This window comes from Ictidomys tridecemlineatus, chromosome 6, assembly GCF_052094955.1.
Source record: "Ictidomys tridecemlineatus isolate mIctTri1 chromosome 6, mIctTri1.hap1, whole genome shotgun sequence".
NCBI lineage: Eukaryota > Metazoa > Chordata > Mammalia > Rodentia > Sciuridae > Ictidomys > Ictidomys tridecemlineatus.
The window spans coordinates 10,201,446-10,269,905 of NC_135482.1; the positions used below are offsets into that span (position 1 = coordinate 10,201,446).

The 68,460-nt window shown below is 53.4% G+C and overlaps 3 protein-coding genes and 2 long non-coding RNA genes across 11 annotated transcripts in view; 3 read left to right on the forward strand and 2 right to left on the reverse strand.

The window, feature by feature from the left end:
- The window catches only part of Eif3d (eukaryotic translation initiation factor 3 subunit D), a 14,240-nt gene extending 12,846 nt beyond the window's left edge, over nucleotides 1-1,394 (forward strand). The window contains exons 13-15 of one of the 2 annotated variants that reach the window (XM_005322293.5): nucleotides 182-324; nucleotides 507-790; nucleotides 1,259-1,394. In XM_005322293.5, the coding sequence (XP_005322350.1) occupies nucleotides 182-324; nucleotides 507-790; nucleotides 1,259-1,272 (441 nt within the window). In that variant the 3' untranslated portion in view covers nucleotides 1,273-1,394. Of the gene's footprint in view, nucleotides 1-181; nucleotides 422-506; nucleotides 791-1,258 lie in introns of those variants that run through there. The other variant, XR_013440286.1, reaches the window with a different exon arrangement.
- Nucleotides 1,395-3,603: 2,209 nt separating this feature from the next.
- On the forward strand, nucleotides 3,604-23,321 carry Foxred2 (FAD dependent oxidoreductase domain containing 2). Of its 2 annotated transcripts, none has more exons than XM_040278534.2 (8): nucleotides 3,604-4,785; nucleotides 6,585-6,836; nucleotides 7,496-7,765; nucleotides 8,915-9,081; nucleotides 14,720-14,885; nucleotides 16,073-16,314; nucleotides 17,318-17,483; nucleotides 20,040-23,321. In XM_040278534.2, exons 1-8 carry the CDS (start codon nucleotides 4,259-4,261, stop codon nucleotides 20,275-20,277), a joined length of 2,028 nt encoding a protein of 675 aa, XP_040134468.2. In that variant the 5' UTR covers nucleotides 3,604-4,258; the 3' UTR covers nucleotides 20,278-23,321. The 2 variants fall into 2 exon arrangements, with proteins under 2 accessions (XP_040134468.2, XP_005322351.2); XM_005322294.5 differs by having other exon boundaries at nucleotides 3,606-4,785; nucleotides 17,313-17,483.
- On the reverse strand, nucleotides 5,186-13,996 carry LOC144378536 (uncharacterized). 3 transcript variants are annotated; one of them, XR_013440293.1, is made up of 3 exons: nucleotides 12,807-13,996; nucleotides 9,504-9,641; nucleotides 5,186-9,236 (listed from the first exon to the last, which is right to left on the reverse strand). It is a non-coding gene; the product is annotated as an uncharacterized LOC144378536 (long non-coding RNA). The 3 variants fall into 3 exon arrangements; XR_013440292.1 differs by lacking the exon at nucleotides 12,807-13,996 and having other exon boundaries at nucleotides 9,504-10,117; XR_013440294.1 differs by lacking the exons at nucleotides 5,186-9,236; nucleotides 9,504-9,641 and adding an exon at nucleotides 11,234-12,069.
- Nucleotides 16,025-26,389, reverse strand: LOC144378535 (uncharacterized). Of its 2 annotated transcripts, XR_013440291.1 has the most exons (5): nucleotides 25,111-26,389; nucleotides 20,102-24,471; nucleotides 17,989-18,118; nucleotides 16,771-17,835; nucleotides 16,025-16,400 (listed from the first exon to the last, which is right to left on the reverse strand). It is a non-coding gene; the product is annotated as an uncharacterized LOC144378535 (long non-coding RNA). The 2 variants fall into 2 exon arrangements; XR_013440290.1 differs by having other exon boundaries at nucleotides 16,025-17,835.
- A 14,723-nt stretch (nucleotides 26,390-41,112) lies between these two features.
- On the forward strand, nucleotides 41,113-51,478 carry Txn2 (thioredoxin 2). Of its 2 annotated transcripts, none has more exons than XM_005322296.5 (4): nucleotides 41,113-41,271; nucleotides 42,063-42,325; nucleotides 44,111-44,234; nucleotides 50,612-51,478. In XM_005322296.5, exons 2-4 carry the CDS (start codon nucleotides 42,063-42,065, stop codon nucleotides 50,723-50,725), a joined length of 501 nt encoding a protein of 166 aa, XP_005322353.1. In that variant the 5' UTR covers nucleotides 41,113-41,271; the 3' UTR covers nucleotides 50,726-51,478. The 2 variants fall into 2 exon arrangements, with proteins under 2 accessions (XP_005322353.1, XP_013212785.1); XM_013357331.4 differs by lacking the exon at nucleotides 41,113-41,271 and adding an exon at nucleotides 41,300-41,785.
- Nucleotides 51,479-68,460: the final 16,982 nt, after the last annotated feature.

The window sequence follows — 68,460 nt, forward strand, 5'->3', positions numbered from 1 at the left end:
AGCAGACTATGCAAGGGGGACCATGTCTCTGTCTCCATGTGCTGACAGTATTAATCATGATCAGCCGCGTCCTTCCCTGCTCCCTAGTTAGCAGACAGGGGAGTCCCTCTGCCAGAGGCACTCCTGGGCCCTGGGAGCAGAGGCCCTGCCTTGCACCTCTAACTGGGCCTTCCTCTTGCAGCACTGCAATGGCGTTGACTGGCGTCAGAAGCTGGACTCTCAGCGTGGGGCGGTCATTGCCACTGAGCTAAAGAATAACAGCTACAAGCTAGCCCGATGGACCTGCTGTGCTCTGCTGGCCGGATCCGAGTACCTCAAGCTTGGGTGAGATTCCCAGCAGGGGGCCAAGGACTGGCCTTCTGAGAGGCTAGAGACTGAGGCTTATCTTTTCCTTCCTCCCTTGAGGAGAGCAGCAAACAAGGTGTCACCATTTAACTGACATTTGACCCCCAGCACTGCCGGCTCTGTGCCACCCGCTCCTGCCACTAACATCCCTTTCCCCACAGTTATGTGTCTCGGTACCATGTGAAGGACTCCTCTCGCCATGTCATCCTGGGCACCCAGCAGTTCAAGCCCAATGAGTTCGCCAGCCAGATCAACCTGAGCGTGGAGAACGCCTGGGGCATCCTGCGCTGCGTCATCGACATCTGCATGAAGCTGGAGGAGGGCAAGTACCTCATCCTCAAGGACCCCAACAAGCAGGTCATCCGAGTCTACAGCCTGCCTGATGGCACCTTCAGCTCTGATGAGGACGACGAGGACGAGGAAGAGGAGGAAGAGGAAGAAGAAGGTGTGTGGCGAGCCTCTCTCAAGTCTCAGGGATCTGGGGGCTGTCAAGGGAGCGAACCCTGGAGCCACTGGCACAGTCACCCTTGATAAAAACCTTTTGAGAGTCCCTGGGACGTTAGCACCCGCTCCAGCTCCCAGAGCTTCCTCCAGAGCCTTCAGAAACATAAGGCACTGAGGGGAGCCAGGTCCTTGGAGGAGCTGCTAGGGTCCGGGGATCTAGGCTGTAGCTCCTGACTATAGCTGGTGCTCTGGACAGGAAAGGTGGGCTCTGGCCACATAGGATGGAAGCCCTCTCAGGCCTCGCTGACCAGTGAGTGAAGAATAGCCCAGCCCCACAAGGTTCCCAAAAGCCAACTTGGGAGTAGAGTCCCTGGACCTCAGAAGCAACTCACCAGCAGTTCACAGAGAGATGTGCACATCACATCACACAGTGTGGCTCATTTCTTTTTTAACATTTTGTGTCTTTCAGAGGAAGAAACTTAACCAGATGGTGGTGTGGCACTGGAGTTTGATTCTGCTGAGCCTAGGAGGGCCTTTGGTGCCTGGTCTGTCTGACTTCTGCCCTCTGCCCTGCGGCAAATGGAATAAAGTATAAGTCTTCTTGGTCTCTTTCCCTCATCGTTTGCCTCTTCCTCCCCCCAGCAGCCCTTGGGTTAGGGAGTGAGGCCCAGCTGCTTCTGTCTGGCCTTCATTCTTGAGCATTGCTAGAGTCGCTCCTGGTACAGATGAATTTCCCAAAGTGTCCTTTTGGAATCCCTCGAAATAATCCTTTCGTAGGCAGTGTTAATTTCGAGGTAAGTGATGGGGGTCCCCGCAAGGAGTCCACCGGGCACAGCCCTCAGGCCTGCTGGCGTGTGCAAGACCAGGCTGTTGCCTTAGAAGGCCACGTGTCTCTGGGTCACCACCAAGACAGGATCACTGCTCTTGAGAAGGCCACCTTGGAAGATATTGATATATGTTCCATGGAGTGGTGATTGTGTTGGTTTCGTAAATTGTTTTCAAGCTTGGCTTGGGCAGGTGACAAAATCTGAAGCCAAAGCCCACAAAAGCTGTGTGTCATAAGAAAGCTCTGGTTGTTTCGGCTGAGTCAACTTTTCTGGGTGGATGCTTTCTGTTCTGGACACTGAAGTGATTACCCTGCTGGATAACCAAGCATTCTATAAGTACCTGGCCACCACTGCTTTCAGAACTTAATGCTGATGGAAATAACAGCATCTTACAAGTGAAATAGGTTCAGCTTTGTAGTAGAATTCCCAAAGTTAGAATTTTAATCAAAATAATTGTGCCTCAGGAAGCACAAATATATGTATATATTTTTGTGTGTGCTTTTCTGAGAGTTGAACCCAGAGTTTCAAGCATGTCAGGTGCTCTACACTGAGCCATGGCCCTAGCCCTTGCAAGCAAAAATTTCCTGGGGCAAAATTTACTTTGTCATTAGGGATACTGGAGAGAGAAAGCAAAAAGTTTGTGTGGACTTTTCATAGTAGTTTTAAAATACATAAGGTGTTTGGGCTGGGGTCATGGCTCAGTGGTAGAGCACTTCTCTAGCACACATGAGGCACTGAGTTGGATCCCAGCACCACACAAAAATAAACAAAGGTATAAAAAAGTACATATATATGATGGTGTGACAGGTGCCATAAAGTTTCAAGCTTAGAATTCAGACATGTGCCCCAGTCTCAGGATTAACTGGGGCAGGGAGTGACCAAGGCTCATTCTCTAAGTACTTTGCATCAGATTCCATTACTCTGTGTCCTGCACCGGGCTGCCAAGTCCAGTGCTAAAAGTGGTCCTGCACTCAAAACCTAGTAGAGCCTGTCTGCAATGCAGGCTCCGCCCAGCTTTAGGGCCTTGAATACATCATCTTACCTCCCACTACTTAGCAAATAAGATCCTTAGATTTTTTCACTATTCTCCTAGCACCCACTCCAGTGCTTTTTCAAGTGCTTGTCATGGGGTCACTGAGTGACTACAAAAAAGCTTATGTTCTCATGGAGCTTTTCCCTGGTGGTACAGGGTGTTAAGAAAATAGACATGTGGCATTCTTTAGTGGGTACTTTGGCTCTAGAGACCAGGGAAGTGTTTTCCTAGAGGCCCAGCTGTGATTTTTAATGAAAAGCAGCTCCAATCATGCAGAGCTCAAGACCAGAAAGTTCTTTCCACGCTGTCTGTCAGGAAGAACCCTCAGTTTCATTTCACTGGAGTACACAATGCCCTTAGAAGGTTCTCATCCTTCCCTCAAAGGTGCACCATATTCTGCCCACATCCTGGAAGCCATCTGCCACAGGAGAAGCTGACATTGATCTGTTCCCACATCTCCTGTCATGGATGTTTCCCCTCTGGGCTTCAATTCCAGGATGTACTTCCAAACTGATCTTATGGGAACCAACCGCTAAACCTACATTTGGAAACTGCCCTTTGCTCCTGTCCTGATTGAAGATCAAGTCAGTCGTGCCTGTTGCTCTATAGACACTACTGAATCACCGCAGCAAACACTAATTGTTCTATCTGCCCCACAAAACTGAGGAGGCCAACTGGGTTGTATTTAGCCTTGGGCTTCACTGGGAACTTAAAAACACGGGTATTCTCCAAAACTCTTCTCCCTTCGCTCACGTGTGAAGAGGCATAGTTTAAAATGAGTCCCGTGACTATCCCAGATCCGTTCTCCAGTCAAATCCCCAAAAGTCGCCAGCTTCAGACCCCCTCTGCTAGCACCGGCAGCACGTGCGCCCCAGCGTGGGGCTGCTGCAGGCCAGCGGGTCCCGGCGTGCTGCGCGCCGAGCACGTGACCCCGCCCCCTGCCATTGGCCGGCCGGGAGGGGAGGGGAAGGCCGGGGCCGCGGCGCGCGCGAGGCTGCCCGCCTCACTCGACTACGGCCTGCGGTCCCGGCGGCCGCGAGGTTCTAGCTCCGCTGGGGCGGTGGCCGGTGGCGCGGGGCCCGGACGCAGCCTGTCCACGCGCACGCGCAGGCAGCAGCCACCCGGGCGCGCGCGGCGGGCGAGCTGCGCTGGACGTCCCTGTCTGCTCAGGAGGGCGGGGGCGGGGCCTGCACGCCACACCTCCTTCAGTCTCCAGCCCGGGGCAGGGACGTGGCTGACAGATTGTGCCCGCGGAGGGTACCGCGGGCCTGGGGCGCCCCTCGAATGAGCGGGAAATCGGGGGACACCCTCTGCTTCCCCAGGGTGTCCAATACGAAGGGGGATGGCACCTGCGGGAAAGGAGACGGGAGATGAGACGGAAGGGTCCGGGACTCCTGCGAGCCCCAGAGCCCTCATGGAACAGAACGCGTGGGGGCAAGTGAGCTCCCAGGTCCTGGGGTTCCGGTCCCGGCTGCACCTCACGTTGCGGTGAGGGCGCACGCAAGCCCTTGCTTCTCCCTGGGCATCTGATCCCCAGTCCTCGGAAAGACAAGGCTAGCACCTGCCCGCACCCGCGAGGTGCGAGGCCTCCCCTCTGGTCTGCCGCAGGATGCACCTCTCCGCCGCGGCCCGGCTCTGGGGACCCCCGGGGCTGCTCCTGACGCTCGTCCTGCACCCGACTCTGTGCTTGAGCTCCCACCGGGACTACTGCGTGCTGGGCGCGGGGCCCGCGGGCCTGCAGATGGCCTCCTTCCTGCAGCGGGCCGGCAGAGACTATGTGGTCTTCGAACGCGCGTCGGCCCCGGGCAGCTTCTTCACGCGCTACCCGCGGCACCGCAAGCTCATCAGCATCAACAAGCGCTACACAGGAAAGGCCAACGCCGAGTTCAACCTCCGCCACGACTGGAACTCCCTACTCAGCCACGATCCCCGGCTCCTCTTCAGACACTACTCCCGCGCCTACTTCCCTGACGCTGGCGACATGGTGCGCTACCTGGGCGACTTCGCAGACAGGCTGGGGCTCCACGTGCTGTACAACACCACCATCACCCACGTCACTCTAGACAAGGACCAGCGGGCCTGGAACGGCCACTACTTCATCCTGACTGACCAGAAGGGCCATACATACCAATGCAGGTAAGGGACCTGCGCCGGAGCTGGCCAGCTGCAGCTGAGGTCTTTCCCAGAGGGACACTTTGGTTACCTGGAGATGTGGGAGAAATGGGAGAAGCAGGGCATTTCTCCCACTCCTGGATCAGACTGAGGTTCTGCTTAGGCACCATTTCTCAAGTGTGTCCTTTAAATGTTGTGGCAAATTCCTTTCCTCTGGATTTGCCAGTCTTTGCTACTTTCATATTCACTGTGATGCTGGTATCGAGCAGAAACAGTTTATGTGTCCCCAAAACCTATCTTAAAGATCATTTCCTAGAACTAGTGTCCCCAGAATGCATGATGGAAAATACTGGGTCAAGTGTCCAGCCAGGGTCGGCCCAGTGGGATTTCAGAACCAAACAGAAGTGAGAGGCCCAACAGGAAGTGCTTCCAGTGACCATTTTTAGTTTGCTTTGGCTTGAGAGTCAACTTAATATTGCCTGGGCCCCCAAAATTTGTTTAATCTTCACAAGGAACTGAGGGGGGAAGTTCACTGATCTCATTTGACAGGTGAACACCTGGGGCTCAGAGGAGTTGGGTAATTAATGCTGTGTATGTGGTAGAACTGCGATTTGAGCTCATATTTTTCTAACTCCAAATCCTGTGTTCCATCCGCTGCATCAGACTGCTTCTCCTTTCCTGGCCTTTAGCCTTGAACTTGGCCCCAGGCAGGTGCTCAGCAATGTTCACCTGCTCTGTTATGTAGGCCCAGCATTGCTCCTTGCCTCTCACAGCCCAGGGGCAGAAGACTGTGCTGATCTGGACTCTCACACTTCAGGCAGATGTGCTGCAGCAGAAGGGAGTCAGTTAAGAGCAGAGTGGACAAGGATCAGAAAAAAGGACCAATAAGGCTCTGTGTGCTCCTTCCACAGGCCATCCAGTTCTATTTTGAAACCACCCTGTGGTCAAAGCATTCTGCAGGCCAGCAGGATCTGACTCCCAAACTGACCACTGCTGGATCCTACACCCTTCTCCTCTCCAAAGAGCAGGACTTCGGAATCACACCCATCTGAGCACAAAGTGGCTCTGCTGCTCTTAGGAACTCACAGGAGCTGCATCTCCTCGCCTGGAGAGAGACCACTCAGCTCACTCCAGGCTGCTTTGAGGAGTAAACACACGCATCAGTGTAGGGCCCACCACCCAATTATTGCTTAGCAGACATTCATACCTAGGAGGCAGGTCAGGAGGGGAAACAGAATTCAGGCTCCATTTGCATCACCAGGGGATGTGCTTCACCTGATGGCTGTGATCAACCTTAGGTTGATTTTTCAGTTTTCTCACAGTATCACTTTCTCCTCAATCAGAAAGCATAATTAAGCCTGGCGAGATGGCCCACACCTGTAATCCCAGCAGCTCGGGAGGCTGAAGCAGGAGGATTGTGAGTTCAAAGCCTGCCTAAGCAACTTAACAAGGCCCTAAGCAACTCAGAGAGACCCTGTCTCTAAAAAAATATATAAAAAAGGGCTGGGGATGTGGCTCAGTGGTTAAATGCCCCTGGGTTCAATCCCTGGTCCCAAAAAAGAAAGAAAGCGTAATTAATCCCCAGGATCAGTGTGATGGATGGAGTACACTGTGCAGGCATGTGTACCCCCTGGGCTGTGAGGTCTTCGAGAGGAAGGTCTTGCGGTATGGGCTGGGTCAGCAAGTGGCCGAGTGATGAGTGAGTGAGTGAATGAACGTCTGTCACCTGTTCGGAGCCTGCAGTCGGGGTAAAGCAGGTGGTTTTAACCAAGTAATCTTATCGCTGAGAGACTGCACTATCTTTCCTATGTTCTTACCTGCAGTGTCCTCCTTGTGGCCACTGGTGTGTCAGTCCCCAACAAGGTTGACTTCCCTGGCTCTGAATATGCAGAGGGTTATGAGTCTGTGTCCGTGGATCCTGGGGACTTTGTGGGTCAGAATGTGCTGATCCTGGGCCGCGGGAACTCGGCCTTTGAGACGGCAGAGAACATCTTGGGTGTCACGAACTTCATCCACATGCTGAGCCGCTCCCGGGTGCGGCTCTCCTGGGCCACCCACTACGTTGGAGACCTCAGGTATGCTGCATCCCTGTACTGAAAGCCTGTAGCAGTTCAGGATCCGTGTCACTGTAACAAAATACCTGGGGCTGGTCCACTTACAAAGAAAGGAATTTTAGGGCTGGGGATGTGGCTCAAGTGGTAGCGCGCTCACCTGGCGTGCATGAGGCCCTGGGTTCGATTCTCAGCACCACATAAAAATAAAGATATTGTGTCCACCTAAAACCTAAAAAATAAAATATTTTTAAAAAAAGAAAAGAGTTTTATTTAGTTTATACTTTCAAAGTGGGAAGTCCAAATGGCCTGGTATTGACTCTGTCAAGGTCTCCCCTGCCTGTGTCACCTCACAGCAGATGTCATCAGGATCACAGGAACTCAGGAGGGAGCGGTCACGTGGTGAGACGGGAAGACAGATGAGGGAAAGGGTCAGGTTTGCTAAAACTGTCTCGCTAGACAGTGGCCTTCTGTAGGCTCCACCTCTGGAGGTCCCCCACCCTCCCAACATCACCACGCTGGGGACCAAGCTCCCAACACTAGTCCTTGGGGACACGCCATTGCCCAACCCTCACAAGCCCCAAATGTGGGAAGAACCGCCTCTCACACCCCTCCTGGCCCCGCCGGACTCACCAGCCCTCCTGAGTCCCCTCCCGTCTCCTTGCGTTCTCTTGGGGCCCCAGAGCTATCAACAATGGCCTGCTGGACACCTATCAGCTGAAGTCCCTGGACGGGCTTCTCGAGTCGGACCTGACGGATCTGGCCATCGTGAAGGACCACGAGGGCAGGTTCCACGTCACCCTGAAGTTCTTCCTGGAGGAAACCAGCGCCAACCAGAGTGCTGATGCCATCCCCCTCCCCCAGGACGACAACGACAACTTCGCCATGCGCGTGGCCTACGACCGGGTCATCCGCTGCCTGGGCTGGAGATTCGACTTCTCCATCTTCAACCAGTGAGTCCCCCAGGGAAAGAGGCGGGGTCTCCTAGGAAGCACCTTCTGACCTCCTGGGGACAGGAGGCCACACAGTGGGCCATTGAGAGAGTTTTCAGAATGTCCCTGAAAGGTCTGAGGTAGGTTCCCCCTGGTTTCCCTTTCAGCTCCTCCCCTGAGTGGTCAGGTGGGCGGTCAGGCCCAGACAGGGGTGAGCTTCTCCAGGGCCATGAGCAAGGCCAGGTCAACCTGACGTCTCTGCTGGTCACATCTGGGCACCCTCGGAAGGTCACTTGATCACAGTTTGCCCCAGTTCTTTATCTCTGCCCTGGGGATACTCGTTTCCTTCTTATATGGTCATGTGAGGATTAATATAAGACAGTGCTTGGCATATGCTATATGCTCAGTAAAATGTCAGTTCCTGTCTGGCATGATGGCACACGCCCGTAGTCCTGATGGCTCAGGAGGCTGAGGCAGGAGGATCTCAATTTCAAAGCCAGCCTTAGCAATTTAGTGAGACCCCGTCCCAGAATAAAACGTAAAAAAGACTACGGATGTGGTTCAGCGGTTAAACACCCCTGGGTTCAATCCCTGGTACCAAAAAAAAGTTAATCTCTGAGCTGGGCGCAGTGGTGCACACCTGTAATCCCCGTGACTTGGAAGCTGAGGCAGCAGGATCACAAGTTCAAGGCCCTAAGCAACTCAGTAAGACCCTGTCTCAAAATATAAAAAAAGGGCTGGGGATGTAGCTTAGTGGTTCAGTGTCCCTGAGTTGAATCCTTGGTACAAAAAATTAAAAGTTCCTAAAGTTATTCATAATGGATTTTGAAGGACTGCCCAGTGGAGCCTGGACTGTAGAGGTTGCTACTCGGACACGTGTGAGGGTTGGGCCAGAGCATCCGCTCACACCCTCTTGCCTTCTGGCTAGGGCACAGGAGGACAAGGGCCTGCCCAGACCCTCCTTTTCCCTCAGATGACAGCAGGCCTCAGGTTTGGCCCAGAGCCTAGCCTTGGGCCAAGCTTGGATTTGAGCTCTGTCCCTGACCTGCATGTCCTTGATCTAAGCCCAGGTGTTTCATCTATGAGATGAAGTGGGATGGGTGGAAAACCCACTGTCTGGAAAGGGCTTCCTCCACACGAGGACTGTGACTGACCCCTTTCCACTCCCAGGTCCCTCAGACTCAGCTCCGGGAGCGAGTTCAGCAAGAAGTACCCACTGATCAGAGCCAGCTATGAGTCCAAAGGCAGTCGCGGCCTCTTCATCCTGGGCACCGCCAGCCACTCGGTGGACTACCGCAAATCAGCTGGGGGCTTCATCCACGGATTCCGGTACACAGGTGAGTCCACTGTCCCCAGGCAGGACCCATCATTATCCCTGGGGCTTGTGGATACTCCAGACCTCCAGAAGCGTTAAGGGACTGTTCACCAGCAGTCAGTGGTCATAGCTTCCTGTTAGGCAGCTGACCCCAGGTTTTCATGGCCTGGGGGTCACCTAGAAAAGTAGCAATAGATACAGCATAAAGGTGGGAGGCTCTGGGGTGGCCTGTGTTGTGCTTAAAGCCTGAGGGGTTAACAGATTCTAACACGCCTGTAATCCCAGTGACTCAGGAGGCTGAGGCAGGAGAATCATAAGCTCAAGGCCAACCTGTCAACTCAAGAAAGTAAAAATGGGCGGGGAGGTAGCTCAGTGGTAGAGCACCCAATGTCCAGGGCCACAAAGCATGCTAACCTGGATGGGTAGCCTTAGAGGTGACCTTACCCTGGCTGAGCACATCCCTATCATCAGAGGTGAAAAGGAGGTGACCTCTGCCCGCTCAGGGCTGTCCTGAGGCTGAATAAGGTGATTCCTGGGCACCCATCAGCCAGCTGAGTAGCTCTGTCACGCACACACTGCCTGCTGACAGATTGAAAGAAAAGTTGCAATCAGATTAAATACTTTTGATTCACAACTCTCAGTACTGAAGGTATAAATTTTCTGCTAACTTGAGAGTGCACATCAAATACTAAAACATAATTTTGAAAAATAATTTGACTTATAGTACAAGAATAATGCCCAACCCAAAATTGATGCCTTGTGATTTTAAGGATAAATGGGAACCAGACAGAGAGAGAGAGAGAGAGAGAGAGAGAAGGGGACTTCCCCTCCCTCTGCCCTCCCTTTCCCTCTTTTTTTTTTTTTTTCCTGTGCTGGGGATTAAACCCAGGGCCCTTGGCTCTACCTGGGGTCTACACCCCAGTCCTTTTTATTTTAAGACAGCACCTCCCTAAGTTGCTGAGGCTGGCCTTGAACTTGCAATCCTCCTGCCTCAGCCTCCTGTAGTCACTGGGGTTACAGGGATGAGCCACTAGCCAAATCCTCGTTTTTCTCAAGAAAGCTCTAGCCAAATCCTCGTTTTTCTCAAGAAAGCTCTGAGGATCAGAGTTTTGATGACTTTCTCACTGTATCTGGGGCTTGTTGTTAATGGAACTCCAGTTGCTGCATCCCCCCGATTAAGATAGGATTACTATGAAAAAGATTATCACGAAGACCCAATCAGTAATGACGACATTATAAATTACGTTATAATTAGGCCCTGGATTTTCTTAGCGTGGCTTGAATTAAAAGGTATAGGGTGCTCCTTGCTCCTCTGATGAAGCACCAAAGAGTAGGTAGAATGTGCGGGATCACTGTGATTTCTTGAGAATAATTGACGTTGGCTAAATGTGAATCTAAAGGTTGGATCCTCCTTTTAGCAGATCCCAAGTCAATATTCATGTTGAATTGCAAATTCAAGAGAGTAGTTTCAGTTCTGCTCGGGCTTCTCCCGCCTTCTTTACCCCTTAACAGAAAAAGAAGTAGATCAAAGCTAGTTGACTAGGATATTTAACTGCTAACTAAGTTTTCCTGGGGTTTGATCCCACCAGTTTAGTAAATTTTTAGCTTAAAGTGTTTGATTTGCATTCAGTGGATGTAAGATTCCGTCCAGAGTTCAGAGCAGAAGCAGCGTGCTGGGCCCAGGGAAGATCAAGCATCTTGGGGCTGGGGTGTCTCAGTGGTAGAGCACCTGCCCTACCAGCAAGGCACTGGGCTCCATCCTCAGCACTGCTTATGAATAAAAGTCCATCAACAAAATATATGTATATATTTAGGTGATGGAAGGAAAATGTTTCCAGCGGGATGTGGCTCAGGGCCCCGGCTTAGTGTGTGGGAGTGTCTGGTGGGAGCCAGGCCACTGACATAGGCCAGCCATGCCAGAGCCTTTCCACAACCGCAGAATTTATTGAATAAAATGAATCCACAAGGCCAGTGTGGTGGCGCACGCCTGTAATCCCAGCAGCTGGGGAGGCGGGCAGGAGGATTGTGAGTTAGTTCAAAGCCAGCCTCGGCAAGTTAGTGAGGCCCTGTATCAAAATAAAATATAAAAAAAGGGCTGAGGATGTGGCTCAGTGGTTAAGCACCCCTGAGTTCAGTAATCCCTGGTTCCAAAATAAATAAATTCACAAGTCGAATCACTTTGTTGGCTTTAATTCACCAAATCCTCATGTCCCTTTGGTAATCGGAGTCTTTTCTTCCTTTCCACTCTTGATCACTAATATGAAGTCACACTTAATAAGAGAGTATATAGGTTCCTGAACGGCTGAGAAAGGTTAAGGTGGCCACGGGGATTCAAGAGCCTTGCCCAGGGCAAAGGCAGAGGCCCTGCTCAGGCACAGAGCTGTGGAGGGTGAGGGACTGGGTGGCGGGGCAGGGCGGGCGGTGTCTAAGCAGCCTCATCAGGCAGAGATGAGGCTGGGGCTTCGCCAGAGGTCTGGTAAGAGGATATCTCCGGTGCCTCTCCTGTTACCCTCCAGGTGAGGGTGACACCATTCAGAGGTCTGCTTGATAAGCTCCAGGGCCTGGTTTCACAGTCGTGAGCTTAATACCTCGTGTGCCCATGTGTCTCTGATTTAATCCAATGAGTTCACAGGCGTCACTCTGGGTTTTTTTGTTTGTTTTTTGTTTGGTGCTGGGGATTGAACCCTGTGCCTTGGGCATGAGTGGCAAGCACACTACCAACTGAGCCATATCCCTAGCCCACAGGCGTCACTTATTAGCACAGATGATTCACGGTTTGTGCCTTCTGATTGTGCTGGGCAGCCGTTTGGTAGGTTCAGCATGTCCAGCATATGGTGGTTATCTGTCCATTTGCCCAGACGAGCTACGGAGTCCCCTGCCTTAGCCCTGAACTGTGTAGCTCAGGGCAGGCCGCTGCTTTGCAGGATGGAGCAACTCTGCTGTTCTGCACCACACCGACGAGCTCGGCCCAGGCAGTCTGTTCTCCACAACTAGGCCCTGGGTTCAATTCCTAGCACCGCAAAAAAAAAAGTGTGAGGGGGATTGTTTCATATTTTCCAGTTGAAATTTTGTTTTTATATCATTGATTGTTGGAAATATTATTAGGGTTGTGCAATAAGTTAATCATATGCAAAAATAGAAATTCAGTAACGCCTGCACAGCTGTGATTTTTTTTTTTTTTTGCTTTCCCCCAATACTGAGGATTGAACCCAGGGGGCTCTACTCCTGAGCTACACCCCAGTCCTTTGTATTTTGAGAAGCTGATAAGCTGCCCAGGCTGACCTCAAACATGGAATCCTCCTGCCTCAACCTCCCCAGTAGCCCAGATCACAGGCCAGCACCACCGTGCCAGGCTGGCTGTGGATGTTGCTATAATAATGCTGTAATTTCTTGAGTTTTTTTTTTCCCCAGCCCTGGGGATTGAACCAGGGGTGCTTAACCACTGAGCCACATCCCAGCCCTTTTTATATTTAGAGACAGGGTCTTTTTGAGCTGCTCAACACCTCAAAACAACCTCACTGTTGCTGAGGCTGGCTTTGAACTTGCGATCCTCCTGCCTCAGCCTCCCAAGCTTCTGGGATTACAGGTGTGTGCCACCTCCCTTGGCTGTTAGTTCTTGAATAAGGATACATTTAGTTAAAAATCCTATGAGGGAAGATAAATCTCTCAGGGATAATAAGGGGTCAGAACTATAGGAATTATAGTGGTACTCCGTTTCAGGGTATGATAACGATAGTGTCATGGTACCTCTGATTAAGAGTGGTATTATGAACACCATAGTTGTCCGTATGACATAGGTCAGCATTTTCTGAAGAATCAACCGAGGCGGGGGGACTTCATGCCTCCTCCTCCAGATTAGAGTGGGTGGGCTCAGCTGTCGTCACCAGCTGTGGCTTGAGAATGAGTCCCTGCTCCCTGGGTCCATCAACCCCTGAATCCATGGCTGCCTCTGGAAGTGGAGGGTCCAGGGAAGGCCCCACCACAGCCTCGCCCCACAGACAGTGGCACCGGCAGCTCCTCGGGCTGCTGAGCGGGTGCTCTGCCGCCTGCAGCTGCTGCCTAAACCAGTTAATTTGCCATTAAAATCCCTAAGGTCCCATTGCTGCCCCCCTTGACCTTGACGGTGGTCTGGCATCCCGCTGCCCTTCCCACCTGGCAGGGAGAGGTCATCGTGCCCTGCAGTCCATTCCCAGATGATGTGTGGTCGGGAAGGAGCTGGAGGGCTCCGGCTGCCTGAACACCATCCCACATGCGCTGCCACCCGTTCCCGCCATCCTGGCCACCACTGCCCAGCCCTCTTGCTTCCTCTGTCCCCATCTTTCCATACACTTCATCCTCAGCCCCATGAAACAGATCCTGTTAGTTCAACTCCATTTTCCAGATGAGAAAACTGGCACACAGAGAAGTCAAGTCACCTGCCCTTAGCCACCCAGCCAGGGGATGGCAGAGGGGATTCACATCCACACCCGCTGACTCTAAAGCCACACCTAGGCAGTAAGCTTCAGGCAGGTGGAAGCAGTCCTGGGTGCACAGGCAGCTGACCGCTGTCCCCGAGCAGCTGACAGCCCTCCCGGGGGTGGGACAGTGGTAACCCCGAGGGGTCCGCCCGGACCTTGCCATCATTCCACTGAGAAACTGTCCCAAGGGAAGCGAAAGACAGCGAGGCAGCAGGACGTGATGGACGACAGAGACGCCAGACGAACGCTCCCGAGCGCTGTCCAGGTCTGGCCCACCCTCCAGGGCCGTGGTGCCCGCGGGAACTGCCTTTCACTAAGCACAGACCTCCGTCTCCTGGGCTCACAGTTCCTGGGCTCCCTTCCCTCTGGACACTTCCGGAGCCTCTGCAGGGCTGCTGCCCACGGGTCGTGGTCCCCCCGCCCCTTCCCACACGGCCACTGCTGGCACTGCACCTGGCACTAGGGGCTTTACCTCCCCGGGCCTCGCCTCCCCGGGCCTCGGGCCGCAGCCTCCACCCTCCCGAGCTCTGGCTGCTCCCTCTCCACCCTCAGCTCAGCCACTGCGCCTCAGGAGCCAGGCCCTGGCGCCAGACTCCTCCCGGCTCGTGGCCACCCGGCTCCTCCACGCAAGCCCTGTTGGCGCCTGGCCTTCACTGTCTGGGGCATTTGCTGGTCAGCTGTGGGGGAGCAGGTGTCCGTGTGCAGTGCTCCTCCCAGGACCCACCGCCAGCAGCCCCAGGGAAAGGAAGCCCCTCCCTGTCACTTAGCTAACCAGCTGCTCCTGCACCCCATGTAGAGATAAGAGCGCCTCAAAATAGCGCTAGAGGCAGGGGTGCGGGAGGGGCGCCATCCAGGCTTTCCAGGTGGGCGGCTCTGGTGGGAACGGGCTGGAGGGTAGCGAGGCCCTGGGTCTGGTTGGGCTCCTCAAGTGAGGGGACGTGCCCGGACTTCCACTGCAGAGGGCCTCAGGCAGAGGTGGACAGACCCAGCTTGTGGCCCCCACCTGGCCTCACCCATTCTGCCTGCTCATCCCAGGGGATGACACCCAGGGGCATGTGTGCATGGCCACAAGCAGAGAACAATTCCTGTTTGGAACTTGACCCAAACCTTTGCTGCCCCCACTCCGCCCGCCGCACCTCCCGCGGAGTGAACACAGATACCATCTGAACAGCCACAGGCCCTTCCTCCCTCTGGCCCTTTCAGTGCGAGCCGTCCACCGGCTGCTGGAGCATCGGCACCATGGCGTGGCCTGGCCCTCCACCGAGCTGCCCATCACACAGCTCACCAACGCCATCATCCGGCGCGTGAACGAGGCCTCGGGGCTCTACCAGATGTTCAGTGTGCTGGCCGATGTCATCCTGCTCAAGGAGTGAGTAGCTCGCCTGCCCTCCCCAGGCTTCACCCACGCACCCTGCTGCCCACTCTGTGAGGGAACCCAGCTCTTCCCTCTTAAAATGAGTCGGGGTGGGGCGGGGGAGTGGAGTCAGACAGTTGGTCCTGGGCGTGAACTCTGGGTTTATCCTTTTGCTGTGTGACTTCAGGCAAGTTAGTTAACCTAACTGAACCTTTTTTGCAAACTGGGGATGATCATCTTGCAGGGGTGAAGGAGGAGGTCAAAATCACTGGTGGAAACCCTTCGCCACCAAGGTGCAGAAACAGGGTGCCCCTGGGAGGTCAGTCCCCAGCTTGGGGTTAAGAGTTCCCATACACCGGCCGGGACCCACTTGGTCCAGGTGCTTATCCATCCAGAACAGGCAGCAGAGCACTGAGGACCGGGCCTCAGAAGGACACCTCGCAGAGCGCCCAGGGAGCCACCTAGAGGGGCAGCTGGGGAGGGGACGGGGGGGGGGGCAGGGAAAGAATTTCTGGCCCCTGGGTCGGAGCATGGCCAAGTCCCAGGACGCGCACTCAGCACAGCTCACGTCACCCTCGACCGCCCTCTTTCACCTGGACACCCAGCCTGTGGGCAGATCCCTGAGCCCCGCCGCCTTCAGCAGTGTCCCATGGCTCTGGCTGGCTGCCCCCTCTGCTGAGGTCCCGCCACCAGTAGCCTGGGCTGTTCTCCACGCAGTGGCCAGAGTGCCGCCCCCACCCCCAGAGGAGGTAGCTGATGCCTTCTCGGCTGGGCTGCACGGTTGGCCCAGGGAGACCGAGTGCCCATCACCAAGCGCTCAGCTCCCTGCCGCCCGACCCCTCCTGCTCTGTGGCCCAGTCCCTGAGCTCCCAACTAGCTCAGGGTGGCCACTCCCTTCCGGCCTGCAGGGCTCTTCCCTCCAGGGTGCACTTCAGGGTGTGGAGTGTTCTGGAATCTCTGCGAGGTCCAGAGAGAGTGGTGGTCACAGCGGGCTCACACGGGTGTATGCGAGCTGGTGCTCCACGGAAGGGCACTCGCCTGGCACGTGGGGGCCCTGGGTTCCACCCCAGCACCAGACAGCAAGGAGAGCCAGCCAGAGTGGACGCCACTGCACTGGCACTGCGGGGAAGGGCCATGTGGCCGGGCAGCCGTGCTCACACCTGTCCCTGGCCACGGCTCTGAGACCCCGTGTCGCCCCCCAGGAACGCCTCGGCCTTCGAGTACCTGGAGGAGTTCCCCATGCAGATGCTGGCCCAGCTGGAGACGCTCACCGGGAGGCCGGCCCGGCACGGGCTCTTCGTCGTCAACATGGAGTACGGCAGGAACTTCTCTGGGCCCGACAAGGATGTCTTCTTTTATGACCGGTCGGTGGGGCACACCGAGGACGCCTGGCTGTCCAACTTCCTCCACCCTGTCATCTACTTCTACAGACGCCTCCCCACCGGTGAGCGGGCACTCGCCACAGTCCATTCCTCCCAGCGCTCCTTCAGCTACAGAGGGGACCCTCGGGGACTCTGCCCAGAGACCTGGCTGAGGCAGAAGGTCCGAGAAAATTGCCATTTCCAGATTCTGACACATACTGTGACCTGCATAGGCCACACTGGAGTGTCATGATCCACCAAGCCCCACACAGGAAGAGGGGCACTGTCATACCAGTGTCTCCAAAGGACAACGACCACAGTGGGTGAGGGGCTGTAGGTGGCATGTTAGAAGGAACAGGGCAAGGAACTGGAACTGACTAGCACAGGACAGAAAGAGCTGGGCCAAGTCTGTCCTTTCATTGCTGTGTGACGTTGGACTGTTACTGAACCTCTCTGAGCCTGGCTTCCTTGTCTGTAAAGTGGGGATGACAGTAGTCCCCTCCCGGGAGGATTGCATGAGAACACATCTGACGACTCACCTGGAAGGGCAGCAGCTCTGGCGCAGCTTAGCTCCAGTGAACAGGCAGCCTGGGGAACGTGGCTTGTGCTTCAGAGCTCGGAGGGCTCCAGGGAAAGAGGGTGGCCCGCTGGCCCGTTCCCCAGGGCAGGTGGTGCCAGCAGGGGAGGCGCACTGAGAGTTAAAGCTGCCCGAGGCTGGGCTGCGGCTGGCCTCTGGAGAAGGTGCCTGCCGGGCTGGCCGGGTTTGCGCTCAGCGGGCTCCTCACGGGGGTCCCCGGGTGGGAGGCTGCACTAGCGAGGCCTAGACCCTTTCATCGGGGGCTCCGAGCCTCTCGGGGAAGGACGGCTGGGAAGGGCTCGGTCCAGGGAGGGGGCGGACACCAGCCTCGAGCTGCGGGTCCTGGCGCTGCCCTCGGGGGCCACAGTGACGATCTCTCTGTCAGCCCTCCTCCTGGAGCCAGCCCACAGCCCTCGCAGGGGGGATGGGAGCGCGGGCTGGAGGGAGCGCAGGAGGCGGGGGACACTGCGTGGCCAGCCTGGTCCTGACCCCCCTCCTCCACAGAGCAGGAGGTGAGGTTCCGCCCCGCACAGTGGCCCCTGCCACGGCCCACGGCCATCCACCACGTCGTGGAAGACTTCCTGACCGACTGGACGGCGCCCGTGGGACACATCCTGCCCCTGCGGCGCTTCCTGGAGAACTGTCTGGACACCGACCTGCGGAGCTTCTACGCAGGTGACGCAAAGGGACTGAGGTGGAGGTGCAGGGACGGCCAGGGAGACCAGGGGCCCAGAACTCCAGAGCCCGTTGCTCATAATGGGGTGGGCAAGGCGTTCCCTGCAGCCCCCTCCCAGGACAGTGTCCCCCAAAATACAGCTAGACTGGCAGGGAAAGAAGGCAGCTCCCCAGAGCCCAGACCACAAAACACACCGACCGAGCGGGGCTGGGTCCCCGAGCGTCACCGCACACAATGGCGTGTGTAGAGGCCCTCAGCCAAAGCTTGGATCTTGGGGCGAACAGGCAACAGCCCACGGAGGGAAAGAGGGGATTGTGGCTCAGGAGTTACGTACCCCTGGGTTCAATCCCCCTACCAAAAAAAAATATATATATATATATAAAATTTATATGTTATGACATGTAATTTATGTTATATAATTTACGTGTATATATTTATTTTGTATATTTCTATATTACATAATTTACATATTATATATTTCTATATTATAAAATACATACTTACGTATAAATATGTATTTTTAACTGATAATCTGCACATATGTAGATGCACAAGTTAATTCACAGAGCCAGAGTCAAACACCCTTGAAGAACGGGCAGTCTTGGAGTTCTCAGCTTTGGTCAGGCTCTGGTTCCTGAAATTATATCAGAGGTTGGAGTCCTGGGCTCCAAATGCCTGTTGGTCTCCTGAGATTTCCAGACTCTACAAAAATGCCGTCTGTGTCAGGGGCACGTTCCCACCTTGACTGTGGGCCCCTCCGATAGGCCATGCCAGGCCATCGGGCTCCCCTCTCCCTTTCTAGACAGTTCTGGACAGGGCGAGCCACTGAGCCTCTGCCTTGAACTGGGAGGACTCCTCCTGGAGACGGCCAGCGGGCAGATGCCGCTCCTCTCTGCCCCCGCCCCCAGCTGTCCGGCAGCTGCTAGCTCTGGCCTCCAGCTGCTGGGCGTCCAGGCCACCACGCCTTGCAGAGGAGGTGACATGAGCAGAAGGTTGTGCTGGAGAGTTAGCCACCTCACTGTCCTCTGTCCTCCCTGGCACCTGCTCTCTTCCCTGTTCAGAGAGGACTATCTACTGTCCTGCCGGGGTCCCCTGGTAGAATTCAGAGAGTCAGAGGGACACCATGGGGCCCCTGTCAGCCTGTTTGCCCCAGGAGCCCCACAGTGTTCCCTGTTACGTACCCCCGTACGTGAGATGAGGGGGCCTGGGAGGCGGAAGGCTTCTCCGCAGCTGTAGGAGGTCTCGACCCTCCATGACCCAGCCTGTTGCCAACTCCCCAGAAGACCCAGCCGACATCCACCTTATCTCTCCTGAGCTTTCATTCAGAGCCATGAGTACAGCAGGCCCCGCTTCTCTTCAGGACACACGTTCCAAAACCCCCAGTGGATGCCTGAGACCATGGATAAAACCAAACCCTTGACCTGCAGTGCATGGTGTGGGCTCAGTCATGTCCGGGGCCTCGCTGAAGTCTTCACATAGGCTCCATGACTTTGGGTGCAAAATGTTGATGTCAGTTGGAACAAGTTTCCTGCTCATGTCACCCACCCGCTGGTGTCATGCCCTTCCGTCCTTGCACGCACGAGGCACTGTGGCATGACTTTTGAAGCTTGTAGTCAACAGAATAATCAGCATGAATTTCTTTCCCATCACAATTTCACAGATAAAAAATGTTCTTACCATAGATTTTAGCAACCACAGCATGTGATTTTTTTTTTGGTCTTATTAAGTCTAGAACAGTCATCTTTTCACTGAAAAGAAGTATTTTACAGCTTCTTTTCAGCACATCCAAATTGCTACCATGATTGTTCTCATGTTTGGGAGGCATTATCAAGTAAGGGTTACCTAAACACCAGCACTGAGATACTGCCACTGTCATCTGATAATCACGATAACTAAGTAACTAACAGGCAGGTAATATATACCATGTGTATACACTGGTCAAAGGCATGATTTCCATCCTGGGCAGGACAGAATATTTACCTTTTTTGTCCCCACAGTATTTAGACAGAACTTTGCATGCAGTATTTGCAACTCAAATACTGTTGCAGGAGGCTTCAGCTCCCAATTCCACTGAATTCCCACCACATCCAAGCAAGTCTCCAGAAGAGAAGGCTGAGGGTGTGCTCAAGAGGAATGAGCTCCTGCCCCAGACGTTTCTTTTTTTTTTTTTTTTTTTTTAGTTGTTGATGGACCTTTATTTTTTTTATTGATATGTGGTGCTGAGAATCAAACCCAGTGCCTCACACATGCTAGGCAAGTGCTCTTCTACTGAGCCACATCCCCAGCCCCCCAGTCATTTCTGTGGTTGGCTTTGACCTTGGAGCCTTGTTCTCCCAAAAGGTCAAGGCAGCCTCCTGTTTCCCTATCCTCATGGAAAGTCATCATCCATGACTACCCAGGTCGTGCGTGGGGCACCCAGAAAGGTCAGATGGCAGTTTCAAGGGATGCAAGGTCCTGGGCGAGGCCCACTGAGGTGCCCCGGCCCCCCAGCTTTCCCTTCCTGCACCTCTCCCCACGCCTCCAGCCTGACTCCTCCTCCTCCTGCTTTCATGCAGAGTCCTGTTTCCTGTTCACCCTGACGCGCCAGAAGCTGCCCCCGTTTTGCCAGCAGGGGTACCTGAGAATGCAGGGGCTCATGGGCACCGAGAGCCTTCGGCGGCATGGCGTGGAGAGCGGGCTCCTGAAGGACTATGCCACCATGGACGAGCCCCTGGAGGACAGCAGCCAGCAGCCTGGGGAACACGGGCCAGAAGGTCACCGCCTGTCTCGGGGGCCTCCACTCCAGTCCCTTGACAGCAACAAGGAGGAGCTCTGACGGTCCTCCTGGGCTGTGGGCACCGCGGCCAGGCCTCCCCACAGGCCACGGTCAGCCCTCTCTCCCCGCAGCCCCCTCCACTGATGCATGACGGCCCAAGGCCACTCAGGCCTTGCCAGGTTGACACCAGAGCCACCCGCAGAGCCAGCAGCAGTGGGGCTGCTGCAGCACTGCGGTCCCCCCGGCCTGGTCCCTGGTGCCCAAGAAGCGGGGTGAGGAGAAGGGCATCCTCTGCCGGTGTGAGCTGCCTTCTAATGCCGAGCTCTTCAGCTGGACCGTCGCTGAGTGCCAAGCTGGCCCACTCTGTCCCCTTCGAGGGCCCACCTGCTCCTTTTCCTTCCACTCCACTCTTGTGACAGGCCCAGAGCCCACCTGGGACTCTTCATGGTGAAACCCACCCTCGTTGTCATCAGGGTTTCTGGAGGCACTAATCTTCAGGCGCCCCGAGGGTTTGCATGGCGGAGAGAAGTCCCTGCAAGGCCACCTGGTGCTGAGCTGTGGCTCTCCCAGGGTCAGGGTCCTGCCCCAGCCGCTCTGCATCCTGTGTCCTGATCCCCACCCCTCCCCTGGCCTCTGGCGTCCTGAAGCACACCTTGCTTGGACCCGCCCCTGCCCAGTATAGTGAAGCTGTTCTGCACCTGTCACATGCACCAGGGGACATGTGCAGATGCCCCCGGGTGACAGCAATGGTGAGTCATTCCTGGTTCCCTCAGCTCTTCAGCTGCTCTTGTCCCTCCTCACTGGGTGCCCCTCTGGGGTTTCTCTCGTTCCTGAGGCAAGGCCTGCGCCTGCGCCTGGGCCTGGTGGTCACTTTCTCAGGGCTGCTCACGAGTTCTTCATGTGGCCATTGAAAATTCCACAGCCCCTTCCTGGGCTCCCCCTCTTCTCCTCCTGGCTAGTTCCAAAGCCCCTTAGCCACTGGCCTAGCTGTATGCTCAGTCACCTCCTGTCCCTGGCAGAGATCCAACACTGCAAGTCCCGCACTTCGCCCACAGCAGGGTGACTGTCACCCCCGTGATCCTACCTGGGACAGTTTGCACAGCGCTGAAGCTCGTGAATTAAGGCTTTTCCCGAATCCCAGGTGTGGTGTTCACTGAATTTCACACAGATCCAAAGCGAGCCCACGTAGGACCCTGTGGTCCCCCCCTGCCTTTTCCAAGTCATGCTTTAAATGAGTCTTTTAATTGGGGCTGTGCCCAGTGTCCAATCCTGTTCCCGAAGCCCTGGGGCTAGCTGAGCCACTTGTTCAATAACAGTTTGAGGTGCCATAACAAGTGGTTGGCGATGCCTCGACATGTGACATCTGCTGCTGCCTTCATCTGCCAAGTCAGTCATCCCACCAGAATATCAGCCAGCCTTATTTGCTTTTAAGAAGGCAGGATTCCATTCTTGCTCAGTTGATTGGCGATGTCTTCTCTGGTTTTCTTGATTTTAATGAAGATCACTGTGGCATTTGCCGAGTCTCCCAGCTGACAGTCACAGCGGTCCTTGCCGCTTCCCTTGGCCTGCCTCAGGTGCCTGTGGCCTCGGGGTGCCGTGTGCAGGTGGCTGCTGCCTTCCTGTGGTGTTAGAGAACATATTCTTTTTTCTTCTATTTCTGTCGTGGTTTCTGGTACTGGGGGTGAACCCCGGCCTGGAGTAGGTGAGCACACACCCCACCACCCAGTTCCCCACCCCGGGCCCAGGTGGGTTTCTAACACTGCCCTGGCTCTGCGAATGGACATCTTCTATGAACTTGAGTGTAAGGACAGCGAGTGCTGTCACCCTCCAGCACCGCCAGCTCCCCAGGTGTGGATGAAATGGATTCACATTTCCACTTTTGTACCTCGGTTCATTATTTTGGCAAGTCTGAGCAGCACAGGCGTAGAGCTTCTGCAGCTGGACCAAATTCCTCTTTTAGCTGAGGCCTGACTTCAATAATTCCTCCTTTTTTTAATATAAGGTTATTGGTGCAAAACAGATGAGCCAGTGAAACAATCTACCATACGTAAATGTTTTCGATAAGAGGTGATTTTGAAAGGAATCCTGCCATATGCAGGGCACACCTGTAATCCCAGAGGCTCGGGAGGTTGAGACAGAAGGACCTCAAGTTTGAGGCCAGCCTCAGCACCCAGTGAGGACCTATCTCAAGGACTGAGGATGTGGCTCAGTGGTTGAGCATCCCTGGATTCAATCCCTGGTGCCATAAATAAATTTATAAACAGAAAGGGCTGGGGATGTAGCTCAGTGGTCAGGTGCATCTGGATTCAGTACCTATTAATTAAAGAAAGGGAATCCATGCTGGAGAAGTGGAGGGTTTTCCCAGCAGGCACAAGGCCCTCGTTCCATCCCCCTCAAGGAAAAAAAAAATCACAAATCAATGAAAAGGATCGTGCAGGACCATGCCATGAATAATTGTAGCCCAACTGGTTTGTAGTTTCTGGGGACGTTTGTTTTAGACCCCTCTGTCACACTGAACTACAGATTAATTCCAGATGAACCTTTGAAGCCATATAAAAACTCAGGTTGAGGACTTTTCCAGTTCAGAAGTAGGAGAAATGAATTTCCAGAGAAAGAGGTGTAACACTCCCAGGACCCCCCGCCAGCCCCTGCTGGTTAATGTGATTAAAGAAAATGGTAAAAAGGCAAAAGATAATCACACTGGAATAAACACATTAAAATCAAGGTATTTATTACACAAGAACGGTGGACGGCCGGGAGGAACGTGAAGCCAGGTGGACTCTTACTGGCTCCTGAAATGTGAAAAAACCGGGGAGCCCAGCGCACGCGTCACATAGTTAAGTGAAAAGAAGCAGGAGGTGAAGTCGCTGGGGCTTGGCCACCTGCCTGTAACCACCTGCCTGTAACCACCCAGTAAAGCAGGACCGCTCCACCCAGGGGCCTGGGGACAGAGTGTCCCCAAGGGCAGCCATGTTACCTGTGGGTTTGAAGAAGTAGGTGGGGTTCGGGCTTGTTTCCTCTCTCTGCTTTGTTCAAATTTGTGATATGATCACAGTGAAATAAATTAATTTTTGAAAAATAATCTCTGGCTTTTTGAAAGTTAGAATTGCCAAGGATGAGCAGACCCGGAGCCCTTCCCAGAGGACACTTCCCTTCTTGGCCCGGTGGTGCCAGGGGCAGTGTCCTCTAGCACGAGCTACTCCTTCCTCCCTGGTGGGGAAGAGACCGCAGCAGGTGCCAGGGCGAAACATGCTCCGCCAAAGAGGCCAACTGTAAGTGGCGGGCGGGGGACACTGGGCTGACTCGGCACAACCCAGGTCCTACACGACAGAGAATGAAACATAAAAGTCTTCCCTCTGTGCGGACCTCCTGGTTTAGTCTCCAGTGTATTGAGAGGCCCAAATCCCTTTTGCCTCTAGGATGTGGTGGCGCATACCTGGAATCCCAGCAACTGGGGAGGCTGAGGCAAGAGGCCAGCCTCAGCGACTTAGCAAGACCCTGTGTCAAAATAAAACAGTAGTAATAAACAGGGCTGGGGGGCTGGGGCTCAGAGGTTGAGTGCTCGCCTCGCATGCGTGAGGCACTGGGTTTGATCCCCAGCACCACATAAAAATAAAGGTATGTGTTCTCCTACAACTAAAAAATAAAAGTCTTGGGGCTGGGGTTATAGCTCAGTGGCAGAGCGCTTGCCTCACAAATATGAGGCACTGGGTTCGATCCTTAGCACCACATAAAAATAAATAAACAAAATAAAGATATTGTGCCCATGAATAACTAAAAAATTTTTTCTTAAAAAGTCTTAAAAATTTTTTAAAGGGCTGGGGGTGCAGCTTAGTGGTAGAGCACCCCCAGGTCCAGTTTCCAGCACCCAAAATAAAGAAAATGATAAAGAGGGACCTGTAGCCCTGAGCCAGGACCACTCAGCCAAGCCACTCCCAGATACAGAGCTACAGGGACTTTGAGAAATCAGTGTTTGCTGTTCACGTGTTAAATGGGGTCATGTGTTACTTACTCAGCAATAACTATCCCACGCACTGAATAATTAGACTCGCCACAACTACATGAGGAAGACAGAACTCTCTCATCCTACAGATGAGGAAACCAGGCCAGAATGGTTTCCCGGAGGACAGTGGTGGGTCCACAGAAACTGCACCATCTTCCAGTCAGGGGCCATCCACTTACCGACAGCAGCCTGCTCCTCGTCACCCTCTGATGGGTCCTTCCTGTGGACACTGGGTGACAAAAAGTTAAGAGATCAATTCTCAAACCCAGGAACATATGTGGTTCCCACAAGAGCACAGAGAAGTTATCAAAATGAAATGCTGATTACACAACAGGCACCTCCCTCAGAAGGAGAATTAGAGGTGGGATGCAGCTTAGCATGCATGAGGCCCTGGGTTCCCTCCCCAGCACCAAAACAACAGCAAGGAGAGAGAATTCATCTACTGCCAACCCAGAGATCCCAACAGAAGCAGGGTGGGATGACCGGGGGTGGGAGCAGGGAGGGATGACCTGGGGTGGGAGGGGAGCCCTGGGGTCTGGGTGTCGGCCTCAACACTGTCTGCTCTGCAGCCAGCTCCATCAGCCCCAAATTGGATCCTTCCCTCAAAAATAAGCCATGACAGCATCATTTCACCACAGATGCTTATTTTTTAAATATGGTGAAAGTGCTGACTAGATAAAGATTTTTGTCAGACTGCAGACTTTAAAAAAAGCATTTAATTCAATCTGGCATCCCAGACGGAATATAAATCTGCTACAAAGTGAAGTTGATGGGCAAATTGAGATGCTCCAGCCCAAGTATTTTATCCAAATGCATCACACAACCAATCCACAGAGCCCGAAATAAAAAATAGCACGAACAGATGTACCTAAGCAGAGAAGAGAGGGACAGCAGGCCTCCCGTCTCGCTCCTGTCTCCATTCTGCATCAACAAGCCTGAGACGCCAACTCTTCTGGAGAAGCCCCAAGCCTGGTGCTCACTGCACAATCTTCCCAGTGTCATGGGCTTTCTCATCCTATTGAAGATGTTACCATCTCAGACCCAGTGTCTCAAGTTGTCCAAATCATCAAAAAATAACTGGGTGCAGGAGAGCCCCACTATAAGAAAAAGACGACAAAGACATATCTAAACATTCAGTGTGGGGCTGGGGATACAGCCCAGTTGGAGAAGTGTTTGCCTTACATGCACAAGGCCCTGGGTTCAATTCCAGCACCATAGTGTGTGTGGGGGGCGGGGGGGACAAAACATTCAGTATGTTGTAATCTCTCAATGTTGTATAGAAATAAAACAATGGCAGCCAGGTGCAGTGCAGCATGCTTGTAATCCCAGCAACTCGGGAAGCTGAGGCAGGAGGACTTCAAGTTTGAGGCCACCAGCCTCAGCAACTTATCAAGACCCTCAGCAATTTAGCAAGACTCAGTTCTCAACATAAACAAATAAAAAGGACTGGGGATGTAACTGGGTGATAAAGCACCCCTGGGTTTAATACCCAGTACCAAAAAAAAAAAAAAAATGACTCCATTATGGATCAAAGGACATTAGGCAGGAGAGGACACTCCTCTTACTGTAAACTCAAATCTTGTCTTCTTGCAGCTGGGAGTGATACCCAGGTGCAGTGGTACAGATCCATAATCCTGGCCACTCAGGAGGCCAAGACAGGAAGATGACACGTTAGAGGCCAGCCTGGGCAACTCAGCAAGACTTTGTCTCAAAATAAAACTTCAGAAAAGCTGGGGGTGTAGCTCAGCTGCATAGTTCTTGCCTAGAGCATGTGAGATCCTGGGTTTGATCCCCAAAAGAAAAAGAAATGTACGTGATGATCTCCTTACACCAAGTGGGTTTAAGTTCAAACAAATCTGTTGGGAAAAGAAGAGGCGCCCAGAAGCGCCCGCTATGAGGCACTCTGGTAGATTAAAGACAGCCCAAAAATCAGCTCTCCAGATGTGCGGTCTCCATCTCCTTCCCTGGAACCAGGGCTGGCTCTGGGATTGTTTGGACCAAAATAAAAAGGCAAAGTGTGGCTGTGCCATTTTCTGGGTGCAGGCTGAAAGAGACTGGCAGATCCTGCCACCTGTCATGGAACCCAGCCACCGTGCTGGGAGGAAGGCCTGTGGAGAGGCTCTGGAGAGCAGAACCGAAGCCCCTGGCAGAGCTGCCTGCACCAGCCAGAAAGTGAGCCATCTTGGAAAGAGGACCCCAGCCCCCAACCCCCTCATCAACCTCCCATGGAGCAGAGATGGGCTGAAATGACCCAGCCCTGCCCCAATTCCAGACGCATGGGCTACATAAATGATGGCTGCTGTTCCAAGCCACCTTGTTGGGGGGCTTGATCACACCCCATAGACCTCAGAACAGATTAGAGCTAACAAGGACATGGGGCAGAACACAAAGGCGACTGCAGGGAAGGGAAGTTTGTAAAAGCAGATATAACATCCATGTTAGCAACTGTTAACAATGACATGCATTCCAAAGAAAATGGCAGAGCACACTGTGAAGGTACACTGAGGGCCACCGATAGTGTCGCATCGTTAACGTACCTACACGGAGAAAAACAATTAAAAGAAAAGCGAGAGGAAAAGATGCGTGTGCAGGTAAAAGGAGGAGCGGGCTGGACTCAGCTCATGCCGTGGTCACCTGAAATTAAGAGTAAATCCCAGGTGGCCTGCTAGCTACACACACACACGAGCAGCAAGAGGAACAGGGACCTCACGGAGATCAGAACCCTGCACCTAAGAGGGATCCCACGCAGGGAAACTGAGCTGCTCAGCACACGTTCATGATCAGAGGACACCAGGAGAGAGAGGACACTCCTCTTTTTTTATTGTAAACTCAAATCTTATCTCCTTGTGGCTGGCAGGAGTCATCTTGCCCACTGCATAGGAAATAAAGCAAGGCACAGAAAGTCCCTCCAAGCTCTGCCACAGGATTGGAGCCACTAACCCAGCAAGGCCATGCTGAGCCAGTTGTGTGAGCTAGGAAGCCCCTTCTCCTGGGCTGGGCCGAGTTTGTCCTGACACGTAACAAGGTGCTTTCCTCCTGCACAGCGTGAACTCAAGCTGCCTCTCACTTCTTTCTCTCTCTCTCTCTCTCTCTCTCTCTTGCACACATACACACACGCATGCGCCCATTCCACAAACATTTGCTGATTGTCAACTATGTTCAGGAACAGAGCTAGGCCCACATCAGTGGGCGACAGAGCTCCCACTCACAAGAAGCTGAAAGTAACAGTGAATTGTCAGGCCAGCATCTGGAGGCTGTCGGAGAGAAGGATCATGGGCTGGGGTTGTGGCTCAAGTGGTAGAGCGCTTGCCTAGCACCTGCAAGGCACTGGGTTCGATCCTCAGCACCACATAAAAATAAAATAAAGATATTTTGTCCACTGAAAACTAAAAAAAAAAGAATCAGAATCCTTTCCCTCATGGAGCTTCAGTAAATGAGACAACATTAAACAAGCAGTAAGCCAGGTGCAGTGGCAAACACCTGTAATCCCAGTGGCTCTGCAGGCTGAGCAAGAGGATCACAAATTCAAGGTCAGCCTCAGCAACTTAGCAAGACCCTGTCTCTAAATGAAAATATAAAAAAGGCTGGGGATGCGGCTCAGTGGTTGGGATCCCTGGGTTCAATCTCTGTACAAAAAAAAACAAGAAGCAGTAAGTCCTCAGGAAGAAGGAAGGCAAGGTGCGGAGGGAGGCAGAGTTGCCGTGCCCTGGTTCCCCCTACATGCCTCAGTTCCTGGGTTTTAGAATATGTCTCTTACTGTACTTTTTCCATCTCTGAAAAGACGCATCTTAGCAGCACAATCATCCTGGCAGCCTTGATGATGGAGTTCTGCTCCTAGAGGCACAGGGTCAGCTGAAGCCATGATGTCCCCATCAACAAACCATCAAGGGTCCTGTGGGAATGAACAGGACTCCTGGTCACTGCTAAGAACTGTCTGCTGGCACTTTGGGTGAGATGAAGAAAACTCCAACGTCAAAACTTTCAAAAGAGGTGTCAGTAACCTAAAAACATTTGGGACCAGTAATGGAACATCCTTTAAAAGAATATTACAGGGGCTGGGATTGTGGCTCAGTGGCAGAGCGCTTGCCCCACATGTATGAAGAACTGGGTTCGAACCTGAGCCCCACATAAAAATTAATAAATAAAGGTGTCCATCTACAGCTGAAAAAATAAAGAATCTTGCATCACCGGCACTCTTGAAGGACAGCATGATGGATATTATTTTGTTGGGGGAAAAACATGGACACTGGTATCCATGAATCAACAAATGATTCTGAACAGTAGGATTCTCAATGTGTGACATTTACAAATATCTTATCAAGCTTAACTTTGAGCAGAGCGCAGTGGCACACACCTGTAATCCCAGTGGCTTAGGAGGCTGAGGCAGGAGGATCTTAGCAATTTAGCAAGGCCCTAAGCAACTCAGCAAGACCCTGTCTCTAAATATAAAAAAAGGACTGGGATGTGGCTCAGTACTGAAACAAAAACAAACAAAAAACTTCACTTTGATTTCATTTCCTGTGTATGCATAAGGCATATAGATTGTTGTACCTAAATAAACCAAAAAAGAACTTGTTCAAAAAGCATAAAATTAAAATTATAAATGATAAATTGTCTCCTAACGTAATAATTATTTCTTATCATTTTATTATTCAGGGTTCAGTAAGAAAAACAGAAGCCCCATCATACATTTCAAATTATTGAACTTAACACAGGGAAACTTGCTATTTAAGTATTACAGAACGAGAAGGCAGAGGGGAGCCGAGGCGACTCAGCGACAGACGCCAAGGGCCCGGGGACCCAAGGGACGACACTGGGGCTATTGAGAACCTCAGTGTTTGCAGAGGGTCCTGAGTGGGTAGGAGCCAGACCTGGGTCGGGGCCATGGCTGGGCTGGGCTGGCACCTCCCGAGGGCTGGGACGAACCTGCTCTTTGGGCTCGCTGCCTGCGAGGGCCCACGGCTCCTGACAGGGATGAGAGCAGGAAGCACAGCGAGACAAGGTCCCTTCGCCGCCCGCCCTCCAGGCTCCTGTAAACGGCCACTGTTAGCAGCTCCTCGCAGAGAACGGGCAGGCAAGGCCGATGGTTCATAGATCCTGTCCCTGTCAGCACAGCACAGAATACAGAACAGAGACCTGGAGGTGAGCAACAGCAGCTCGATAACTACACAGCCGGGCTTTATATTATTTTATATTATATTATTAATAATACATGAAATAATGGGGCAATTTACACTTTCTCACTTCATTCCTTCCTTCCCTCCTCCCTCCCTTCCTTCCTTCCTTCCTTCCTTCCTTCCTTCCTTCCTTCCTTCCTTCCTCCTTCCTCCTTCTTTTCTTTCTGTTTAAGAGGCAGGTTCCCACTATGTCACCCAGGCTGGCCTCCAACTCCTGGGCTCATGTGATGCTCTTGCCTTAGCCTCCTGAGTAGCTGGAACTACAGTCGTTTGCCACTGTCAACCTGGTTCAATTTGTACTTGAAGATACTTTGGTCTTGTGAAATAAGATAGTTACATATTAATATGGCTACTATTACCAGAGCCGAGCTAACAGCAGCTCATACAAGATCTAAGCAGTCTTCCGCACATCTGGGCATGAGCAGTCTGGAGAGGGCAGGGTGGACCCACAGTGTCACACACTCAAATTCCTAGGTTATTGCTCTACCACAACCTTGTGGTCCAAAGTAGTTGCCCCAGTTCCAGCCAACACATCCACATTCCAGCCAGGAGAAGGGGGATGTTATGCTTCATTCTTTTAAATCAGAGGCTGGCCAACCTCTGCCAAATCCTCTGCCTGTGCCAGGAGTTTCAGTGGAACAGAGTCACAGCTGGTCATTCACACATTGTTTGCTTTTGCATTATAAGAGCAGACTGAGCAGTAATAACAGAGACTGTATAGCCGGTGAGCCCAACACATTTACCACCTGATCTTTCTAGAAAAGGTTTGTTGACATTATTTTTTTTTCCTCAGTACTGGGGATTGAGCCCAGGGACCCTCTACCACTAAGCTGGTCGGCACTTTTATTTTGAGACAGGGTCTTGCCAAGATGCTGAGCATGGCCTCAAACTTGTAATCCTCCTGCCTCAGCCTCCTGACTCACTGGGATTAAAGGCATGCGCCACCACACCTGCCCTGACCCGTCCTTTATAGGAATAGCTTGGAAGTTGACAGCGGACATCCATCCCACAGCAGGCTGAAATGGCAAAGGCGGCCGGGGAGTCTTTCTGGAATAGCCTGCGCTCTGGAAGACAGGGTCTCCGCTGCAGAATCTTCCCCTGAAGGTCTGCCCTGCTGCTCCTCTCTGACCTCCCGTGTCCTGAACCACTCCCTCGCTGCGCAGAGCTGTGGCTTGTGTCTGGCCTCCTCCAATGCGCAGCCTTTCTAGCTAAGCTAAGAGCGGCCCCCACCCAGTAGCCATGCCCAGCCATTCCTTCCTGGTTAGCTGCATCCTGACTGTGTTCAGGTGTGTGGGGCCAGAGGAGCCGAAGGCAGAGGGGCCACCGCCTGAGGGCCAACTCTGATCAGTCTAACGGAGCCACTTGGCCGGATGTTGGTTTAGAAGTGGCTGAAACACTCGGTCCATCCGTGGAAAGGAAGAGAAGTTTCAGGAGAAATTGTCCTGCTTGATTTTGAGAAGACAGGAGAATACAGTGGGGAATCCACTCCCATGTAGGGGACCTTACGGGAGAATCTGGTGCTTGTGCCTGCGAAAGCCATCTTGAGACATGGGGTGAGGGGGGAACAAGTCACAGACGGGGTGACCTGGAGTCTCACATCACTGAACGCTGGACTGGCTGCCCTGGAACCACCTGCTTCAGACATTTTTTTTTGGGGGGGGTGGGATTACCAGGGTTTGAACTCAGGGGCACTCGACCACTGAGCCCCATCCCCAGCCCTATTTTGTATTTTATTTAGAGACAGGCTCTCACAGAGTGGCTTAGCGACTCGCTCTTGCTGGTTACACAGTTGTGAACATTAAATATGCACAAATCTGCGGCACATGGTCGGCACTTACTGCAGGAAGTCCCCGGAGGATGCCCTGACTCTCGGTAACGGAACACCTGACTGAGAGCGGCTCAAATCCGAGGGCTTTATCATCTTTCAGATCAAGAAGTTTACAGTAGCCAGGCATGGCGACATGCTTGTGATCCCTACGGCTCCGGAGGCTAAGGCAGGAGGATCACAAGTTCAAAGGCAGCCTCAGCAACTTAGCAAGAACCTGTTCAAAAACTGGGGATGTGGCTCAGTGGTTAAGTGACCCTGGGTTCAAACCCTGAAACAAAATATAAAAAAAAAAAATAAAAAAGGAGCCAGCATTCCAAGCACCCAATGGAGAGGCTGGCTTCAGCCTGGATCTGTTGGGAAACCTGAGGATACTTCATCACAACGACAAATCACTATTTATCCAAACACCAAGGCAGTTCACCAAGCGGGCACGGTGACGCATGCCTGTAACCCCAGTGGCTTGGGAGGCCGAGGCAGGAGGATCGCGAGTTCAAAACCTGTCTTGGGCTGGGGATGTGGCTCAAAAGGTAGCGCGCTCGCCTGGCATGCGTGCGGCCCGGGTTCGATCCTCAGCACCACATACAAACAAAGATGTTGTGTCCACCGAAAATTAAAAAATAAATAATAAAATTCTCAAAAAAAAAAAAAAACAAACAAAAAAAACCAGTCTCAGCAAAAGCAAGGCACTAAGTGACTCAGTGATGGGCTGGGGATGTGGCTCAAGCAGTAGCGCGCATGCATGCGGCCCGGGTTCAATCCTCAGAACCACATACAAACAAAGATGTTGTGTCTGCCGAAAACTAAAAAAAAATAAATATTAAAATTCTCTCTCTCTCTCTTTAAAAAAAAAAAAAAAGCGACTCAGTGAGACCCTGTCTCTAAATAAAATACCAAGAAAGAAACAACTTTGTGCTTTAAGGCTGTTGTGAGTTTTAGGAAAGTAGGTAGAGAAGCAGAGATCATGTCCATGTACAGGAACAGAAAGTAAATAAAGGACCAGAAACTTGTTCCCAACTTCTGCTTCTTATAGCACTGAAACGGGGAGTTACCATCTCACACAAAAAATGAGTGTACCCCCCATGTGCTGGATTCCCAGGCTACTCAGAAAATACTTAAAATACACTCATAATAATGGCAGGTATTTATAAGTACTTCTGTTTCTGCTTCTATTTATTTATTTATTTATTTGGTACCAGGAATTAAACCCAGAGGCACTCAACCACTGACCCACATCCCCAGCCTGTTTTTTGAATTTTTTATTTTGAGACAGGATCTCATTAAGTTGCTTAGGGCCTCACTAAATTGCTGAGACTGGCCTGCATCAGCCTCCCAAGCGGCTGGGATTACAGATGTGAGTCACAGCACCTGGCTGCTTTTGCTTTTGATAATGTGGAGTCTCCTCTATCACACCAAACCTTCAGGGCTGGGGCTGAGGCTCAATGGTAGAGCACTCGCCTAGCACAGGCGAGGCCCTGGGTTCGATCCTCAGCACCACATAAAAATAAAATAAAGGAATTGTGTCCAACTACAATTAACAAACAAAATATTAAAAAAGAAAACCAAATCTTCTCCACAAATAACAATTCTGCATAAGATAGATGATAGGTAGGTAGGTAGGTGGATATATAGACAGACAGAAAAATGATAAAATTACCTAAAGGCAAATAGTTGGCAGAACCTAGGGGAGAGTTCTTTCCTCTAAAAGAAGCCACATGAAAGGAACCGCAACTTGTTCTTATACACATTATGCAAATCTCTGACACCTGGACTATGGATGGTGGAGTAGACCACAAGCAAGTCAGTGAGGGCTGAAGAGACAGACAGGGTTCAGCCCTCTGTATCACAAAGAAGAAAGACATTTGAACTGAACCATTCAACCAAGATCACTGTCCACTAAACAAACAAACAAAAAATCAACACTCTTTGGGGTATCTGCAATGACAATGTCCAAGACACACTCCAAGATTATTAGACACAGAAAAAAAAAAAAAACAGCAAATTCCAACTCATACTCAACACATACTCAAGAGGAAAGATGACTGATAAAGACTGACATGGAATTGACCCCGACACTAGGTATAGCAAACAAGGGTTTAAAAACAGCTATTTCGGGCTGGGGTTGTGGCTCAGTGATAGAGCACTTGCCTGGCATGTGTGAGGCACTGGGTTTGATTCTCAGCACCACATATAAAATAAAATAAAGGTCCATCAACAACCAGAAACAAATTTAAAAAAAATAAAAAGAACCAAATGGAGGGGCTGGGGGCTCAGGGGTAGAGTGCTCACCTAGCATGTGGGAGACGCTGGGTTCGATCCTCAGCACCACATAAAAATAAATAAAATAAAGGTATTGTGTCCAACTACAACTAAAAAAGAACCAAATGAAAATTCTAAAAGTGAAAAAAATGCAATATCTGAAATTAAAAATTCACTAGAGGGGTTTGGCAGCACCTTAAAGATGACAGAAGAAAGTGTCAATGGATTGTAAGATAAATTAATAAGAATTATCCAGTCTATGGAGCTGGGGATGTGGCTCAAGCAGTAGCGTGCTCGCCTGGCATGCGCGCGGCCCCGGTTCGATCCTCAGCACCACATACCAACAAAGATGTTGTGTGGGCCAAAAAACTAAAAAAAAAAAAAAAAAAAGAATTATCCAACCTAAAGAACCCAGGATAAAAGAAGAGGGAGATCAAAAAGCCCTGGTGATCTGTGAGACAATATTAACTGGGTTGTTTTGTCTTGTTACCAGGGATCGAACCCAGCGGGAATTAACCACTGAGCCACATCCCCAGCCCTTTTTATATTTCTATTGATTTTTATTTAGAGGCAGGGTCTTGCTAAGTTGCTAAGGGCTAAATTGTTGAGGCTGGCTTTGAACTTGTGATCCTCCTGCCTCAGCCTCCAACTCGCTGGGATTGCTGGTGTGCATGGTTGTGCCCAGCTCAGCAGGACAATATTAAGAAATCTAATATGTATCTCACTGGGGGACCATAAAGAGAGAACAGAGGTAATGAAGCAGTGTGGGGAGCCACATTGAGTTACCACGTCCTCCAGTCCTGATGCACCATGAGGATCTGAAAGATCACTGTAGTCTGGTTCCTGTAGTGCCATGACTCATGACTTGGTCCCCCGACCCCTCGGATAGCAAGGCCAGTCTTCTGAGCAGGACACCCTGGGGTTGAGCTACACTCACCTATTCTTGTCATCCTAACCTTTTGCCCTGTTTGGGATAGAATGTTCCATGGAAACACCTTTGTGTGTCCCCTTCTCTTGCTCTGCCTTTGGGTGTGGCCTTCCTAGATGTCAGTCACCTGCTGACAGCAGACATCACAAAGCTAGACTCAACACCCCCCGCAAAACCTGACCCCTTGCCTCATTTGAATGGCTTCTCCCCAATAAAAGGGTTCAGCGTGTGTGGGCTCTCTCTCTTCCCACGGACCCTAAGGTCAGAGGGGCCGTCCCAGAACCCAAAGAAAAAGGTGTCTCTGCCTCTTGGGTGGTTATTTCGTGCAGCCCAGTTCCCCAGAGGACCCTGAGCGTGAATGTGACACAACAGAAAACTGTTTCTCAAGGAAATCATGTCTTAAGGCTTCCCACGTTTGGTTAAAAAACAAACTTAGATTCAAGAATCTCAGTGAGCTCAAGCAAAACGCCCACATGGAAACCTGAGGGGAGGCCACAGACCAAGGAAGACCCCTCCCCAACCGTCTCCCTCCCTCCTCCCGCAGAGACCCGAGACCCAGACACGTCCATGTGTACCGTGTTAACTCTATGGACTACGGAAAGTTCAGGATTTTTTCTGATACACCTTTTTTTTTTTTTTTTTTAATTTGGAGATAGGGTCTCTCAAGTTGCCCAGGCTAACCTTGAACTTACAATCCTCCTGCCTCAGCCTCCTAAATCACTGGGATTTCAGGTTTGCACCACCATACCTGGTTTAAGGATATACACTGCAGTCCCTAGAGTAACCACTAAAAAAAAAAATCAAAAGGGGGGGGCAGGGGCTGGGGTCGTGGCTCAGTGGTAGAGCACTTGCCTAGCGTGCATGAGGCACTGGGTTTAATCCTCAGCACCATATAAAAACAAATAAAGGCATTATGTCCACCTACAACTTTAAATTTTTTAAAAAAAAAAAGCAAAAAGGTACAGCTAAAAATTCCAATAGATAAATATGAATTCTAAAAAATATTCAATTAACCTAAAAGAAATTTGGAGAGGGCTGGGGTTCTGGCTCAGTGGCAGAGCATTTGCCTCTCATGCGTGAGGCACTGGGTTTGAGCCTCAGCACCATATAAAAATAAATAAATAAAATAAAAGATATTGTGTCCATGTATAACTATAAAAAGTTAAGAAAAAAATAAATTTGGAAAGAAAGAACAAAAAGCACAGGAGACAAACAGAAAACAAATAATACCATAGTAGACTAGCTCCAGATGTGTCATGCGTGAATGACACACTGCAAGTGAAAGGAACAGAGTGAGCTGGGGGCAGGGCTGGGGGCAGGGCTGGGGGCGGGGCACTGGCCGAGCACCCACCAGGCCCTGGGTTGATCCCCTGCAATGGCAAGAAATAAAATAAAATCGTAAATAAACAAGAGACAGATTGTCCCAATGTGTGAAAAGGCAAGAGTAGATGTATGTGAAGAGAAGAACGTTATAGGTAAAGACACAGACAGGCTCACGGCACAGGACTGAGGAAGACACACCAGCCAGGCAGCAGTCACAGGAGCTGGAGAGGCTCTGCAGAGATCAGGTACAGCTGGGCCTGTGGCACACGCCTCAGTCTCGGTGACTTGGGGGCTGAGGCAGAAGATCCCCAGTTCAAGGCCAGCCTCGGCAAATTAGTGAGGCTCTAAACAACTTTGCAATACTCTTGTCTCAAAATAAAATATTTTAAAAAGGACTAGGGATGGAGTTCAGCAGTAAAGTACCCCTGGGTTTAATCCCCAGTACCTAAATAAATACATAAATAAATGTCACATAAGACAGAGTATTTGCTGGAGAAAACAGCAATATTTTGTGATGGTGAAAGGACTGACACATCAGGAAGACATAATATTACTAAATGTGTAGGAACTAATAACAGGAAGCAGAAGTTGACAGACTTAAAGGAGAAATAGATAAACGCACAATCACAGCAGATTTTAGCATCCCTCTCTCAACAACTGATAGACAGCCAGACAGAAAAATCAGTACAGATCTCAGAAGGCCAGATCTCACCTGGACCAACTCCCTGGCCCTAGCTGATCCTCATGGAACACACCACCCAGCACCGTGCGACAGAGAGCATCTGACCATGCACAGTGCACCCAATAAACCATATCATTGGCCTCTTGGGGCCCTTACTCGAGCTCTTTATGGGCATCATCCCCCTTAGTCCTTCACAGTAGCCCCAGGACATTGGCATTAGCCTCAATTTTACAATAAGGGAGTAAAATCTCTGGAAGCTAAAAGTCACTTTTATTCCCTGTACTTCATTGATGCTTCTGCCAGTGGCCTTTGAGCAAAAATATCAAATATAAACAGTAAATATCCCCAGACCTAGCCCCACAGCATCCTTGCAGATCAGCCAGCAAAACACAGGCCGGGTGGTGAGAAGATCTGGATGTGAGCCTCATCTGTCTCCAACTGGCCACATGGCCTGGGTGGGCCGCTGGACCTCTCGGTCAGTGCGCTCATCTGTAAACAGGTCATGAGGCGCACAGGGCCAGCCCCCCACACACACCAGGAAACTCAGCCTTAGACAGGTTACAACAAGCTGCTAGTAAGTGGCCGAGCCAGGATTTCCATGCAGGGCCATCTCCAAAGACCACGTGTTCAGCGACCTGAGTTCCAACATGCCTGAAGCCCTGCTTCCAAGCCTAGGTCTTGAATCAGTACCTGAGAAGCAGCCTGGAGGACCCCGCACTGGAGTAAATGCACGTTAGAGTTCAGTGAACCTGAGCCACCCTTCCTGACCCGGCAGGACCACGTGAGAGCCTTGTGCCACAGAGGGCAGGACCCCGAATTAGTCCCAGCCTGCAGGGGTCCACTGGGGGTGGGCAAGGAGCGCGGCAGCCTGCCCCCCTCCATCACAGCCATGGCATTGGGGGGGGGGGAGTTGTGCAATATCTGGAAACGTGATAGAACAGGAATCACAACCAAATGTGAAACCAGTTCCTTGGATTGTGAAACTTAAACACATGCTAATTGTTCTGCAGCAGCACAAAAATATCACAAAATTACCATCAAAAACTGAAAACAGGGATCCTCTGGGGACACTTTAGGAATGGACTGTCCCCTTCTCTGCGTTTTCTCTCAGGTTGCCTCCCCCACCCAGGCTGACTGAGCTGTCACTGACCCACAGGAGGCTGGGGACCACACTGCCATCGTGTGGTGCCTCTGCTGATGGCTGCTGCCAGCCAGCACTCTCCTGGGTTTGAGCCTCAAACTGTCCTCCTGTGGCTACAGTGGCTGGCTGGTTTGGGGGTGCTGGGAGGCCAGGCAGCAGTCTAGAGCCAAGACCATCCTTCTAGAAGCAGTATAGCACCTTTAAGATTATGCCATCTACTCTGGGTGACCTGGACAAGCTACTGGACCTGCATGTGCCTCAGCTCCTCCCCCGAAGCTGTTCTAACCCAGGTTAGGGTTCAGTGAGCTCATACCTGTAGTGAGCCTAGAGTGGTGCTTGGTGGTTTGGTGACTCTTCAATGTATCAGGAGCTTTCAAATCTTACCCATAGTAAGAGCAATTTACATCACAACCTGGGTCATACGGACACACAGACATAAAAGCAACCAGTGTTTCACCAAGCAGGACTTAAATCACTGCACACTCAGAGATTCCCATCCCCACCATAGCTCTCGGCCTGGGTGAGGGCAGAGGCTAAGGTCAGCGGATCACCACCCACTAAACTGATCTCACAGACCCACTGACGGTTCCCAACTCACAATCCGACACACAATAAGCTTATTCCAGGCTCCAGCCCCAGCTCCCTCTGGTTGCTTCAGACCTGCGCCCTGAGTCTGCCTGGTGACAACCACACCCAGGCCAGGTCAGCTCTGGCCTGACAGAGAAGCTACCATGTAGCTGAGGAACCCTGGAAGGCCACTGAGGGCACAGCCTTCTCCACTGTCTCCCTGGAGGAGGAGAGGGGACTCCACCAAGTGGCACTGACAACATGCCTGCCCCTGTACTCTGCCCTCCCCACAGCCTCACCACCCCTCTGGAGGGAGGCACTATCCTTCCTGTTTCTCAGATGAGAAGCCTGAGGCCAACCGAGGAAAAGGAGTACAGAACTCGGGTAAACAGCGTGGGGCTTCACTGCTTTGGAATTCAGAATGTTAAGCAAGGAATTTGACTCTCTAGAAACCGCTGTGAAAGTGCTGAATAGGTTTGATAAGTGGCTATGGAACAGAAAGTGCTGGAGAAACAGAAAAGCAGATATGAAAATGGGCAGGGTAGGAGCACCCCTGCCAGATGGCATCCGACATGATCAGGAACAGCTGCAGCGAGGGAGGCTGACCTCAGGAGGAGCAGGGGAGCTGGGAGCCCCACCATGGCTCTCAGCCTGGGTGAGGGCCAAGGCTAAGGTCAGACAGGGTGGACAGGCCATGACTGCCCAGACCTGACCTAGTCTCTACCTGCAGTGGACAAGGACTTTTTTAAAGTGGAAGGCTGACATGGCAGCCGGTGGCCAAGGCAAGTGGACCTGTTCCAGGGATTCCCTTCCCACCCCGGAAGAAGAGCCCTGGCAGTGCCCTGAGCCTGCCAATTGGACAGAGGACAAGTCATAGCACGATGGAGCCAAGATGAGCTGGAAGATGACAAAACAATGACGGGAATATTGGAAGGAGACAATGGAGCCATGTAATGTTCTGGGAAAACGGGCTTCAGAGTCAGGTTTGATTTGGGTCACTGATCTCTGTTCATGGGAACAAATAATCCCTGAGCCCTCCCAGAGTGTGATAAAGCCCCAAAGTAAGCAATGGTGAGAGAGAGGCGGACTGCGGGCTGACAGCAGAGTGAGGGTGAGCAGTAAGCAGACAATGGCAGTATAGAGGGTTGACAGTGGTGACTGAGGAAACAGAGGACACCTACCCCCCCTCGAGGCAACCCAGGAAAGTGCTGCCAGGTAGGATACCTCATCTGTTATCTAGTGGCAGTCTCTCAAATGGAGAGTAGAAAAAAAATGTCAAAATGCATTTTACTGTCATGTATAACTAATTAGGACAATTTTTTAAAAAATAAAAAAAGCATTCCAGCCACAGTGAGCAACAACTGCAAATGCAGGGGCAGGAGAGACATTTCAGCAAACTCTGGAACTAGGTGATGACACTTGACGTATAGGTTGAAATAAACGTAGACAATAGGTCTTGCCAACTGACTTGCTTCTCAACTTGGACAAGTCACATAACTTCTCTGACTATAAACCAAAGACACTCAGTTTAGTAAGCATCTATTGAATATCCTCTGTGAGTTAAGCCCACCCTCCTGTCACATAATGGAAAACAAAGCCCTCAGGGGTGAAAGGAAAGTGACCACAACATTCAGAGTGACCAAGAGAGCTTTATTGTAGCAGTACAAAAGAGGAGAAAGAGGGGGGAGGAAAGGAAAGAGGAGAGAAGGAGAGGGAGAGAGCAAAAGCAAGAGAGAGAAAGAGAGAGAGCATAAGAGAGAGACAGAGAGAGCAAAAGCAGGAGAGCGAGGGGCCTGGCAGGAAGGAGTTTTTATAGCCCAAATCTAATGGGGTATCTGGGTCTGCAAGCTGCCCTGTTGGCACAAGGAGGCTTAAGTGTTCAGCCTTGAGTGGCGAGTTGAGTGTTCAGTCTTGAATGGGGCTTGGGGGTTTGGGCTTGAAGCAAACAGGTGATAAAGAACCAGACAGAGGGTTTGAGTGGCCAGGTCATCCTGCAGCTAACTTTGTTTGGCATGCCCTGCAGACAACTTATTCAGCCTGTCCTGCACCTAACAAGGGGTTGTAACTTGACCAGATTGGCACTGGCCATATGCAAGTCAGTTACAGTCACAAATCCCTAATCTCGGGAAGAACAGAATCTGGTGAAAGAGACAGATGCCGCAATGTGTTACAAAGAATTATCAACAAAGCAGCAGAGAGAAGGAAGCAATGCTGTCCGGAGATGATGAGGGGGGGTTCTACTAAATGTAGAGAGAAAAAAGCATTTCAAATTAAGCAAAGACCAGAAAAGGAAATAGGCATCAGTATATTCACGGGACTCTTTCAAGAGGCGGTAAATGACTGGAATACAAGGTACAGACTGCAGAGAAGACAAGCAGTGGCCACGATACCAGCTGGGACACACAGGTGCCTAGACATCCGCTGCAAGTGACAGTGGTAATAAGTGTAAAAGGAAGGCCCCTCGCCCAAGCAGGTTCACAGGTCACTGTATTTTACCTGGAGCCCAACCAGGGCTTGTTTCCCCAAAAGCTCCAAAGAGACAAGCTTAAGGACCTGGAAGTAGCCAAGCCCAGGCCCTCATGTCACATAATAGGAAACTGAAAACCTCACAGGCAGAGTGACCTGCCCACAACCATGAGGTCATACAGCTGTGGATGACCCGAGGGCCACAGGGTGGCCTCTCCGGGTAGGGAGTCTATTTTCTTTAAAGGCACTACACTTTGAGAAGCTTGGCTTTTGTAAAATGGAGAGAAACGAATTTTTTTGCCCTTCTAGGAACCGCTGGAAGACGGCTGAATCAGTAGAAACCGAGAGCTTGTAACTTCACAACCACGCCTTTCTCCCGCCCTTTTCTCCCTCGCTAGCCCCGCCTCCTTCCGCCTCTTTTTCCGGTCCCCAACCCGGGTCCGCCGAGCTCTTCCGGTTCCTAATTGAGGCTCCGCCCCTTTTCCCTGCCATCCCCATTGGCGGAAAATCCGAGCCATCTCTCAAGTTGCAGAGACACAGCGTCCTGGTTGCTGTTCCCGGAAGTGACGCTAGAAAGGCCCACCCCTGAGGAAGTGACGACAGGCGTGCCCTTGACAGGCGGGGGTAGGGCTGTGCATCCCTCCGCTCGCGCTGCCGGGAGGTAGGTGCCCGGGGGTGGCTCGAGGTAGTGTTACGGCAGAGACCGCCGCAGGCGCGCTCCTGCGCAGGATGGTGGAGAGCGGGTGGAGGTCCCGGACGGGGAGACCTGGTCCTCCGGAAAGGGAGTTCCCTGGCGGCGTCCGATTTCCCCAGTTTCCTCCACACACGTCCCTCCTTTCGGGTTCCCTCCAGCTGTTCCTTCCATCTTGGTTCCCCGTGCACTCCTGCACCTGTGTTTCCTAGTTCCTCCTCTGAATAGTTGGGCTTCTTGTCAGTCCTTCGACCTTGCCTTTTCCCCTTAATTTTCCATTCAAATGCTCTTTTAAAAGAGCAAGCAATAGATAAAGAACTCTACGGACGGCGTGAGTTCCGACGTGGAATGTCATTTAATGGTTGAGTTGTTTGGGGTCTGTCGAGTAACCCACCCGGGTTGGATTCTGGAAATCGGGCAGGACTAAGTGGCAGCTGCCTCAGAGTTGATCCGGGAGGACCAGTGGTGCACTTGACCTCAGCAGGTGCTCTGCAAATGAAGTTCCCCCCTCTCGACCTTCTGATTCCACCTAAATCTTGATTTCTTTTTGGTTGTCAACTTGGTTTTCCTGTTCAGGTTTGCTTTCTGTCTTTCGATTTTCATTCCTCACTTCCACCCCAGAAATCTTATATATTTGCTTGCATTTTTGCATCCACCTCTGTATTTTTCTAAAACCCCCAGTATTCCCAGATCCCTTTATCTTCTTAGTGTGTTGACTTCCTGTTGTGTGCCCCAAATCATCCTGCCTTTTTCCCTCACAGATGGCTCATCGACTTCTCCTGAGGAGGTTCCTGGCCTCTGTCATCTCCAGGAAGCTCCCCCAGGGTCGGTGGGCACCCCTCACCTCCAAGGCCTTGCAGACCCCCAAATGCTGTTCTGGTGGCCTGACAGTAACACCCAACCCAGCCCGGACAATATATACCACCAGAGTCTGTTGGACAACCTTTAATGTCCAGGATGGACCTGACTTCCAAGACCGAGTTGTTAACAGTGAGACACCAGTGGTTGTGGATTTTCATGCACAGTGAGTACAAGGAGGGGGTCAGTGCAACCAGGGTCTTACCTGTTCACGTATTTATTGAGTGCCTGCTATGTCCCAGGTCCATGTTCAAGGCTTCTTACACTTAGACTCATTATAAACACTGGTACACAGTCTTTGCTGATACAGAGCATCCAATCTGGTAGGAGACAGGGTAAACAGTGCTGGGAAAGACTTAAATTCTGTATCCACTGCCTGAAAAGCTCATCTTCAGCTGGGACCAGAGTCAGAAAAAATATGAACATAGCATCACCAGGCTTTCAGTGTATACCAGTGCTTGGCCCTGTAGATAACTTGACTTCACTTTGATATCTCACCACTAAAACTGTGGGTAGGACAGACAAAAGTTATCAGTGCCACCATAGCAGTGTCCAGGCATGTAGGAGGAGTGTGTTTTAGAGAGATATAAATGCCTGTGGCCTGATTTTTAGCCTGGCTTTCATTTCCACATCACTGGGACCTGGCTAGATCCTAGCTTAAAAAAAAAAGTTAGACCTCTCAGAATCCTGGGAGGCAGTCCGGCACAGTGGTATACACATGTAATTCCAGTATCCTGGGAGACTGAGGCAGGAGGCTCACAGATTCAAAGCCAACCTCAGCAATTTAGCAAGGCCCCAGCAACTTAGCAAGACTCTGTCCCAAAAAAAAGGCTGGGGATGTGGCTCAGTCATAAAGTGCCCCCTGGTTCAGTCCCTGGTATCAAAAAAGAAAAATGAATCCTGAAACGAACGAGTACTCTCTGAGTCAGAAGTTGGGAGGTTTAGGCCAGACACAGTGGCACACACCTGTAATCCCAGCAGCTTTGGAGACTGAGGCAGGAGGATCATGAGTTCAAAGCAAGCCTGAGCAATGCTAAGCAACTCAGTGAAACCCTGTCTCTAAATAAAATATAGCATAGGGCCTGGGATGTGGCTCAGTGGTCAAGTGACCCCGAGTTCAATCCCCAGTACCAAAAAAAAAAAAAAAAAGAAAGATGTGAGGTTTTTCTGGGCATGTCTCTTTTTCTCTGGTTCTTGTTCTGATTCACCATGTCTCCTTGGGCAGCCATGTGCTGTCCTTGTACTCCTTTTCTTGTAATCGGAGATAAGGTCTTGCAGACTGGGTCTTTTCAGTGTTGCAGCTTCATTGATTAGAATCTCTGAATGGAAGGGTTTTAAAGGCTAAGAATAAATTAGTTGTCAGTGGGGGCATGTGGAGTTATTCTTACCTCCTGGTCTAGTGAGAGGGTTTCTGAAATGATCAAGATAATCTTTTCTTCAACAAGGAAGAGGGGTGCAAATGTATGTAATCAGTGCCAGGCACTGTCCTTGGTCCACGTACACAGAGATGATAGCACAGCATTTGTCCTGAAAGAGCTTCTTCCGCTCTTCCTAACCCCCACCAAGAGGGGATCACCTGTACGTTGTGATCAGGGTAGTAATGGCAGTTGACTTGGGGATGCTCAGAGACCAGAGGTCACTTGGGAATGAAAGGAAACACTTTGGAAACGACCTCGGATTATAATCCTGGCTGTGCTTCTCACTGGCTCTGTCGTCTGCACAACCTTCACTGACATGGGCCTCAGTTTCTTTGGACACTGGTTTATCTTAGGGACTAAGTTACTGGTTCCCTCCCTGAGTTTTAAGTCTGTAAGGTCCAGGTGGGCCAAGGGGAGGTTCTGGGGAGCCCGTGGATGGAGTGGTAACGTTCTTGTGACTGAAGGGTGTGTCCTTTCTTTTTCCTTTTTTAAAATATGGACCACTTTGTGAATTTCCTTTCCTGCCTTCCAAGGTGGTGTGGCCCCTGCAAGATCTTAGGGCCACGGTTAGAGAAGATGGTGGCCAAGCAGCACGGGAAGGTGGTGATGGCCAAGGTGGACATTGATGACCACACGGACCTCGCCATTGAGTACGAGGTAGGGGTTGGTGGGGTTGCCGCTGGGCAGCCAGTGTGGGGATCCACCTGTCCTTCCGTGTTCGCAGGCTACAGTCCTCGTGCACCCTGCCGTGTGCCGAGCAGGGTGATTCTGGCAGATAAGAGGATCCTGGTTCCCAGAAGCTCTTGGTCTGTTGGGAGAGACTGAATAGAGCACACCAGTGTCGCCTGAGAGGAGGAGGAGGGACTGTGTCCTGGGGAGGGCAGGCAGGGAACTCTCCACATCAGACCCTCTGAGCCGAGAAGGAAGGGCGTGGGGAACAGTGTGCAGGAGGACGCGGAGTCGGAGCTGCTCGCTGACACAGTGTTTATGGGGAGTGCCTTGGGCACCGGGCTCCCCAGCTTGGTGCCATGGAAGTGGTCGTGAGCCCACTTAGGCTCCTGCCTTCCGCGTGTTAAATCAGGAGTCTTCGACCCGGTCTCTGAAGAACCAGCAGGAGGCATTTGAAGCCACAGTCAGTAGTCTTGGTGGTTAGGGGAAGGAGTGTGACCGCGACCCCAGAGAGTGTTTACACAGCCAGGCAGCAGTGGCCTGTGGGCAGAGCTCACTGGCCTGTTCTAGGTACAGTTGCAGTGTCATGTCAGTGCTTAGAAAGTTTCTGATTTTGAAACATTTCAGATCTGGGATTTTTGGATTAGGGGCATTCAGCCGGTAAAGTCTGTGTAAATATTCTAATACCCCCCCAAAATCTGAAACGTTTCAGTTCCTAAGGATAAGGGATACTCAGTCTGTGGAGAGAAGTAAATCAGGAAGAGGGGGTGGGAGTGCCGAGCAAGGGGAGAGGGGGTTTCCTGTTTAAAAGGGCGGGCTGGGGAAGGCCTGGCTGGGAAGCCGAGACTGAGCAGAGACCCAGTGGGCTGAGGAGTGAAGGGGAAGGCCTCTGAAGAGCCACCAGGCGGAGCAGACGTCAAACTCAAAGGCCCCGAGTTGCTCACAGGCCACGGGGAGAACCCAGGGAGGTAGGGCATCCTCTGGGCCTTGGAGACCTCCGTGGCTAGAGAAAGGGCGAGGTTCTCTGAGGCTGAGTGGCCGCGGTGAAGGGTCAAGCAAGGAGCAGGAGGACAGGCAATTGACAAACCAAATTGAGGGGGTGGTCTTTGGACAGCCTGCTGACGATGGCCTGTTAAAGAGGCAAGGTGGCACCTGGCGAACTCAGGGCCACCTCTGGCTCACAGACACATTTGGTCTGGTTCCTAAAGTGTTCTAAAGAAATAGGAAGCCAGTGGTTGATATTTAAAATTCAGAGGTGTTCACACGAATATCCCCATTCCTGGTTTTCTTGAAAGACATGATCTGGCCAGCAGGAGCCTCCCCGCCCTTCCTCCTCTGAGGAACAGGTGGCTGGACAAGAGGCCTCTTACCAGAGTCAGCTCCCATAGGACCAGCCAAAGCAGAGGTGCTCGTCCTCCACCATGCCCCGTGGGAGGACACATGTGGGGGTGGGACAGGGTGAGAACCGGGACACTGTCCCTGGCTGGGCAGATAGGGGCAGCCACCCAAAGGAGTTGAGGCTGGCCCTGCCAGAAGCCTCATGGCAGCCACAGCTGGCTACTTACAAGGCTGACCTTGGGACCTGGCGACAGCGCTGCGGACGAGGTCTAGGGGAGGGAGAAAAGGCTGTTTTTTCAAAGGCTCTCCCTGGTTGCTCAACCAAATGGGACCTTTGTCTGACCCTTTGGACACCCCTGGCTTTCCCCTATTTGTCCACCCTGTCCCCAGAGCCACCACAGCTGTAGGGGTCAGTTTGTGACCTTCTGATTCAGCTTGAGGCTGAGCTCCTGGGGCCTCCTGCAGGGCTGTGGGCAGGACCAAGACGTCCAGGCTTCCTCCTGGCGCACTGGACACCACAGCTCCAGCCTCAGCAGGCTCTTCAGTAGACCCCTGAGGGCCAGCTGTGTGCCAGGGACAGTGGGAACTGGTACCTAGGCGAGGGAGAGCCCACTTCTGCCAGCAGTGGGACCCCAGGTGGTGAGAATGGCCAGGACCACCCTGACCTGGTTCCAGGAGACCTGATGTGGGAACAGGTGCTAATGTCCTGCAGTCAAGCCTGGAAGATGAGGGGTTCCTCTGGTGGGGCTAGGTCTCCCTTTCCCTCTGCCCACTGTCCAAGTGCTGGGCTGGACACACAGAAAGACCTCAGGGCAGCCGGGCCCACGTCACTTGCTGTTTTGCCAAGCCCTGGACTTGCATCACTATAAGGCTTAGGAAACGCCAGCAGAATTCCCCCACCCCTCCCACCCTTCCCTCACACCTGTTCTAGGATCACACAAGGTGCAGGTTCCTGCTAAGAGCTCCGCAGTACTCCTGGCACAGTTTCCTCCAGGGCCTCAAGCCCTTTTCCAAATGTTGGATGAGTTTGTTGGGAAGACTGCTGTAAGGGACACTGGGTGCTGGGAGTGTGGCTCTGTGAAGAGCACTGCCCAGAGTGCGCGAGGCCCTGGCTTCAAGCCCTGGTTCAGGGGGGAATAGATCTGTGTGATCATCCACTGTTGGCATCCCCCACCAGAGTGCTGGACCTGCCCTCACACGCCATCATCACCCCAAGTCCAGGGTGCTCAGTAGGGCTCACTCTTGGTGTGGTTCATTCTGTAAATTTGGACAGATGTCTGATAATGTGTACCTACTGTCGTGGTATCGCACAGATCATTTTCAAAAATCTGTGCTGCCCTTGTTCGTCCCTCGTGCCCCCAGCACTGGCTGCCATGGATCTTACCATCTCCACGGTGTTGCCTTTTCCAGGATGTAATTTAGTTGGATTTGCCTTTTCAACAACACTTTTTTGCCAGGTTTCTGTTCTCGCATCTGAAAAGGCTCAGGGGTCACTCTAGTTAAACTGGGCTAACTGGGCTGCACGAAATAACCACACAAGAGACACAAATACCTTTTTCTTTGAGGTTGCTGTGACAGCTCCTCTGACCTTAAGGGTCTGCAGAAAGAGAGAGAGAGCACGTGCTGACCCCTTTTATTGAGGAGAAGCTATTCAAATGAGGCAAGGGGTCAGGTTTCAGGGGGCTGAGTCTATCTTCATGATGTCCACTGTCAGCAAGTTGACTGACACCTGGGTAGGCCACACTCAAGGGAACAGTAAGAGGAGGGGACACACAAGGCACTTCCATGGAAGGGCAAGGGGTTCTATTACAAAGGAACAGGTGAGCATAGCTTCACCCATGTGGCTGTAGCAAGACACACCCATTTCTGTGGACTGAGCGCCTCAGCACCCAGCTGGGGAGTGTAATTCAGTCACCCGTAAGATTGGCCTCCCACACTTTTTCTAAGAAAAAGTGTCTCTTATCTCAAAAAGCTTTTATAAAACATTTGGCATTTCTTTTCTTTTTGTTTCAATATTTATTTTTTAGTTGTAGTCAGACACAATGCCTTTATTGTGTCTATTCATATGTGGTGCTGAGGATCGAACCCAGGGCCCCGCACATGCTAGGCGGCACTCTACCGCTGAGCCACCTCCCAGCCCATTGGCATTTCTTATTGGAGGCATGAAATCTGTGAACGCTTCTTCCTGTGGTCTTCATACTGCGGGGATGCAGTATTTGTCCTGGTTCTTTGCTGTTTGGTGGCAGTAGAGCAGATTTGATGTTATGGGCAGCAGAGTCAAGCAGAGCCCGTTTCAAATGCCAGCTCTTTCCCTTCACTTGCTGTGCCATCTCAGAGCAGTCACTCTGCCTTCCAGCCTCAGTCTTCTCGTCCCTGAATGACCCTACTAGGGCTGAGGGTGTAGCTCAGCCGTAGGATACTTGCCTGTGTGTATGGGGCCGTGGGTTCAGTCCTCAGCTCTACAAAACAAAACAAAACATACACATACACATCTGTATGTATATAAATAATGGCCCTACCTAGAGGCAGTAATTTATAAAGTAGCCATGTACATGCCCAGCATCCCTGCATATGACAGTGAGATTTTCTTTTGTGTTAGTTCTGCTGTTAGCGGAGGAGGAGGCCACCAGCATCCAAGGACACCTAGCACTATGCCAGTCCTTTGTTATACCCTTAGCGAAGGTGGTTACCAAATGGATGAGTTGGGTGAATCGGGCGAAGATCTGGTGGACTTTGAGCCACAGTGGCCTTGCGGGTGGGCTAGGGATCTGTGGAGAGGGACCACACACATGCACCTTCCCACTCTGAGTTCTTCAAAGAGAGGAGGCTCCAGGTAGCTTCACAGTCCGAGGACCACAGCTCAGCCCGGCTCATCTCTCTCCAGCCCCCTTGGCCCTGCCACAGTAGAGAAGCAGGTTGGGTCCTGGCTCCATCCCTCCCGTTGCTGTCAGTATTCCAGAGGGAGCACCAAGCCCGGCCCTGTCCACTGCTGGCATATTCCCTGGGAGCAGCAAAGCCGTGACCTCCTGTTACAGCCCAGGGACCCCGGGTGTCTGGAAGCCAGCTTCCTGTGAGCCCCGGTGTGTGTGAATGTTTAAGCTCCAATTCAGAGCCTCCCCTTGGTCAGCAGGGACTAGACCTTAGTGACATGAAAGTGCACCCCCAGCCTGTGTGCTGCACACCCAGTGCCAGCGTGGGGCTTGCACACCTGAAGGCACACACCTGCGAGGCCATGAAGGGACCTTTCCAGGACAGCCGGGTACACTCTCCAGCCACCTCTGTGGGCTTAAGTCCTACCCTTTTTGTTTTGTGTTTTCAGTCCTGTGGGTGGAACCCTGGAACCCAGGGCCTACACGTGCAAGGCAGGTGCTCTGCCACTGAGCACATCCTCAGCCAAAGGCCGTATCTTAAACAGTGGCATGAAGGATGTATTTTCGTTAAAGAGAGAGCACAGGATGGTGTCCACCAAGTGTGAAGATGAAAGCCGTGTTGGAGCCCTGTGCCACAGTTGGCTGCCTGCCTGAGGCACCCCAGGTCCTCTGCTGGCCACCAGGGGGCGCACAGCGCCTGTGCTGTGTCTGGAGCGTGCTGACCTGGACCTGGCCAGGGTGAGCCATGCGCTCAGTTTTCGGCCCTTAATGCTGTCACCCGTGCCAGAATATGCACAGACAGAGGCAGCGGGGAGCTGAGAACAGGTACACTCATGTCAGCTCAGTGCCTGTGGTGGCACATGCTCTTTGAGAAGTGTCGGCTGCCACCCACCTCAGTCACAGGGACAGTGTCATCTTACCTGCTGTTTGTCCCCAAAGTGCTCTTGAGAGTGAATGTGGAGCCTTTTTGTAGGCATGTGAGGTGAGGATGGGGCCTGAGGATGGGCAGGTCTGGCCTGCACATTCGCAGCCCACGCGGCACGGGTTTTGCACACTGAATCCTAGGTCTGGCCTCCCGAGTGACTTGGGCCAGGGCAGCGCTCAGGCTGTGGGGACACCTGGTAGGTTTGTGTGGATAGCTCCTGTTACTCTGCAGTTACTGGTGTGTGAGGGAAGCCTGTATTTGTCTTGTTCTGTTTATAGTTTTCTCAAATGCCTGTGAGTGCCAGGCAGGGCGCCCAGGCAGCAGGGCGAGGGTGCCAGTGCGGGTTGGCTCACTGCAGTCCTGTGCCCTACCCCGCCCTGAGGGAGCCACAGCTCGTGCTCCCTCCCTTCCCTGTGAAGAGGTGTCAGGTCGGACATGGCTGTCCCCCGCCACCACCCATGCCGTCCAGCTGGAGCTGTGGGTTTCCAAAGCCCGTTACTCTTCTCAGCAGCGGGCCGTGGTAGCTCTCGTGGGGCCCTGAGAGGGGCTCCTCTGACACGCCCTCTGTGGCCACTGGTTGAGTGCCCGCTGTGCCAGGTGCCGTGCCAGTGCCCACCCATCTCCAGGTTAGCACTGAGGCTTGACTGGCAGCATTTCATGCAGCCTTCCTGTGCTCTGCAGGAGGTGTGGCAGTGTCCCCTTGCTCCAGAAAGCCCTGAGCCTTGGGTAATCAGGGGACAGCCAGGGTCTTCCACTGGGGTCAGGGAAGCTGAGCCAGTCCGCCCAGAGCCAGGACCCCAGCCACCAGCTTGCTATGTGAGTCCCAGCCCTTTCCCAAACCCTCAAGGTGGGCTCTGTCATCCCGGGGAGGCGGAGGAGGACTGAGAGGCCCAGACAGGCACATGGCCTAGCTAGAAGCCCCAGCTCCTCCCCAGCCCCGCCTGCAGCTGCACGGGCTATTTTCATCTCCTGCCTTTCCTGCCAAGCCACTGGGCCAGGGAGTCAGTGGCGCGGCCGGGTAGGAAGGGAACTGCCCGCAGGCTGCAGTGGAAGCAGCTGCTCCAGCGGCGGGCCTCCAGCCCTGCAGTCTCCTGCACCAGGGAAGGCCACTGTCCTTTGGGCAGATACTGCCCCATTAAGCCCCCAGCCCCCCCCCCCCCAGAGGCTTGGGAATGTCTGCTGAGAGGTGTTCACTTCCAAGTGACTTGGATTCCCTTGTCACCTCCATCCAGGTGTCAGCTGTGCCTACTGTGCTGGCCATCAAGAATGGGGATGTGGTGGACAAGTTTGTAGGCATCAAAGATGAGGACCAGCTGGAGGCCTTCCTCAAGAAGCTGATCGGCTGACGAGCAGGGAAGCGTCCTGAGCACCCTTGCCCGCCTGGACGCCTGTCCTAGGGGAGCCCAGGAGAACGCAGCCCTCCCCCCGCCCCCCTGTGCCCACCCCATGGGCCCCTGCTTTGGAAACCAGCCTCCAGACACGGAGTCACCAATGCTGCCCACCTGCCCACTGCCAGGGTAACCGTCGGAGGAGCGGTGACCGTCAGGGGAGGGGACCTCGTGTTCCCACCCACTCCTCCTCTCTGCTTCCTCTAGGGCCAGTTGCTGTTGTCCCGAGATGCTGGAGAACGCCCGGGGCCAGCCTGCAGAGGACTGTCCAGGCGGCAGCTGGTCCCCATCGCCTTGGTCCCTCTGATCTGCACCCCCATCTCATCTGCCTCCTGCATTTTTCTTTCCTGCCGCTGTTTTGTAAAAGAAAAAGGAGAAAACAAGGAGCCGAGCAGTGGGAGTGATAGAGGGTTCTCTCATTTCTTGTAGGTCTGTAATAAAGAACTTTATGTGGTCCCTTCTACCTCCTGCTGGGAAGAACAGACCCTGGGCCCCACACTGAACCCCGCAGCCACCCTGTCCCTGCCTCCCAGAGAGCCGACCTTCTCCCATCCTTCCCTCCCAGGCACCAGGGCACTGGCTGCAGGAGCCCTGGAGGCCCTTGACCGGAAGGCTCCGGGTGCACCCTCCCTCACTGTCCACAGCCCCTGGCTCTCAGCAGAAGGCTGCACTGTGAACAAATCAGACCAATAAAACCAGGGTTTGCACTGAGGGCAGCTTCCATTCTGTCTGGGCTGTGAGCACTTGGGATCCAGGCTCAATCTCTGTCCCTGTTTGCTCCTCTGACTCTCCACTACCCTGTGCTCTGACCAGTCCCTCCAAATACTGGTACTCTCTGTCCTGGAGACATCGTCACACTCCTACCTTTCCAAAGGCCCAAGGTGTTGCCTCTGTGACCCAGACTAGGACTGGGTTCATGGGCTGCAGACCAGGATTTCCATCCAGGCATAGATGCCTCTGAAACCTGAACTCTGGGAATCCAGCGAGACCTCCCACACCTGCTGGCTCCTGGCTGCTCCTACAGATTCTCAACCTTGAGAGGCTCAGCCTCCCTCCCGTGTGTTCCCACAGGAAATCAAGCCCTGCACCAGACTTCACTCCCGATTCGGCTCCTCCTGGCCATAGCAGCTACCTGGGCTCTGCCTCCCTACTAGAGCCAGCCTGCCACCTGGTCCCATTGCCTGGAAGAGGTGCCAGCTCCCTGCAGGTCTTCAGTGATAGGTGTCAGGAGTGTCCTGACACCCTGCCCCTGGCCCAGGATGAGTGTCCACTGGTTGTGCGTTCTTGGTGGCACAGCTGTTTTCTAGAACCAGATGTGGTGGCGTACCTGCAGGCCTAGCAGTTCTGGGGGCTGCAGTAGCGGGATTGCCGTAGTACCCTGAGATTCTGTAGTGGTCCTGCTTCCCTGGCTTAGGTAACAAGACCCTCTCTGAACAAAGCACTCCCAAGAGACAGGACCACCCAGGGGCTGCCTCGGGAAGGCCGAAGCAGAGCAGGAGAGGGGCCGGCTGATGAGGAATGTGGCTTTAAAGTCCTCAGGTTCAAGACCCATCAACGCACAGGCCTGTTCCCTCCAAGCTGCCCCACCCAGAGAACATTAGGGTCTTGTTCCCACATTCCACAGGAGACCTGCTAAGAGGTTACAGAGCATGTCCCAGGTCATAAGGCCTGTGAGTGGCTGGCTGGCCCCCAGGCCAGGGCACTGCCCTCCTTAGTCCTCTGTAATAAAGTACAAGATCTCCACCTCCTGGTGAGCCAACAGGGGGGCAGTGTCGCTCATTTCACACAATAGGCCAGAGCGGGCAGGGGTTGAGCAAGAGGACATTCATGGGTGAGGGGTGGGGCCAGAGCGGGGCCCAGCCCTTCCACTGCACCCGCTGTTCCTTAAAAGGTGCCTTTGGCTGAGCGCTTGCTACACACATTACCTCATTCAATTCCACTCTTATGAGGCAAGTATTATTTAGTGGAGAAACCTTCAGAGAAATTGACTTGCCCAAGGTCACATCTAAAATGTGACCTTGCCTAATAGGAACCCAGGTGGGAGTCTGGCCTCTCCCCCTAGGTGGGTGTGAAGAGCTGTCAGAGGCTTGGAGCCAAAGGCAGGGCCTCTGCCACCCCAGCCGTCCCTCAGAAGGTGCTTGGCCAAGCGAACTGAGCCTGCGGCCATGGCTGGGCATTCCAAGTTGGCAGTCTCTGCCCGGGAGGCCGTTGGCCATGAGTCACTGGCTGTGAGCACAGAATCCTCAGGGTGATCCTGTCTCACTAATTCCAAAGCTCTGACCTCACCAGGGATGCCGCTGGCTCTGCGTGGGCAGCCCCCAGTGGCCCTCCGTGTCTCAGCCGTGGAACAGGTGGGCAGTACAGCCACAGGCTGGAGCAGAGAGCCTTTAGCCACCAGGTTGAGGAGCTTGGGGAGGGGACAAGGGCTCAGGCTCCTCTCAACCTCAAGACTCCCTGCCAAGCAGGACAGACACCTCCTGGCTCACAGAGGGACAGCCATGGAGTGGCCAAGATACGTTCCACGAGCTGAGCACCTCTTGGAAGCATTAGAATGTACGGTGGGCACTGACACGTTCCTTCTAAAATGTGCCAAACACCGGAATCTGTCTGCAAGGAGTGTGTGTGTGTGTGTGTGTGTGTGTGTGTGTGTGTGTGTGGTGCTGGGGATTGGCCCCAGGGCCTTGTGCATGCCAGGCAGGCACTCTGCCAACTGAGCTTTGTCCCCAGCCCCTGCAAGGAATTTAAGCTTTACGGACCCCAGAGCAAGAAGGGGCAGCAGGTAGATCCCCAGCTGTTCTCTGGGCAGTGTGAAGGAACCCGAGGGGCTATCCAGCCTCCCCCTGAAGGCACAGGGAAGGGGGACCTGCCAATTCAGCACCTTCCTATAGGGCTAGAATCTGAACCCAAGGGCCCTGACTTCGGCCACAGTAAAAACGACAATAAGACACCACCCTCTCTCCCCTACGCAGGAGAGGCGAGCGTGGGGGACACTGTCTCTGTGCAGGGTAGACTCTGGGTCCAGGACCTGTCAGGGGGAGAGGATGTTGGTGCTGTGACCCTGCCCTTCCCAGCACTCGCTGCCCCGGCAAAGGGTCTGAGTCTAGGCCAGCTCCACCCCCAGCCTGGCCACCTGGGAAAGCTCTTCCAGAAAGTGAAGGCAGTCCTGGCGGGCTTCGGAAATCCCTCCGTGCGCCCGGGGCTGGGAGGGCCTCGAAACAATGCCGGGCCACGTCCTTAGCGGGCAGGATGCCCTTGGCAAGCAGGGCTTCCAGTGTTCCTCCCCACTGCCTGGAACACCAGCTGCAGGGTGACCCTGAGTCCTGCCAGGGCTGGGGGCTGCGGCTCCACAGGAAATCTGGGCCACTCCTGTTCCAAGGAGCCTCGCCTCTCCAGCCACCTCCTGGCAGCCCTTTGGACGCCAGGGGCCACACTGGTCACTCCACAACAGCAGGAGGGCAGGAAGCCTCAGATGGGGTTCAGATACTGCCATCCCACCTGCAGGTTGTGGGACCTGTCGCCTTACTTTGGCATTCTGAGGCTCAACTCCGCAGCAGTAGAATGTGAACCTGCTGCCGAATGCACGCACCTGTGTCACGCAGAAAAGACAGGGACTGATGTCACCATTTTACAGAGGAGGAAAACTGAGGCTCAGAGAGCCAAAGTCACTAGGCAGGGGCAGGTGTCAGAGCTCACATATTTGACTCCAAAGTCTGACTAGACTTTTGTGTCCCCTGAGCACCAGCTGGGGCTGGTGAGTCAGTGCCAGTGAGGTCCTGGGGAGAATAAGTGGCACTGGGGCACCTCGTGGACAAGCGGGAGCTGCTTGGCTTCCCTGGCTCTTCCTCTGAGCTGCGTCTCAAATGGGGATCACCAGGCTGCCCAAGACGCAGCCCAGCGCCCAGGATGGGAGGGGCAAGCCCTGAACCAGGCTGGGGCCTTACAGCAGCCTGTGACCCAGCCCTGAGTCCTGCCACTGCCCGCTGCTGCCCTGGAGAGTGGGAGGTGGTGACTCCACCCGTGGAGAATGCCCACTGCCGTCCTCGTGAATCGTCTGCACTGCTGCCTCCTGGCCACTTCTGCCCGCCCTCCTGTGGCAGCGGGGGGAAGCCTCTCTCCGGGGTTGGGACACCCCAGCCCAGCCACACTGTTGGTTACTAACTGGGGGGTGGGGAGTTGGTTACCACTGAGCCACATCCTGCAGCCAGTGACCTGGGTGAGCTCAGTCAAGAAGCGGTCTCCTGTCTGCTGCCTTCCTTGACCCCACACAGGGAGGGACCCAGCATGGATCCCTTTGTGTCCAGGGGCTCCCTCCGCCTTCTCTGACCTCCCACACCCATCTGAGGTAGGGATTGCTGTTCCCACTTCACGTATGAAGAGACAGAGGCTCAGAGAAATAAAGGTATGTCCAGGGCCACATCCCGGGAATGGACCCCGGGCGGCCTGAGCCAGTCCCCTGCTCCACCCACTCTACCACAGTGCGGCCCAGGAGGGCCAAAACCCTCTGCTCATGCCAGGAGTGGGGACCCCCCAAGCCCCAGAAGGAGGCAGGAGATGTCCTTTGTTCAGCGTCCATTCCTAAGGCCAGAATGTTCTCCAGTCCACACGCGGCATCTTGGCCACAGCGTCTGCAAGTGCCTCTCTGGGCCTCAGGTGCTGGATGTAAGAGGAGGACACAGCTCCCCCAAGGAGGCCCCGGGGTGGAGGCTGGAAGCTGGCTTTGAAGGGGCTTTGGAGTCACAGTCACCTGATTCCAGTCGGGTCCTCTCCCTCACCAGCTGGGCCTCAGGGCTTTGGGTTTTGCTTTGGCACCAGGCAGTGAGCCCGCGGTGTTTACCTGTGGAGCCGCATCTCCAGCCCTTTTTATACTTGAGCCTTAGTTTCCTTCAAGTCTGAAATAGGAGGACAGTACTCTTCTCACAGGAGAGAGTCTGACAAGAGATAGTGTATTGTCACAGCATAATGTCAGTCCTGTGTGTGTGTGTGTGTGTGTGTGTGTGTGTGTGTGTGTGTGAGAGAGAGAGAGAGAGAGAGACAGAGAGAGAGAGAGAGAGTGTGGTGTGTGGTACGGGGTGGAATCCAGGCCTGCACTGACTACATCCCCTGTCCCAGCTTTCTGTCCCTGCCGGGGCTCGGCATGTGTGCTCACTGCCACAACACGGTACTACAGACTGGACCTCAAGCCGCAGAAATTCACTTTTTCCAAGTTCTGGAGGCTGGAAGTCAGCAGGGCTGGCTCCTCCCGAGGCCTCTGTCCTTGGCTGCGAGGTGGCCCTTCCTGAGTCCTCCCAGGGCTTCTCCTTGGCAGGGGAACATCCCGCATGTCGTCGTCTTCTTCTACTTTTTTTTTTTTTTTGGTACCAGGGATTGAACCTGAGGGTACTTGACCGCGGGAGCAACGCCCCCAGCCCTTTTTATTTTTTTATTTAGAGACAAACTTTCACTAAGTTGCTTAGGACCTCAGTTGCTGAGGCTGACTTTGAACTCAGGATCCTCCTACCTCAGCCTCCCAAGCCTCTGGGATCACAGGCTGGCACGTCTCTTTTTATGTCCACATTTCCTCTTATAAGGACACCCTAGTGGCCTCATTTGAACAAAATCACTTCTTTAAAGGGCCTGTCTCCAGATAGCCCCATTCTGAGGGGCTGGGGTAGGAGCTCCAACATGCCTGTTCTCTGGGGGGGACTCAGGGCCGCTCAGAGCAGCTCTCATGGTCATGTGGTCACCCAGGGGCGCCAGCTCTGCAGGGCATTAACTTCTTGAATGCCAGGGACGCTGAGGAGGTTGGCCCTGAGGATCAGTTCCATTTCCATGAGGAAGGAAAGGCCCGCAGGGCTCGGGCGGACCCAGGGCACAGGCCGGAAAGGGGCAGAGCAGGATTCAAATCCAACATGCATCTGAGGCGCCACCCGGTCCCTCCTCTCAACACCGCCCCCACGCACACCTCACATTCTCACGTGCCGCTTCCACTTCTCAGGCCGGGAAGTCGCTCAGCTGGGTCACGTCGTTAACCTTGGCCCTCGGTCGAATACTTAGGGTCTTCTCAGTTAATCACTTTTCCATTATACACGAGGTTGGAACAAGCATGTTTGGGCACGGAGCTTATTTCTTTTAGATTTTATAGAAGTGGGATTTCCAGGGCAGAGGGGACTAACTTGTCATTGTCCTTAAAGCAAGGAAGGAGTGTCCCAGGCTGAAACCTGAGCTGGCCCCAGCTGTACCTCCCACCTGCCGTTTACTTTGGGGGAGGGCAGGCTGAGCCACCGGAATGTCCTCAGAGGTAGCTCCGCTGGCCCCACCTCCGGCCCTGGCTTGTCCCCTCCACTTTTGCCTTCAAAAGTTCCAAACCCCAAATTCCGGTGTTCCCGAGACCTCCCAAGTCCAAAGGAAGAAACTGGTTCAGGTTTTAGGTCTGGGTGGGATCTGAGAATGGGCACCGTCCAGGCCACAGCCCTGATGGAGGCCCTGAGGAAGGGCAGCCTCTGCCCCTGCCCACCACCCTGCTGCACGTCTCCCTGAGCACCTTCCATGTCCCCACCCTTCCAGAGGGCGGGCACCAAGGAGGGACACAGCAGTCTGCAAGGTGGATGAACGCAGGAGGCCACACCCTTGCCAAGGAGCTGCTCTGCCAGGTCGCTCTCCTCACTGCGGCAGCTTGGCAGGACCCAGCACCTCTGCCACTTCCCCGGTGACTTGGGCACCACACCTTGTCTAAGCCCCAGGGTCCTCTTCCCCAGCGAAACAGAAGGACAAGGGGTCTCCATACCATATCCCCCATCAGCAGTTCCCACCTCCCAGGATCCCTACGGTGCTGGGATGGGAAAGGGAGCCACCAAGTCTCACCAGGAGGCCACAGTGGAAGTCCAGAGAGTAGGCCCCGCCTGGGGTCTCCAGCAAGACCAAGGAGAGAACCCAGAGGCGGCCTGAGTTCCCACTTGGAGTCCTGGGGTTGCTCTTGAGTGAGGTTATCTGGGAAGTCCAGGAGGGAGAAATTTCCCAAGGGACAGGCCTAGTACCTCGGGGGGTCCCTGCCCCTGCCAGGTCCCCAGACCCAGTTAAGACCCTCTGTTCTATGCTTGCACCTGCTGGGTACACCGGCTGGGTATCCATGCAGCCCGGGAATGACTTTAGAGTGGCCTGGCCACATGTGGGGACTGGCTGCACAGTGTTTACCCAGGACTCAGCCCAGCCCCGCCACCCTCAGGGCTGCAACTCTCAGGCCTTCTCCTGAGCAAAGGGAAGGGAGCAGGGCTCTGCTGGGCCAGGCCCAGGCCCTCCCTGCCCAGCCCAGCCCCTGTGGGCTGTGGGGAACAGGCAGAGGCCATCTTCCTGGACAGTGGCCCAGGAGGATGTGGCAGGGGGCAGCAGCTGGGCGGCTCAGGCCAGGGCAGCCTGGGAAGTCCGTGCTAGAGCTGTTGTTTGTACAGCGGGCCCTGGGCCACCCCACCCACTCAGGCGGCTTGGCCTCCAGGCCCCTCTCCAGGGGCTGTGTTTCCCATAACTCTGCTCCCCGGTCATGAACCTCGGGGCAGGAAGGCCCTCAGAGACCAGCTCCCACTCCACAGTGGACAGAAGAAGCCCAGGCCCAGCGAAGGGAGGGAACAGGCCTAAGGCCAGCTGGTGAGTGGCTGGGTCAGGAGGGGGCCCTGGAAACCTTGATTAATCCCTCCTTCCCCATGCAGCCCGTGAACTTGACCATGGACCCTATGTCCACTGGTTCATCCTTCCCATTGGGAGCTCCAGCGGATGGAGAAGGGCCTTTGTTCCATCCCTAGTGTTGGGCAGAGGCCCAGGGCATCTCTGGTGAATGGAGCTCCTACTCCAGGCCTGTGGCCTTCTAATGCTCCTGTCTCCACCCCTTTGTGCCCTGAGTGTTTGGGGAGGTCAGAAAAGGCATGATTTTCTTTGAGTCTCCTGGGCCTTCAGGCAGGACAGCATGGTCTCCTGGTCTCATGAGCTCAGAAAAGAGCTTGGGAATAATGGGACCTGCCCAGAAGAGGAGAGAGGGAGGTCCTCAGAGCTAAAATTGGAATTTGATCTAGGATGACCCATTGCATTTTGCCTGAAAAGAAGGATTCCTGGTGTAGGGACCTTTGGTGCTAAAGGAAGTACCCAGGCTGGGGATGTGGCTCAGTTTAGAGCCCTTGTCTAGCATGTTCCATCCCCCAGCATCACAGAAACAAAACCAAAAACAAGAGGTGGGCTGGGGCTGGGCACGGTGGCAAAGCCTGTAATCCCAGTGGCTTGGGAGTGAGGTAGGGGGATCGCAAGTTCAAAGCCAGCCTCAGCAAAAAAGCGAGGCACTAAGCCACTCAGTGAGATCCTGTCTCTAAATAAAATACAAAATAGGGCTGGGGATGTGGCTCAGTGGTCGATGGCCCCTGAGTTCAATTTAAAAAAAAAAAGAGGTGGGCTGGGAGTGAGCCCAGCTAGAGTGTTTGCCTAGCCCATGGGAGGCTCTGGGTTCCTTCTGCAGCACTGGAAAAAAAGAAAAAAAGAGGCAGAGGTGCTGACTCCACCTCCTATTGTGTAACTGTGGATAAGCTGCTTCTCTCCTGACACCTCAAAGGCTTATCTGGAAAAGAGTCAATATCTACCCTCTGACCCTCCTGGTTGCCATGAAGCTCTGGGAAGCTATGGAGGAAAAGTCAGAATGTGCTATGTCCCAGGAGATGTGAGGGCTGGTGGCCATCCCAGTGAAGGACTTCCTCTTACCCCCCACTCCCACTTCCTGCAATTCATTGACTCACCGGCAGACACTGGCTCAGCACCTAGGATATGGGGGAAATGGGAAATGCTGGGTTGGAAAAGGAAGAGCTCAGCCCTCCTGGAATTCACCGCACAGGCTCGGGCAATGAGAGTACAGTAAGAAGAGTCGGTTCAACACAAGTTTTTCATGAGCAGCTACCATATGCCAAACACTTGACTGAAGTATTTTACAAACATTAACTCGTTCGATATTCATACAGCTTGTGTACTGAGCTGAGGGTTGACATTCATCCTGAAGGTGGCTGAGAGGGTGTAGTGGAGGTAGCAGAGGGGCAGTTGGACAGCCCTGGGTTTTTGTAGATCTAGGCTGTAAGGAGAGCTGGGAGGAGAGAGGAGGCAAGGGAACCTGGTAGCTGCCTCCTGATGGAGTCCTCTTATGATTTAAGTCTTGCCAGGCCAAGAGAGGTCCAGTTAACCAACACTTCTGCTGGATCAAGGTTAATGTTTAGCGAGGACCTGGGCACAGCCCGAGGTTAAGGACTTCAAAAGTGCCAGTTATAAAAAGGCGCCCCTTGAAGGGAAGACTCGGTTGGGGCTGGCTCACCACCCGACCGACCGTGAAGCTGGGTCACTGAGCGCTCCACAGGCCCTTCAAGCCCCCTACTCCAGCTACCTCGCGAGGACCTGCGGCCAAGGATAGAGTGAGGGGTAGACATGCGCACAGTGGCCAGGCGAGTAGGTGTCCTAGCCGGGCCTGCGGAAGGCCAGGCCGGATTTCTGCAAGTTGAGTCCTTGTAGGGCGGGGCCCGGAGCCGGTCTCAGTTTGGGCAGGGGCATCCGGAGAAGCCCGGCTTGGCGGAGAAGTCTGTCCCGGAGGTGGGGCGGGGCCGTCAGGGTGGGGCGGGGCCGTCAGGGTGGGCGTGGCCGTCAGGGGCTGCGGCTGTCTGGTGGGCGTGGCCGTCAGGGTGGGGCGCCCCGGCCCCGCCCCCGCTCCGCGCCTGCCCGTATAAGGCGAGCGCCGCGCCGAGCGCCCCTGGCGGAGCTGCTGTCGTCACGTTTGCCTTCCCGCCGGCCCGGGGCACCTTTCCAGGGCCGCCCTGCACCCGCCTTCCTGCCGGGAAGTGCTGCCCCGCCCGCCGCCCGCTCGGTCCCCGCGCACCTGCGTCCATCACATCCCAGCGCGGGAATCAGGCCCGCGCAGTGGGCTGGGTGGGCTTGTCGGACCAGAAAGTGGGGATCTGGGGCACCCAAAGCTGGGGTGGCCGCTGGGTGGGAACACCCGCCTCTGAGGACGGCCGACCTGCCGGACGCCTGCCAAGTGCTGGGCGTCGAACTCGCCTTGTAAAAAAAGGATTCTGCTGGAGCAGGAGGATCGCGAGTTCAAAGCCAGCCTCTGCAACAGCGCGGCGCTGAGCAGCTCAGGGAGACCCTGTCTCTAAATAAACTACAAAGTAACTGGGGAGGAGGCTCAGGGGTCGGTGTCCTGAGTTCAGTGCCCGGTCCGAAAAAGAATCTGCGGGTTCCCAGCCGCGGAGTGCGGTAGTGAGGCCAGCTCTGGAGCGGTGTGTCCGGGTCTGACTCCCTGCGTTGCTTGCGGCTTTGTGAGCAACGAGTGCAGTTTCTCTGTGCCTCAGTTTCCTCACCTGGAAAAGGGGGTCTTAACAGTTCATTCAGTGTGAGCGTTAGATGTGTTAATAGAAGTCAGCGCTTGCCCTTGATGAGCCCTTGATGAATGGTGGAAATAGTTGACCCTGAAGGGCCATGTCCCCAAAGGGGCAGCGAGGAGACCCAAATCTCTGTGTCTGTGACTCTGAGGGCAACCTTAGCTACCTGGTCTTATTTGCTGGCGTTAGGGGGCCCAGGTGCAGCTCCTAAAACGAACTTTGTACATCTTTTCCACATTTCAGCAAATGCTGATTTGGGCCAAAAAGAACAATGGGCTAGGATGTCTAACAGCTATTTAGCAATCTCCCTATTTAGCAAAAGAAAGCCCCCAGACTGGGAGCCTTGGCCAGGGGATAGAAAATGAGTTTATTTTTTTATATATAACATTTTTTTTAGTTGTTCATAAAATGAAGTTGTACCTTCATTTTATTTTTATGTGCTGCTGAGGATCAACCCCAGTACCTCATGCATGCTAGGCTAGTGCTCTTCCTCTGAGCCACAGCCCCAGCCCACAAGTTTGAAAATTTAGAATTACTATGTTTGTATGTGCATGGTACTGACATTATATTCACTAAATATACTCCAGACATAGGGCATAGAAAGCAGTACAATGATTCGAAGATTCCCACCACACACACACTGAGGACTGAACCTGGGGGGCTCTACCACTGAGCTACATCACAAAACTTTTTAATTTTTTTTTTGCGGGGGGGAGTATCAGGGGTTGAACTTGTGGGCACTCGGCCACTGACCACATCCCTAGCCCTATTTTATTTAGAGATAAGGTCTCACTGCCTAGTGTCTCACTGTTACTGAGGCTGGCTTTGAACTCTCAATCCTCCACCTTCAGCCTCCCAAACCACTGGGATTATAGGCGTGGACCACTGCACCCAGCTTATTTTTAATTTTGATGTAGGGTCCCCCTAAGTTGCTGAAGCGGGCCTGAAACTTGGGGTCTTCCTGCCTTGGCCTCCCTGGTTAATGTTCACTTTTTTGTGTTTTGATGCTGGGGATTGAACCCAGGGTCATGTGCATGCGAGGCAGGCACTCTACCAACTGAGCTATATCCCCAGCCCTAATGTTCACTTTGAAAATATATAAATGTATGTGTGTAAAATGTGAGCTGATCAAAAAGAAAGTCTGTTACAAGGTTTGTACACACCTCCCATGGCTACCCTAGGCCAGGCAGGATGAGGAACCAAGTGCCTCTCTCCTTCCAGTCTTGGTGGGAGGGGAGGGTGCCCAGAGGGGCCATCCAAGGCCCTGGCAGCCCGCCTGCAGCACGCACAGGCCTCCGGGCCAGGTTGCCCCTAGTATATTTAATGCACAGGATTCCACACCAAAACCCTCAGGCTCAGCACTGGGGTAAAGCCCAGCAGGCCTGGTTCATCCCATGGAATTTCCGGTGGGGGGGGATTAAATACGTAAGTGTAAATTTAAAAAGAGGAAAAGTGCTACGAAGGGCCCAGCAGCACCCAGAGAGCTTTCGCCCTTGGCAGGGAAGGCCCAGCCCAGCTGCCTCCTCTAGAGCTCTGCCTGGCCATTCCGGGCATCGATGGCATGTGTTGTGGTTCCTCGGCTCTTGTCACAGGGGACTGTGATTTACAAGCCTGTCCCCCATCTTTGAGCTCCTCAAGGAAAGAGGCCGACTCTGGTGACCTGGGACGATTCAGCTTTCAGTCCCTTGTTCATTCACTCATTTTCATTCATCCATAAATCAGAAGGGCCAGTGTCCCCTTCATCTGCCAAACCCTGACACGGAGTAGTAGATTAAGAGGGTGAGCGCTGGGCTGGGGATGTGGCTCAAGCGGTAGCGCGCTCATCTGGCATGCGTGCGGCCCGGGTTCGATCCTCAGCACCACATACCAACAAAGGTGTTGTGTCCACCGAAAACTAAAAAAATAAATATTAAAATTCTCTCTCTCTCTCTGTCCCTCTCTCTGTAGCGCTGTGCTGCAGCCTCTGACAAGACCAGGTGACAGTTGTGACAGTTGGACAGGCCTCCTAGGTGTCAGAGTGGGAGAAAAGGAGTTTGAGGAAAGAGGCTAGAGCCAGTACAGCTGCCGGGTGGGTCACTGAGTGTACGGCCAGGTGTGTGGCAAGCAGCTGAGGAAGGGTGAGCTGCAGCCTGGTGGTCAGGGCCTCTGGCCAGCTCCCTTTCCTGCTGGTGGACAGAGGGCTGGATGCATGATCTAAGGCAGCCGTGCCACTTCAAGGTTTTGTGTCTGTGGCTGGGAATAAGAAATACATCACATCACAACCTGGCACAAGGCTTAAAATTGAAACAAAGGTTTCACGAGATAGTTTATTCTTTTTTTTTTTTTAACCTTTGTATCATTTATTTATTTATACGTGGTGCTGAGGATCGAACCCAGGGCCTCACACCTGCTAGGCAAGTGCTCTACCACTGAGCCACAGCCCTAGACCAGATAGTTTATTCTTACCCCAGAATGCACTCTCATCTTTTTTCTATTTTATCATTATCATCACTATTAAATTCTGATTTATTCACTTTAAGTCCTAACTTAAATAATGTCAAGATCACTGGTGGTTCATGAAAGCATTATCTACATCAGTTTGAGGCCAGCCTCAGAGACTTAGCGAGGCCCTGATTCAAAATAAAAAATAAAAAGAACTGGGAATGTGGCTCAGTGGTAAGCGCCCTGGCTTCAATTTCCTGGTAGAAAAAGAAAAGCATTGACCCCAGTGTCCTTCCAGCCCTGAGCCTGTCTGCCTAGCAGGGACTGTGGGAAGCAGCCCACCAGGGCAGGACAGGTCTACTGGCTTCCCGCAGCACGCACACCCCAGCCCCCATCACCAGAAGTCCCCTGGCTGTAGACTCAGGAGACCAGGCTGAGGACATTTCTTCTACCCTGTCTCTTCCCTCCCTCTACGCCAAGCTCTGAGTCTCCACTGGACAATCAGCTCCCTGGCCAGGCTGAATCGGTGCCACCGACTTCTGGGAGTGGAGTCAGGTAGGTTGGGAAGAAGAAGGGGAGTTGAAGCCCTAACTGGGTTCTGAGTTCTGGATTCCGAATCTGTCCCTCCCCCAGGGGCAACTCCTCGCGTCCTGTGTAGGGGATGGCTTTTGCCTGTGGTCGCCACCTGGCCTGCAGGCCTGGCTTCTTGGCTTAGCAGAGGGTGGAAATGGGTCAGAGTCTCTACCCTCATGCCCATCTAAGCCTCGTCCAAATCTTTCTTCTGTCTGGATTCTCAGATTCTGGAGAGATTGGAGAAACTTGGGGGTGGGATAAGGGCACCTTGGGCTCCCAGAACAATGGAGCCAGAAGAGTTCTTAAAAATGGAAGCCAGCCAGGCGCGGTGGTGCACGCCTGTAATCCCAGCTGCTGAGGAGGCTGAGGCAGGAGGATGGAGAATTCAAAGACAGCCTCAGCAAAAGCAAAGTGTTAACCAGCTCAGTGAGACCCTGTCTCTAATACAGGATAGGACTGGGGATGTGGCTCAGTGGTTGAGTGTCCCTGAGTTCAATCTCTGGTACTAACCAAAAAAAAAAAAAAAAAGAATCCAAATGCCTTGTTTTATCAGCGTGGAAACTGAGGCCCAGAGATGGGAGGATCTCACCCAAATCACATAGGAGTTAGTCTCACTGAGCTGGAGACTCAGGCTCGCTCTTTTCATTGTTCCATGGTGGTACTCTTTACAAGGGGCCCAGGGGTGGCTCAGGAGCGGGGCTTAGCCGGCCTGGGAGCTGGGAGGCCTGCACCTTGGCTGTGCTTCTGCCACCCTCCTCTCAGGGACCTGCTGAAGTCCCCGCCCTACGTCATCGGCTACAAAGCAAGAGTGTGGGGACAGAGGTGCCTTGCGGCCCCTCCCCTCTGAGTCTGTGCTGCCCTGGCCTCCCGGTGTGTGTGTGGGTGGGGACAGTCCCTCTGTACCTGGAAGTCTGACAGGAGGAAGGTGAAACCTGTGGGAACCTGTTTTCTCCCAGGAAACCGCTGCTTCCTGGGGGCCTCCGGATGAGGACGGTGGCTTCTGGAGACGCTGGAGACGGCTGAAATCCAGGCGGAGGTGCCCTCCCCGCCGGAGCCGTCCCGTCCTGGGCCATGGACTCTGCCCTTGTGGTGGGCTTTCCCTCGGGTGGGGCTGCCCCTCCACTGGCCCTCCACTGGGCAGCTTGGCAGGCGGGAGCGGGCTCCCTGGCCTTCTCCTCTGGGCAGTGAGAGCAAATCCTCAAACGGGGGACTCTGCAGCTCCCAGGGCTGTGGCCCGGAAGTGGCAGGCTCTTGGCACAGAGCATCATGCAGAGATCACTGTGGCGCCCTGGAGAGCAAGAAGTCTCCCTGCGGCGGGCGCCTGGCCGCACACGCCCCTCCTGGGGACACCGCCTTTCCCCAGATCCTGGCTGATGAGATCTTTCAGCGCTGAGTGGCTCTGACGGCCGCCTGCTTGTCCTTCCCAGACCCTCTCGGGTCAGTGTGGGCTCTCAGGTTTCCGACCTGGGAACGGAGTCAGGAATGAACACGGTGCAGACGGAGGTATTGATTGAGATCCCGCCGGCTGAACCGCGGGAAGGGAGGAAGGGCGGGACGCAGGGCAGGGCGCCCAGAGAGCAGCCAGGGACCCATCTGCCCCAGATGGGTGGATTCCCGGCCTTTGGCTCTTGGTCCTGAAGGGGATGCTCAGGGTGAGGAGGCCTGTGCTCGGGCCTGGGAGCCACAGCGAGGGGCTTGAACCCAGCCCACCACCCTCTTCACTGGCCGAGTCACTCCAGTGCTGTCCCTCTCTGAGTGCTAGGGACACAGGTGTGTCCCTGGATGGGAGGGGAGGACCTGTGATTGGCAGGGATGGCCTAACAAAATGGAATGCAGGAGGGGTGACCTCTGCTGTCCCCACAAGGCCAAGGCCATGGCTTAGGAGGGGGATCCTGGAGAGGGGTATATCTTAGGGGTGGAGCCCTCACAAGTGGATTAGGGCCCTTACCAAAGGCCTCACAGCCTCCCTCAGCCCCCCTGCCACTGGTGGCCTCACCAGGCCCAGTCTGCTGGCACCTTGATCTTGGAGTCCAGCCTCGAGTGTGACCTGTGAGAAACAGACTTTGTCATCTGCCACCACCCAGCCTGCTGTCATGTGTCAGAGCAGCCTCAGAACAAAGACCGGGTTTGAACCCAGGCCCGGCCAGAGCAGGCACTGCGCATCCCGGCTGCCTTCCTTCCTTCCCAGCCTTGAGACCCTGCTCTCCACAGAGCGCCAGACGCCAGGGCTCACCACCGGGGCTGGTCCAAATATGGAGACGCTTTGCTGTGCCGAGCCAACCACAGGCCTCTTTCCATAACAATTCATCGACATTTAAAAACAGCAAATTTCCTCCAAGCTTACTCCCAGGAAACTCCTCCTCCTCACGGTAACTCCACTGGGCCTGACTCTGCCTGGTGGGTAGTCGAGTCACTGTGGTTGGGAGTCTGAGCAGTCTCTGCAGACAGAAGGGCTGCATCCGAGCCCCACCCCACCCCATCTTGCTGAGACTCGGGTTTGGGATGAATTTTCTGTGGCCGCTGCAACAAATTACAACAAACTTAGAGACTTAAAGTGGGCCAGGGGCGGTGACGCACGCCTGTAATCCCAGCGGCTCAGGAGGCTGAGGCAGGAGGATCGTGAGTTCAAAGCCAGCCTCAGCAAAAACAAGGGTGCTAAGCAACGCAGTGAGACCCTGTCCTTAAATAAATACAAAATAGGGCTGGGGAGGTGGTTCAGAGGCCGAGGGCCCCTGAGTTCAATCCTTGGTACCCCTCCAAAAAAAGGATAAGACAAGTTTCTTATCTTGCAATGCTGGACGTCAGAAGTCCCAAGAGAAGCTCACAGGCATCAGCACATGTCAACAGGGCCCTGTTTTCGCAGGGTTCCATGGACACCTTGGCTTCCATGGTCACCTCTCTGACTCTCTGACCCTCCACCTCCCTCGTAAGAGGGTCTTGCTGGCTATGGCAGGTCCACCCGGGTTATCCAGGATGACCACTCCCTCTCAAGATCATATCAGAATCCTATCTGTGCCGTGTAAGGCAACGCCGACCACAGGGAGCACAGTGTGGGCGTCTTTGGAGTCCATTTTTCTACCTACCACAGTTCTTTAGCCATAAAATTGGGTTTTGGGTTTTTGTGGGATTTTTGTTGGGTTTGGTTTGGTTTTTGGAGCCAGGATTGAACCCAGGGTGCTTTAGAACCTTTTAATTTTTTTTTTTTTTTAAAGACAGAGTAGGGAGAGAGAGAGAGAGAGAGAGAGAGAGAGAGAGAGAGAGAGAGAGAGAATTTTTTAATATTTATTTTTTAGTTCTCGGCCGACACAACATCTTTGTTGGTATGTGGTGCTGAGGATCGAACCCGGGCCGCACGCATGCCAGGCGAACGCGCTACCGCTTGAGCCACATCCCCAGCCCTAGAACCTTTTAATTTTTAAAAAAATATATATTTATTTTTAATTTTTATGTGGTGCTGAGGATCGAACCCAGTGCCTCATGCATGCCAGGTGTGCACTCTACCACGGAACCACATCACCAGCCCTAGAACCTTTTAATTTTGAGACAGCGCCTCTAAATTGCCAATCTGGCCTTGCACTTGCCATCCTCCTGCCTCAGCCTCTTAAGTCGCTGGATCACAGGTGTGCACCGCCCACCCAGCAAGCCAAAACCCGGGTATTGAGACCCTACTTCACGGACCTACAGGGGAGATCATGGAAGGCGGTTTGGGTGAAGGCTTGAGCGCAGGGCCTGGCGCGGGACAGCATGTGACATTGTCATCTCATGTGAGACTCAGTGAGACCAATTAGTCTGGCCGCCCGCCCTCAGCCCTGCAGGCCGTCCCTCCCCTTCCTTACAGGTACCTGGTCCGCTCTGTGACGGGAGGGAAAGCGCTCAAGCCTGTACCTGGGGTCCTTTCCAGCCCCCGTTGGATGGATGGAGCCTCCAGGAGACTCTAAGGCTCCCTGGGGCGTGAGGACTTGGTGGGGCACCGTGTGCCGGCTGGATCGGGGGCAGTGTCCAGTCCACAGGAGGTTGCTACGGCCCAGGGAGAGAGCTGCTTGCCCAAGGCCCCAGGGAGGAGGAAGAGCTGGGCACGGACCAGCGCCACCTCCACCCAGGACACCTCCCTTCTCAGTGCCACCTGGACACAGGGCCCAGGGCCAGGGGCCCTCCTCACCTGTCCTCTGTCATTCATCTGGCGTCTCCGGGTCTGATAATGACTGACTCCGGTGCCAATGGCTGAGCATCTGCTCTTAGAAAGGGGACCTTCCTGGTAACGAGAGAGAGGGTGCAACGTGGGACTTCCGCACCTTGTCCAGAGGACACGTGTGTGTTTCCGGGGGGGGG

Coding starts and splice junctions, on each gene's coding strand:
- Foxred2 (XM_005322294.5), top strand. CDS start 4,259: ATGCACCTCTCCGCCGCGGCCCGGCTCTGGGGACCCCCGGGGCTGCTC. Junction 14,886..16,072: donor GATGTCATCCTGCTCAAGGA/GTGAGTAGCTCG, acceptor GTCGCCCCCCAG/GAACGCCTCGGCCTTCGAGT. Junction 17,484..20,039: donor CCTGCGGAGCTTCTACGCAG/GTGACGCAAAGG, acceptor GCTTTCATGCAG/AGTCCTGTTTCCTGTTCACC.
- Txn2 (XM_005322296.5), top strand. CDS start 42,063: ATGGCTCATCGACTTCTCCTGAGGAGGTTCCTGGCCTCTGTCATCTCC. Junction 42,326..44,110: donor GTTGTGGATTTTCATGCACA/GTGAGTACAAGG, acceptor CTGCCTTCCAAG/GTGGTGTGGCCCCTGCAAGA. Junction 44,235..50,611: donor ACCTCGCCATTGAGTACGAG/GTAGGGGTTGGT, acceptor ACCTCCATCCAG/GTGTCAGCTGTGCCTACTGT.